The 72089-nt window shown below is 25.7% G+C and overlaps 2 protein-coding genes across 2 annotated transcripts in view; one reads left to right on the forward strand and one right to left on the reverse strand.

The window, feature by feature from the left end:
* Positions 1 to 24772: 24772 nt before the first annotated feature.
* On the reverse strand, positions 24773 to 37922 carry LOC145840153 (palmitoyltransferase ZDHHC3-like). Its single transcript, XM_082947301.1, has 5 exons — positions 37653 to 37922; positions 34458 to 34575; positions 29053 to 29198; positions 28573 to 28733; positions 24773 to 25310 (listed from the first exon to the last, which is right to left on the reverse strand). The coding sequence occupies exons 1-5, from the start codon at positions 37903 to 37905 to the stop codon at positions 25167 to 25169; spliced, it is 822 nt and encodes a 273-aa protein (XP_082803427.1). The 5' UTR covers positions 37906 to 37922; the 3' UTR covers positions 24773 to 25166.
* A 30081-nt stretch (positions 37923 to 68003) lies between these two features.
* The window catches only part of LOC145841082 (dolichyl pyrophosphate Glc1Man9GlcNAc2 alpha-1,3-glucosyltransferase-like), a 4306-nt gene continuing 220 nt past the window's right edge, over positions 68004 to 72089 (forward strand). The window contains exons 1-6 of the mRNA XM_082948450.1: positions 68004 to 68079; positions 69773 to 69929; positions 70323 to 70964; positions 71071 to 71227; positions 71463 to 71548; positions 71681 to 72089. The exon at positions 71681 to 72089 is cut by the window's right edge and continues 220 nt beyond it. Coding sequence (XP_082804576.1) covers positions 69829 to 69929; positions 70323 to 70964; positions 71071 to 71227; positions 71463 to 71548; positions 71681 to 72089 — 1395 coding nt within the window. The 5' untranslated portion in view covers positions 68004 to 68079; positions 69773 to 69828. The remainder of the gene's footprint in view (positions 68080 to 69772; positions 69930 to 70322; positions 70965 to 71070; positions 71228 to 71462; positions 71549 to 71680) is intronic.

Raw genomic sequence — 72089 nt, forward strand, 5'->3', positions numbered from 1 at the left:
ATTTTCCGAAAAGACCAAGTATAAATAAATTTTAAATCATTAAACTTTTAGTCAAAGTTTCAAAAAAGTAATGCACATAAAATGTTCACCAAGCTTTAAATTTTCAGGATAAAAATAAACTTCGCTCAACCACTACAAACTACTAGATGAATTTTTTAAACCTTAAAAAGTATCTTAATAAACAAATGAATTCCTAAAATGAAACTTCTGACCAAAGGTAAAGGTACTAAAAATTTGAGTTGTTTATCAACTACAACTTAAAGTAAAATATTTAAGTTTGATTACAAAATATGAGACTATTTAGATAGTTTAACAAGAAACTATAAATTAAGAACGCAACTAAGTGATAATGATTATAATTTTTTTTTTCATACTTATCTGTCAGTCAATAAAAGCTGTCTCGAAACATGTCAGAAGTTTTCACTAGACGTTGTACACGCGAATAGAGCTAGTGAAGCGTTCTCGGCAAATCGGGCACTTGTTGTTCAATTGCGGTAAGCAGCTCCTGCACGTGCACACGTGCCCACAAGGTATAAAGGCAATGTTGGCGTCCGCGCTCAAACAAACAACGCACGATTTGTTACTTTGCTCCTCCAGCTGCTTCCGCAGGTCGATCACCAACTTCTGCTCCTTGCCCAGCCTTTCCTGCAGTTTTTTGTTTTCGCGCTCAACCTCTTGTATGTTGCTTTGGTCTTCTACCGGTCGATGCGCTCTCATTACCTCCTCATACACTTCTTGTATGCTGATTAGTGCTTCCACGGCGTTTAAGAAAGCGTTCTGCTTCGCTTCTAAACTGCTGCGGGCGCTCTCAGACAAATCGGCGTTAAACCGATCGTTGAACATGTCCAGCAGTTTAGTAAACCCTTCGATGATTTCTTTAGTTTGAGAGTCAAACTGCTGTATGTCATCAAGGGTAAGTTCGTTCTTGTTAGAACTTTGAAAACTTTTTAAGTATGTATCATACACTTGCATTACTTTTACTTCATAGTCGCGGAATACGACTTCATTTCTCGCCATTTCAGACAGTATAGACTCGTGCATTGCTATTTCCAATTCAGCACTTTCTTTTGGGCTTAAAACTTCATTCGGTGCAGCTTCAAGCTCATCATTCTGTATATTTTATGGTGGTAACGTTTTTATACTAAAAATGTATAATTAACATAATATATTTAAGATAGTTTTAAGCAATTTTTTCAGTTATTTCATAGAGCTAGAATAGGTAGGTAAATAAAAATGCACAAAAGGTCACTTTTGCACGAAAACATTTTTGCACAAAAAAACTTGTAAACTAAAAGTCACTTTTGCACGGGTTGAAGGTCTTTTTTTTTATTATGACTGTTACCACTTACCCTTAATCGGTAACTTTTTTATTTTTTACTTTTTATTTATTTTTTTTGATTATCACTGCTTCCCCTAACCTTTACTCCTTGGCAGTATTTATAACTACTATTTTTATTTATTGTTTTTTATTACTCTCGTGCAAAGTCAGACCCGTCTCCAGAAAACATAGTTAATCATAATGACAAAGTATTTTTTACTAACAGTTATATCTTGTCCAAGTTGCAGTGAGACTTCGCGGAAGTCTTCATCATCAAGACTATCTAACAAAATGCATATTGTATTAATTGTATACTGTAATAATTATATTTTTACCTAGCATTAAAACTTTTTTTTATGATTTTATGTATAATAGAGTATCTTAACAAGTGATGTATTCATAAAAGTATAATGAAATTATATATTTTTACTATATCTTAGTAGTTTAAACTAGATTAAAAAACATCGTAATCTAAAATGACACAGTAACTTAACAGTTTTGATTGAAACTTTTTGAAAACAAAAAATAGAAAAGGCCATGTGAATAATTGTTAATAATGGAAAATATATTTTTGCACTCAATTATCTAAAAACAAACTAAACAATAAAGACGACATTAAAACATTTAAAGAAAAAACATTAAAAACAAAAATTAAAAAATCAAAATAATTTTCTGTACTCACTCAAGTTTTTATAAAAAAAACAAAAAAAAATTATAGTATAAGACCAATTTTAGTTTATATAAGATAAATCCTAAATAATTTTACAAAAATTGAAAGTGATTTTTTTAAAATTTTATCTTTACTTGAAAAACTTAGAATTAAGAAATAAAGCTTTAAAAAACACACTTTTCAACTTACAGTTAGTAAAAAAAATACTTATTAAACTTTAGAAATTTTTGAGATTTATTTTAATGATAAAATGCTTCGTTTTTAAAGTTAAATTATGATATTTAATGAAAACTGCCTAGCGTTTCAAAACCAAAAAAAAATTGCTTCCATCAATTGTATCCCTTCTACAAAAATTAAAGAAAATTAAAACTAAAATTAATATAAGAGAATATGTAGGACACTTATGCAAAATCTTATTTTGCCTTGTGTCCAAATTTTGATAACTTAAAGAAATTAATGTTAATCACTTGATATTATATTTTTCCTTTAAAAAAACAACAAATAAATATAGTAAAACTAATTCCCAAAAAAACTATTTTTCACAAACAAATTAAGTGCTAGTTAAAATGATTTTTGTCTTTGATTTCTTGATTGAACTGGAAATAGCTTGTTTATGGGTGTGGCTAAGGGAAAATGAGAGAATCAAATGATAGATCAAGTGATCTACAGTCCAAAGTCCAGGAAAATGAGAGAATCAAATGAGAGATCGCGTGATTATTGGAAATTCTAGAAAAAGAATCGAAAAACTATAAATACGCCCAATCAGAGCGTGAAGCAGGTCATTTACCTCGAAACAAGCACGAAGCGACACTCTGCTGCTCGCAAATTTGAGCGTTAGCCGCCATCTTGGAATAGCTAGATGACACCCGAGAAAACCTTCTTATTCAACAACGTCGACGGGGCGAACAACTCGATTTGAGTTGTTAACGTGCCATACTCATAAGCCTACGCATACTGTAGCAGACAACTTCTTTGGATCAATTTGAACACTGAATTCCACGATTGAGTCCTCAGCGTTCAAGGAAACAAACTTGAACATTTATCTTATCGAGCAAGCCCACACAGACTGTGGCGTCAACCTTAGCTACACTTCTACGAACAAGTTGTTTTCGTACTTTTAAATAATTCTGTCGTAATTTTTATTCATATTTATACTATCGTATCTACTTACTATTGTACTTGTATTGTAATATTTATACATATTTATATCATCGTGCCTATTTATATTGTATTTTATCGCCACGCTCCGTTCACGGAAAGGAAACGAAAGAAGATCAAGCCACGTTCATCAAGATTCTGTAAACAAGACGGACCAACGTCGAGTGCCAGAAACTGAGCGACCGGAGACCAGTGACACGTCAAGGAGGGAATCCAGAGCACGTTTTCCTTCTAATTGTTAACTTTAAGTGTTTAGAGTTATTGTGAGCTGTCATTGCGTTTATTTGTACATAATAAAACAACATTACTTAGTTTTATTATATTTAGTTATATAAATTATATAGTTATGTCCTTAAAACCCTTAAAAAAGGCATTAGTCCTGAAGGTACCCAGAACTCGGTCCAGAACCGAAATAAGTTGTTCCGAGACTACTGCTAACCTGGAATCCGATGAGATTGTTGAGACTGAAACCGAGGCAATTTCGAAGGAAACCAGTGAGGCTCCTAGTCCGGGTAACAATAATGGCGTCCTCCGCAGCAACCATCTGCCAACCACTGAAGACAACACTAAAAAAATAAACGAATTAACTAAATTAGTAGAAAATAATAACAAACTAATAGAAAATAGATTTAGTACTATTTTAAAAACAATTTCTTTACAGAATTCTCAATCAATCAACACCCCTGCAAGAAGTGTGGTAAGTTCAGTTAGTTGTTTTAATTCACATATAAACTTGACAGACTCGCCCTCAGCCAGTAAATATATGATGACCAAAACAACGGCTGCCAACAATCCTACGTTCCTTCAAGACTCCCTAAACACACGAACATCACAAATATCCAGTTACCAAGTCACAGCTGTAACACAAACACTCCCTACTACATCCATGAGTCCAACAAATTCGTTAGACAGTTTTTCACGACCATATTCCCATCAAGAAAAACTAAATTCTAACCTAAAGTTTGATCAATCAAATGAGAAAAATTTAAGTCACTTTTACGGCAGTAATTCAAATATCGAGCAGCTTAAACGACAGTTCGACATTCTACAAAATAAAGTGAACAAAATTCTTAATTGTTATACAGATTCGAATCAGACTAATGGCAATCATATCTCTTTCAATCAAGAATCTTCGCCCGAGAATCAAAACTTCCACAAAGCAACAAATTCAAGGCGTTTTCCCGAGCGAATGTTTAGGAAAATTAAAGGAAAAAATCCGAGAGAGGAGTTCAAATTGTTTGAGCTTCAGTGTGAAAGCCAGGGCATTTTTGATGATACAACTCAGTTTGAAATTATAATCAGAATATGGCCAATTGATGATATACTTTACTATGTAAAAATTGGTAAACCATCTAGCTATGTCTGTTTCAAACAAGAAATCTTAAGCTTGACACCATGCTTACCGGATATACACAAACCTCCACCTATTTGGAGTCATACCCCAACTTTTAAAGACATTCATCAGTTGGTATCGAAAAGTCTTACTTGCTCTCCAGATGACCTCTACAAACATCTTACTATTAATTATAGTCCCAAATGGGCGAGTAAAATTCTAATAAAAGACCTTGAACTTCCTATCAAGAAGTTTAAGAACCGTCTTATGTGGATTCTCGAACAAGGCCCAACTGATTTGAAAATGAGTTATAATAGTAAAAAATCAAATAACCAATATAAGTTGAATAATAAATTTAAAAAGACATTTCATCAAAACCGAAATGAAAATTATTCGCAACCTAATCAAAACATAAACAACTACTCAAAAGACTATAGACAACATCAAAGTAATTTTAGTAATAAAAAAGTTAACAGATGTCGCTATCATGTTCGTTTTGGTGAGAAAGCTAAAAATTGTGAAGGCTCGCAATGTAAAATGTACAAAAAATTTGTAGAAAATAAAGTAAAATATTTTAAGCAAAAATCAACAATGGTAAAAAAAGAACTATTTATCGAAGAAAGGTTGGAAAGAGAAAAATTGAAGTGCATATGTGAAGATAAATCAATAAGAAACAAAGAAGCAAGTTCGTGCTCAACCTATAAAACACTTAACGAAAAACTTAAACAAAAGTCAACTAAACCAAAAAGAAAATATAGCAAATTTCGAGAAAATAGAGTACTCTGTGAAACAAAGTCAAATATAAGTACCAAACTACTAGTTATTACAGATAAATATAATAAAATACCTATTTGTTTGATATCAATGCACAACATTCGATTATTTCTAAGGGATTAATTAGTTCATATGAAGAAGATGATTTAGTACCTGAAATTTGGAACGTCTGGGGAAATGATATGAACGCTCTAGGATATACAACTCTAAAGGTCAACATTGGTTTACACCAAAGTTTACATCACAAGTTTTATGTAATAGAATCAAACAACCCTTTTGCTATTCTTGGCTCAAATTTTATAGTAAAGAGAAATTTAACAATCAATGCAAAGGAAAAAACGATAACACAAACAGAAACAGGAGTTAAACTTAAACTCGAACTGTCAGATCCTTCTCGTAAAAAAACCATTAGAAAAGAAGTAAAAAATTATTTAGAAACTTTTCCCGTAATCGCAAAAGAATCAAGTAACAGAGAAAAACCACAACATAACCATGTTCTTGATATGAAACTCAAAAACGAAGTCTTGCCTCGTCATAAAAAAGCTATAGCACCGATTGCAATAATATCAAAAACAAAAGAAAACATCTTCAACAAGTTGTCAAAAGGAAGCATTCCAAAAACAATTGATAATGATAAAAACAACCTCCCAATATCATCTTTACCAACCGTCAAAAAGTGTGTAAACAAAACAATTAAATTAACTAAAGCTGTAATTTTGTTTTCTAAAAAGTGGAACAGTACTCAGAAAGTAATTTCGTTACATAGTAATCGATCTCTTAGTTGTTTAATAGAAACAAAGAAAATTACAAGAGACAACTTTTATCTCCAACAAAAAAATGACCTTAAAGACTACACGCATCTAGTCACTTAACGATATTAAGACAACATAAGTTCTGTCAACTGAAATAAGTTCTTAAACCTGTCACATCTACGTTCATTTTTTCAAGTTTCTTTTATCAGTGAATAACGAGCTATAAACTCATTCTATTTATTTTTATATATTTTATATATTTATATATGTAATGTATACATGTGTATATACTAATTTTATTCTTTTCCTAACATGAGACTTAAAACAAAACACACTTTTTTTCCCTCTTTCTAACAATTTTTTTTTCGCTTACACAATAACCAAACTAAATACTGCAAGTTTACAATTTAATAATTAAATTATCTGTTCTTGCAATTTTACAATTTTTTTTTCTCGCGCAGCTGTACGATGAAAAAAAAAAGAGAATAAATGATTCTTCTGTTCGTTTTAAATTAAATTCCGGAAGCGTTCAAATTATAATTTTTTTAAATCATTGATATTTTTTTCCGGTATGAATTTGACCCCAGATTAATAAGAATTCAATTTCAAATAAGCACTTGGTCTTTTTCTGTTTATAACTTTAAGAATTTAATTATTTAAATCGTGCTCTAAAAAGAGTGCGCAAACTCACTAACCTGAGGCCAAAAATTAATAATTATATACTTATTGAACTTATATGTTGAAAGCAAAAAAGAAGTATTTTTTCTATTACAAGCTGGTCTATTTTAAAGTAAAAATCTTTGAAAAGAAAACATTGTTTTTCTTGAACATCTATTCAAAAAAAATTAAACTGCTCAAATCTTCTCCCTTTCAAATGATTTTTTTGCCGACTAGTACAATCAACTAAACTGAATGCAGCAAACTTACTGAACTCTAAGATGATAATGGTTTGCCTTTTTACAACTTTAATTGTTAGTCACTCTCGTACACTTGCACGTGAAGTTTGCAGCAATGAAGTTCGTATATAACAGGTGATATTTTGTTTTCAACCCTCAATTTTTTACGACACACGTGTTATTAAAGTTCGAAATATGCGCAGTCAAAATTAACTCCCAAGAGTTTAACTATTGCGCTAAGCTAACTTAAATAACTTTATAAAAAGCTTCTGACAATCAAATTAATTTCCCGTATTTTTGTTTTATCACTTTTGCAGTTCACAAAAAAACTTGAAGTATAAATAACTTCCAGCTGTTAAGCTAACTTTTTTTGCCACTAAACAAACTTATTAAAATGTTCCTTCAATCAAATTGCTTAATCTAAATAGTTTGAAATGTCGCTTTTCCACCTATCTCTAATTTCAAGTTATTCACTGACAGTGTGGAAGTGAGTTTATAGCATGTTAGTTTTTCAAAAATATGTATATTTTTCGAAAAAAAAATTAAAACTAAAATAAAAACAAAATTATAAAACAAAAAAAAAAACACATTCTATTAATTTATTTAGCTATATATATTTTTTTCTCTTGTTTTCTTTGAACTTCATAAACTTTTATTAATATCTTATATCAATTAAGTAAAAGTCGATTTTTTTCTCTTCTAACCTTAAAAAATTAAAAAATCAAACCAATTATCAATTTAGACTTTTTCGAATTCTTACTTCAGATGTTTTTAATTTTTTTTTAATTTAACTAATTCATTCATAAAAAATATTATAACTTTGATATGATAACGTTTCATACTAATTAGAATTAACTTTTTTTAATTTTTTTCTTTGGATAAGTACATGTCTTGTATACGGATAATTAGGTAAGAGTTAAAAACAAATTCTAGTTTTCTTTTGACATTGTTTTTACTATTGTCGTTGTAAACCTGTATTTTTTTTCTTGCTTTATTCTTACGCGATGTCTTGGATCTTGATATTTAAGTGTTTGAATTTTCTAATTATTGGTTTTTCATTAACTATTAATATTTATTTTTTTTGAACTCTAAAAATTAGAAATATCGTTAGACCTTTTATTTACACTCTATACTAAACTGTAATTTTCATTTTTATGTGTCGATGAATTTATGTATAATTAATTTTTGGATTGGTTAAAACTTCCGATTTATTTTTTTTTCTTCTAAACATGATATCGCTTTATTTTTTTTTATTTCACAAGCTGTTTCAAACTTGGAATTTATAAGTTAATATTCGTCTACCTAATAATTTTTTTCTTATCCATTCATTTTTTATTTTTCTACAATTTAAAAACAAAAAAAAAAAAAAATTTATAAAAAAATAAAAACAAAATAGACAATAGTCGATGTAGGACACTTATGCAAAATCTTATTTTGCCTTGTGTCCAAATTTTGATAACTTAAAGAAATTAATGTTAATCACTTGATATTATATTTTTCCTTTAAAAAAACAACAAATAAATATAGTAAAACTAATTCCCAAAAAAACTATTTTTCACAAACAAATTAAGTGCTAGTTAAAATGATTTTTGTCTTTGATTTCTTGATTGAACTGGAAATAGCTTGTTTATGGGTGTGGCTAAGGGAAAATGAGAGAATCAAATGATAGATCAAGTGATCTACAGTCCAAAGTCCAGGAAAATGAGAGAATCAAATGAGAGATCGCGTGATTATTGGAAATTCTAGAAAAAGAATCGAAAAACTATAAATACGCCCAATCAGAGCGTGAAGCAGGTCATTTACCTCGAAACAAGCACGAAGCGACACTCTGCTGCTCGCAAATTTGAGCGTTAGCCGCCATCTTGGAATAGCTAGATGACACCCGAGAAAACCTTCTTATTCAACAACGTCGACGGGGCGAACAACTCGATTTGAGTTGTTAACGTGCCATACTCATAAGCCTACGCATACTGTAGCAGACAACTTCTTTGGATCAATTTGAACACTGAATTCCACGATTGAGTCCTCAGCGTTCAAGGAAACAAACTTGAACATTTATCTTATCGAGCAAGCCCACACAGACTGTGGCGTCAACCTTAGCTACACTTCTACGAACAAGTTGTTTTCGTACTTTTAAATAATTCTGTCGTAATTTTTATTCATATTTATACTATCGTATCTACTTACTATTGTACTTGTATTGTAATATTTATACATATTTATATCATCGTGCCTATTTATATTGTATTTTATCGCCACGCTCCGTTCACGGAAAGGAAACGAAAGAAGATCAAGCCACGTTCATCAAGATTCTGTAAACGAGACGGACCAACGTCGAGTGCCAGAAACTGAGCGACCGGAGACCAGTGACACGTCAAGGAGGGAATCCAGAGCACGTTTTCCTTCTAATTGTTAACTTTAAGTGTTTAGAGTTATTGTGAGCTGTCATTGCGTTTATTTGTACATAATAAAACAACATTACTTAGTTTTATTATATTTAGTTATATAAATTATATAGTTATGTCCTTAAAACCCTTAAAAAAGGCATTAGTCCTGAAGGTACCCAGAACTCGGTCCAGAACCGAAATAAGTTGTTCCGAGACTACTGCTAACCTGGAATCCGATGAGATTGTTGAGACTGAAACCGAGGCAATTTCGAAGGAAACCAGTGAGGCTCCTAGTCCGGGTAACAATAAATACACCTAATTTAAGTAGTAAATAAACTTAATGTATTTTTAGTAGATTACTTTCCATTTCCAAAAACTTGCGTATTTAGTTTTATTTTTTCTTACCGATGAGCATTGATTCCAAACGATTAAGCTTACTTCGAGCACACCTTTCAAGGACTTTGAAGTTGTTATCAGCAACTCTTCTGAACATTTGACGCAATGCCTCCCAAACTTAGAAAAGTTGCTGATGACAAAGGAAAGGACAAACGCAGTGCTTTTTATGATCATTTGCAACATTTTATACAATGTCAAAATTCCATTTATTATTACAATTTCAAAGTTCTTTAAAAGTGTGCTCGGAGTGAACTTTATAGTTTAGAACCAATGCAATGAAAAAGAAAACGAAAACTAAATACGCAAGTTTCTGGAAATGGAAAAATAGCTCTACTATTAATACATTAACTTAACTTTATTTTAATAAACAATGAACTTCACCGCACGATCAACAATAACAGCATCCGAGACAATCCTACGACCGGTTTCGTCCTAATTAGGACTCATCAGGCAAGAATAGTCGCGAGAAACCGCTGTTCATTTTTTTATTATCGATGGCATAAAACATATAAACTTTGTTGATGATGGCCGAAATAAATACTGGCTAAAACTGATAAAACGAGCGTGGAGAGTAAAATCTCACATTTAGCTGACAATGTCTAAGACGTTGGGCTGTGAAGATTTGCCTGCGTCAGTTTTCAGTACTTTGTACTTAAGCCCGCTTGGATAGATCAAAACAGCGGTTTCTCGCGACTATTCCTGCCTGTTGAGTCCTAATTAAGACGAAACCGGTCGTAAGATTGTCTCGGATGCTATTTTTGTTGATCGTGCGGTGAAATTCATTGTTTATTATCGATGGCATAAAACATCTCAACTTTGTTGATGATAGCCGAAATAAATACTGGCTTAACTTTACTAAGAATTTTTGATTGACTAGCATGTTAGATTTTAAAACTTTGTAATACTACATCATAAGTATTTTAAATTTAAATGTTTTTAAGAATCTTCAAAACTCTTTCACACTTCATTCAATTTTTGAAAAAGAATCAAGTAGATTCGAAAAGTATTAATTATATAAAAAAAAAATAAGTTTTTATATTTTTTAAGTATTAGTTTTTATGTCCTAACAAGACATTGAAGGATTATCAAAACATGAAACATAATTTAATTTAGAGAATAACAGCTTTTATAAAACAAGTATTGTCTGTTAACTTTTATTTATGTTTCATAAGACTGAAACATATTAAAAATTACGTCAAAATCTTAATAATTTCTTAATATAAATCAAATTTATTTTGTTTGAAAACAATTGAATATCAAACAAATCAACAATAACTAATAATTTCCTGTAAATAAAACAACTGAAACGATAGTGTTAAATTAAACATTAAGTATATTTGTAAATTACATTTTATTATATTTTTATTTTTAAATGTATTACATGTTTAATTTACAAAGCTAAATTTGAAAACCATATGTAAAAAAAGGGTAAAAAAGTCATTAAGTTATAAATAGTTAAAAACAAGTGATCGTTTAATAAACAACGTTAATTGGTTTTGGTTTTATTAAGAACTCAAAAAAACTTCTTCACAAAAATGGTTTCAGTTTAAACATATTTTGAAAGTCAAAAAGATTTGAGTTAAGTTTTGAAATTATTCTATGACACATGAAATAAAACAATTGCTTAAAAGGTTTTAAAATAACAATTTAATTGTATTTTGTGACTAATAGTCAGTTTATAATTACTTTTGTAAGAATAAAATAACAATCAAACATGATTTGCAAAGCTAAAGTTATAAGCTAAGCTTTTTGTAATTCACAATTGTCAATTGGTCATACTTATTAAAAAAAGTTATTACAAAATAACTTCGAAAGCATACATTTGTCATTATATCAAATATATTACGTTCCAGATCAGTAAAACTAGAATACGTATTTTTTTATTTACTTTAGCTAAAATGTTTTGCAAGATAAGCACATACCATTAGACAAACGTGTGCTAGCTTTGAAATGAATAGATCAAACACATTAACAGGCAAAATTTTCGTAGTAAGTAAACATTGAAATCAAAGGTATATCATAATACATTATAATAACAATAGTTTCAGTTTATAAAACTTTTATTTGTTAAGCTTTTCAAACATTAGTCTAAATTTTCAAACAGGTAATAAACATTTATTATATTCACTGAAAGTCTACTAATCTTTAAAAGCTTAACATTTGTATGAATAAATCTAAAGTACTTAACTTAAAAACTAACAATTTCTAACAAAGTTTTATTTTTATAAATCGTTAAAAAATCTTTGATGGATTTTAGAATGGCGTTTACAAAACTCTGTACGAATTAAAAATTATATAAAAACAAGACTATACACATTGTAAAATGTAAATGTTAAATTTTAAAACGTGAAAATATTTTTATCGTTTGCATTCTTGTTAGCTAAGTAAATAAACGTTTTTAAACGAAGTAAAACCTGAATTTAATGACATTGTTTGATTTCTATTATTAGTAACTTCATTATTTCGTTCTGAAATATAATTTGATATTTTGTTATAATCTCAACGCAAAAATGTACATATAGTTAAAAAAGAATTAAGTATAACTTACAAAAGTTTTTATTGATTAAAAAACTTTTTGTAACTTATATACAATGTTAACATACAACTTAAAAAACTTAAGTCTATTTTGTAAAATTACTTTTTTTTTTAGTTTTTATTATGCTTATATAAAATTAAGTTAAATTACTAATTATTAATAAAGTTTGTTCACAAAGTTTTTTTTAAGAAAAAACTAATAAGTTTTTTATTTAATAAGTCTAATAAATTTAACACGATAATGTTAACTTTAACATAAGTTGTTTCGTTCAATGTATAAGTCATTAATAAACTAAATAGTTTTTTTTTCGTACAGTATAAAAATAATTGAAGTAAAAACTCCAACAAAATAAGTTAATACATAAAACAATTTTATACAATTCTTAGATATAAATCTTAATATCCTTAACAATTACGATACTGTAAAACAGCAATTAGTTTAGTTTCAAAACTAAAAATAAATATTAACTTGTAGATTTTTTGAATATACTATGTCACGTAAAAAAATGAGATTTTAGAAGGTTATAAAACTATAAGTAAAGTAGGAATTAGTGACCAGTAGTCAAATTAGAATTACATTAGTTAGAAGAAAATAACAATTAAACATGATTTGCAGAGCTAAAGTTATAAGCTGAGCTTTTTGTAAATCACAATTGGTTATACTTTTTATAAATAATCATTACAAAACAACTTTGACTAAAACATACATTTATCGTTACGTCAAAGATATAACGTATTGTTAGGTTATTATTTTTCAAGAACAAAACCGCTGAAAAAATACTCTGTTGTTTTTATTTTTGATAATAATAAGTGATTCTTTCAAGTATTACTTATAAAGAATTCTTATAATTATTATAAGTACTATGTTTAAAAACTAATAAACAATAAAGCACGAAACTAAAAACTAGCATATATCCACAACAGTAAAACTAGGATACTTAATGTATTTTTTTATCTACTAACTTGCTAAAACATTTTGCAAGTTAAGCATTTATCATTAGACGAACGTGTGCTTGTTTGGAATTAAATTGATCAAAAGTATAAACAGATTAATTTTTCGCTGTAAGTAAACATTAATATCAAAGGTATATAATGATACATTAGAATAACAATAATTTTAGTTTATAAACTTTTTATGTTTTAAGGTTTGCAAGCATGTATTTAAATTTTCAAACAGGTATTAAAAATTCACTGAATTCATTTACAGTCTAAACAATTTTTATCAGCTTAACATTTGTATGAATAAATTCAAAGTGCTAAAAATAATAACTATGATTTCTAAACTAGTTTTCTTTTATAAATCGTTTAAAATTCTCTAATAGATTTTTGAATGGCATTAACAAAACTCTGTACGAATTAAAAATTCAATAAAAACAAGACGGTATACATTAAACAATGTAATAGTTGAATTTTAAAACATCAAAATACTTTTTATCGTTCGCATTTTTGTTATATATTAAAAAGAAATTTTAAAACGAAGTGAAACCTGAATTTAATGACATTGTTTGATTTCCATTAGTAGCAACTTCATTGTTTTGCTCTGTAATATAGGTTGATATATTGTCATAATCTCAACATAAAATATAAAAATATGATTAAAAAAGAATTAAGTATATCTTACAAAAGTTTTAGTTGATTATCAAAATTTTTAAAACTTATATAAAATGTTAACATACAACTTAAATAAGGAAAGTACGTTTTGTTAAACTAATATTTATTATAGTTTTTTTGTGTTTATATCAAGTTGAATTAAATCATTAAATATTAATAATTTTTTCATAATTTTTTTATTCTTTTTAGGGGATTTTTTTAACACGATAATGTACTAACATTAAAATAAGTTGTTTAACTGACCATATTTAATTTTTAACGCTTTATTTTCTGAAAATACATTAACTTTGTTAAAAGTTAAAATTCTGGAATGAAGGTAGTATGCCACTTTTGATTATAAAAACTGGACAGATTTTGAAATTTTGACTAAATAAAATTTAAAATGGTTAGGAGCCATTAAAAAAAACACCGTCTTAGTCTCTTACAAAACACTTTGAAAATATTTTTTGTTTATTAAAAGAAAAAAAACTATCAATTCTTTTTCAAATATAATTAAGAAATAGAAAGGAGAAATAGTATACTATTTGAATAAAAGTTGATAATGTTTAGTTCTTAAAAACAAAAGATCATTCCAAAATGTTTTGTAAAAGACTGAGACAGTGGTTTTTTTAATGGTTCCTAACCATTTTTTATCTTATTTTACCTCGTTATTTTGATAAATTTATACATAAAACTTAAAAGATTGCATATATATGTTTTAATATTTTAATTAAAAATTATTTTTTTTAAATTACAATGAAAAACTTTTTAAATGTACAAGCCATTAATAAACAAAGTAGTTTTTTTTGTAGAATATAAAAATAACTAAAATAATTATTTCAACAAAAAAGTTAGTATAAAAAATACATATTTTTATAGTTCACAGACCTAAAGCAGAATATTTTTAATAATTAAGGTACTGTAAAATAGCAGTAAGTTTAGTAAAAATACTAAGTATGAATATTAAATTGTAGGTTTTTCGATTACAAGAAAATACAAAAATATTTACTGTGTTTTTGTTCTTTTAAATGTTTAGGTTTGGATCTTGTTTTTAATATAAATTATTTTAGTAAATAAAAGTTTAAAACTCCATTATAAAAAAACTAAACAGCTAACTCGAAAAATCATTTTAAGTGTTTTAATTTTTAAAAACTATGTTGTACAACATTTAAATATTAAATAAAAATAATTTTTGATAATACAAATGTAAGTAAAATTTACATGTTAGTAAAAAAACATATATAAATTTGTGTTTGTTTTAGTAGTGCTAAACTTCGTTTATAAAAAGAATGTAAATACCATAAATAAATAAAATAATTTCTACCATCATTCGAATGTTCAGATTCCAAGTCAGAAAAATCGTCGTTTCTACAACCTTAAGTTTATTATTTTTGTTTAATTCTAAAATAATAAACTCACTAAAATTTAAAATACTTAAACTTCAAGCGCCACGAACTCGTAACTATAAATAATTAAGTATAAAACGAGTCTATTCTTAAACATTTGATAACTTTTTTTTGATTAATTTTATTAAGTTCTAATCAAATTTAAACAAATTAAACAACTTTGAAATAATACGATAAGTATGTAAGTAAGTAAAATAAAAGCAAGGTTAACTGTTTTTTATTAACCGTTGGTATTTCTTTTTATTTAAACAAATTTTAAGTTTACCTTCTCAATAAAATGTATGTAAGTATTTTGTTTTTTAACTTAGTTTTGACAATTTAATTTAAGATTAACTTTTCAACTAGAACTTACCTACGTTTCTAAAACATCGACAACATAAAAAACCACCAAGCAAATTCAACAGAAAATCTAGCATTTTGACTAGATTTACGTCAACAAAATTTATTTTTCGTATATGCTCTTTTTGTTTGATTACAAATGCTTACTATGTATCAACATTAAAAATGCTTTTGAAATTCAATTCTCATGCAAAAAGCAAAATTTTACAGGAAAAACAGTTGTTTTAACCATCAACAATATAACAAAAACTCAATTTGTGCAAACTACAAAATTTATTTAACTTTTCTCTAGTAACTTAAATGTCTTAGACTGAATAAAAGCCACTCATTGTATTAGTACAGTTCATTAGTACAATAGTCGGTTATAAATATTTATCATAATAATTATCAAAGCCTTTCATTATAAACAAACTTTTATAAGTCTCTACAAAAATACGCTTAAAGTAAAAATCTTTATTTGAAAAGTTATAAGTTTACAACTAGTACACTAAAAAGTATCCTTTTGCTCATCAGCTTAAAATTTGAAAACTATTTTAGTTGTTCATAAGAATATCAGTTTTACTATGAAAATGTTCTATTGAACTACGACTTTTTGCTACTCATAAGATATGAACAGCTCTAAAGAGAAAAATTTCAAAAGTCTCTGCCTGTTAAATTAGTTGGATTTTAAATCATTATTAATTTATATTTTATAAGTAAAAGCTCCAAGTAAATGTGTAACCTGACTAAGTTAAGATTTTTTGAAGAAATAAAAACTGTAGCTATCTGCTAAAATTTATCTAAAAGTTTATGACTGTAATAAAAACGTTTTATTTGAGTTAAAACTTTTGCCGTTCATAAACACAGCAGTTAGTACTTTGTTGTTGTCCTAGTTTTGTTTTGCTTCTTTTATCGAGGTTAACTATTGCAAGTATTTAGTATTGTTTAATTATTAACATCCATGCACTATCGGTATGTACGTAAAAAAAGGTGTATTGATGATAAAAGCTATTCAAAAAACTTTACACTAATTAATATAATTTTAATTCGTATAGTGTCTACTTTCAATTCGAATTAATATTTTTGAAAAAACTTGACCTTTTGTTTAAGATTTGTATTTTGTTTACTATACTCAGTACTTAAAGATTTTCTGGTTATGGTTAATCCTAAAAACTGTAAAGTTTTTAAGGACTGAAAATTAATATTAAAAATATTAATTTTTGTATAAATTTGATTTCTTTCACATCTACATAATTAAAGTGTAAAGGAAAGAAAGTGATTTTTTTTCTTAATGCTATGATTTTGCTGAGGTTTTAAAAACGTAAAAGCGATAAACAAACAAGTTTTTTTTTTAAGTTTACCATTGGTTACTAAATTCGATTAGATCAAAATTAAGTTTAGTTTATTAAACGCTTCCTATTTTAGTTTAAAAAAATATAAGTTAATATATAAGAAACTTATTTATGAATTTTATGAAAGTTTTACTATAAAATGCATTAGTTTCTTATAAAGGATTTTAATGCACATGTTAGTAAATTCAAACAGTTTTAATAAAAATACAAGAAATATCCTCATTGTTGTAACAATAGTAAAATTATAATTGCTACTTTTATGTTTTATGTACAACATACAAATTAATGAAGTTCATACTGAATGCAGTGTTTTCCTTTAAAACTACTTATTAATGAAAAAACTTACGGTTCTTATTTTATATTTTAGAAACCTTTCTTTATATCCTCACAAACTTTTGTCTTGATAAACTTTTAGGTGTCAGTCTTTAAATTTGTTTCAAAGTTTATTTATTGGTTTTTTAGTACCTTCATTTACTTATAGTCTAGAAAGATTCAAGTTTATAAACACCAGTTGTGCTTTTTTTTTGATTCAAAATAAAATTATTTGTAAAAAAAGTAGTTTTACAAAATATCGCGTGGAATTTTGTTGATAGTTATGCGGTTCAATTAAGTGCTATTTGCGGCTTTTGGAAGTTGACTTTGCAAATGATAGCAAAAAATGTAAGTATCAAACTAAAATTTACTATAATAAAAAACTTTATTTAAACTAATAAATTTCGTTTTACGTTTTGAATAAGTTAATATAGTTTTAATTTGAAGTTAAAAAAAATTAAAAACAATTTATAGTATATCACCATGAATTTGATTTAGTTAGTTGTATATAAACAAAATATTTTAAGTTTCTTAAGTAAGAAATATCTTTATTCTTCACTTCTTTATAACTTTTTTACATATAAAACTTAAAAAATTAGGAAGTTATTTTTTTGTTTTAAATTTATAAAAAAAATTAGTTTTAGTTAAAACATGTTAACTGTAATTTATGCTTGGTCATCAACATGTGTTTTGAATTATTAGTTTATGTTTATTTTAGACATTTTTTAATGTTTTTTAAAAGTGTTAAAAGCTTATAACAGCAATAATTTTGTGTTTACACAAGCTGATAATGCTATCTTGCTACTTATGTAGCTGAAGCAATGTTATTTATTTATTTTTTAAATTCAATAGGCCTATACGTAACTTGATATATTATATTTATTAATTTTGTATGTCAAAATAATAAATTATAACTATAAAAAACCGTTTTTTTTTTTTGCTTTCTAAATGTATTTTTTCAGCTAAAATTACATTGCAGTTTATTGATTCCTTATTTTGTAAAATTGGGACGATTTTCCAATTATATATAGCTAAACTAATAAAAAAAATTAACATATGTCAGTATTATAATTGAATGAATTTAAGTGTTTTTATGTTATTCTTATATTTTTGACTTAAAAGCATGTCTAATGAATCTATTTTATGTTTAATTTTTGTTAATAAAAATTAACTGAAACGAAATGGTTTAACTTGTTTTTTATGTTTAACTAATTACTTACTTACTTATTTTTCAACAGTAGCATCAAAGTTTAAATATGTACTTTAGTCAAACCATTTTACAATGTTAAATAAAAACAAACATTTCACTACCTAACTAACAATTACAATAAATACGTACAATAACTATTAAGTGAGAAAACATCTCAAATATAAAACGCATAGTTTGATTATAACCAGATTTTAAAATCAGTTAAATTTCGCGGATATTTTGTAAACATTTTTGATTTTGCAGTTTAGAAGGTTCAGTTGATATTTATATTTTAAGGTTCGATAGATATTTAGAAGATAAAAACAAAAACAAACATTTGAAATTTATTTTTGCCATTACTCGTTTAGAACTCGAAGTTGTGAAAATTTTATTGTAAGTTAACATTATGAAAAAAAAAACTTCAAGTATAAGTTTATTTGATTAATCTGTCCTGGACAAGACGTTAAAAGGTATCCGTGGTGTGCGACTCGATAACACATAGGTATTTTTTTGCATCAAGTCTTAAGACCAAATATTTAAAGCGTCTTCCTTTTGTCGTTCAATAAACTCTAACAATTAGTTATAGAAAAATACAAATATTTATGAAAATAAAGTAAAATTACGTTGTTATATAAGTAGTACTTTTAAAGTGTTGTAGTTTTAAAGTACAGAAAAAAAATATTTTGAAGTTAATTTGAAGTTCATAAGTTAATTATGTTCAATTAAATTAATATTCAGCGTAGTAATAAAAATAAATAAATAAATGTAAAAATTTCAGAATATATGTTAATTTGTAGTGAAATAAACGCAATAGTTTGCTAAAATTACATATATAGTAATAGGGAACGGGTGAAATATGCACGAAGACACTTTTGCACGAAAGTAAAAAAATAAAAATAAAGTTATAAAAAACAACACAAAGAATAATTTCAAAATAATAATAATTTACCGACCGAGGGTAAGGGTTAAGGGTAACAGTAATAATAAAATTAAAGAATAGAATAAATAGTATAAACTATTAAAAATAAAAGAAACTAAAAAAATCAATGAAAAAAAATAGTTACCGACCTAGGGTAAGGGTTAGGGGTAACACTGTCAGTAGAATTAAATGTAATAAAAATTTAAAGTTATTAAAAATATATTTATGAAAAAAACTGATTAAAATTAAAAAAAAAGTATCTTCGTGCTAAAGTGTCTTCTTGCAAAAGTGTCCCTTCGTGCAAAAGTGTTCCTTCGTGCACATTTGACTCCTACCCGTAATAAAAGGGTGTGAGGTAAAAATTAAAAGTTTATAAAATATTTTAAAAATTGAAGAAAGTTAAGAAACGTCTTGGTACAAAATAAAACATATTACTTGTAATGAAAAGTAATATTTTTACAAGAACGCTCAAGCACTGTAATTTTACGTGTAAAAGTTTTTTTAAGTATTATTAAAACAATTTAAATTTATTTACTAAAAGTTTTTTATCACGAAAAATGTACCTAGTTATTAAAAAAAGTATTTTAAAAACCTATATTTTGGTAGAAGTTGTTTTCAAGCTAGGAACATATCTAAAAAAATATTTATGCTTTAATGTTGTTTCGTTGTATTAACAATCATAACATAAAGATAAATAAATATTTTTTTAGTTACAGTTTTCATTATGCTTCTAATATGTGCTTCAAAATAAAACTAAATTGTTTTTTTTTAATTTATTAAAACAATTTCAAGTTTGCTAACTTTAACACAAAACGATATTAATTAAAACATTGAATGTTTACTAAAAGAAGTAATTATTGCTATACATTTTGTTCAACTAAAGTACTTTCAATTAATAAAAGTTTTAGTTTATAAGTTACTAGATAGTAAACTTGATTAGGAAAATAAAATAAACAAAACAAACCAAAAAAAAATCATTTAAGAAGGTAAGTTGACGTGATTTTTCGTTTTATCAAAGTTTAAAAAAAAAAAGTTAAACAAGTTCAAAACACCTACTTATTTTAAAAAAAATTGATGTAAGTTTGCTTTAAAGTTATTGTTAATCTTAAAACTAAAAATAGTTATTTTTTGAAGTATTGTAAGAGAGTTAAAGAAAATTTAAAGTATTTAAAATTTATTTACAAAGTTTAAGATTTTTTTTTCAATTCTATTGTAACCAATCTAGATTGCTAGAGTAATTAAATGGGGGTAGACAGGGTAGATAAGATAAATACTTATAAGATACTTAAAAGTAAACAAAAGTTTATTTACAAATATAAAACAATCACACGACACACTAACTAAAACTACAGTTAAACACAAATGATAATACAATTATAATAAATATCTTATAACTTAATCAATAAAACATATTAAATTTAACGTGTTTGTAATGCATTATGCTTAATCACACGAATTAACAACCGATACTGCGAGTAAATGCAAGTAAAATCCCGTTTTATAAGCACTGTAACAAATGTAACTCCTTTAAGTAAACAATATTGTTTATTGTTTTAAGAAAATTGTTTTGAGAGTTATAAAAATTATTTTGGAAACACTTGATTTGAGAATAATGAAAACTGTTTTTGTTATTACAAAAAACTTCATATTTATTCACGAGCTTTAAAATACTAAAATGAAATGTTAATTTCGTTACACTATGCTTAAAAGTATACTTATGCCCAGTATACCTTTTTTTCAAAATGACCTCCTGTCAACCCATATAAGTTTTATCTTTATTGCTTTTATAATTGTCATCGCTGTGCGTGTTCTATGTAATTTTAGCGATGACAATAAAACAAATAATGAAAATGATAAATCTATAAATCATGTAAGTAAAAAGAACAACACAAATTTGTCAGATTTTGTTCGGCAGTATTTTGACAGGTGAGGTGGCAAATTCAGAAATATAATGGAGCATCCTACGCCAACAGCAACATAGGTGGCGCGAGTAAGATCTGCCAAATATGCAACCTTGAACGGATAACAATTGCAGCAGAAATAATTACTAAACAAAAGACATTATACTTCAAACAACCGTGCACACAATCGACGGTTCTTCTTCAAATAATATCTTGGCACTTTTTTACCTTTCACTTTCTTTCACATGAACTCACACACACTCACTTTGAAAAAATTAATACAACTGTATTTTTAAGTCAGTATGTAACTTTTATTAAACTATTTGTTTAGTATATTGTGAATGTTATACCTTATTATCTTATACATTTAACTTTATCATTTATTTTGTCTTGGACAAGAGGTAAAACGGTATCAAAGTGGTGTGCGACTCGATAACCGAATGGTTTTTTTTCGTACAAAAATTTAGTTTTAGAGCTTTAGTTTTTGAAAAACGCTGCTATAAATGGGCCCTGCTTTAGTTCCATCCTAAACTACGTTTTTAGAACTTTGTATAAAAGCCAAAAAATTGAGCTTTTAAACGATATAAAACTTACTTTTTATTTTCTAAAATAAGAAGTTTATTTATTAATGAAGTTGTAATTAGTACAGTGAATTAGTAACTGACCTTTGGTTATATATTCTTCCTAAACTTGTTTTTCCCAAATTTTTATTTTTGATAATGGAAATTTTCGTACTCCGTGTCAGCTGCATCTTAGTCGAATATGAACTAATTTAAAAGTATGAACAGCTTAACACAAGTTAAAAATTTGTTTTCAATATTACACATCGATAAGTGTACTGAATGTAAATGTGCTATCTAGCGATAAAAGCGATCAAGCCTAGTAGCAGCAACACAATAAAACTGAAGAATGCCAGCTAGAAAGTTAGTGGCACGAGCCAGCAGGCGCACGTAGAGAAGCAACCACATCAGCAGGCTACGCTAGCGGGTCAAGCTACAAGTGCAGTTTACCAAAAACGAGCAAAGAAGTTATCAAGACGAAGCCCTCACAGCTAAAGACTTAAGTTTCAAGTTAGGTGATTTTTAAAGAGTAATTTTTTCCGCGGTCCCTGACAAAAATACCACGCGTCGTCACTGGTTTATAGCAAGAATTTTTATTTAATCTAAATATAATTGTGGTTTCAAAGATTAAAATATTCTAGTTAAAACTTTGGTACTTTATATTTTAATCAAAGACTAATATCGTTAAAAAATTTATACCAACTTAGAAACAAACAATATTTTAAACTAAATTAAAAAATTCCATTATAAATTTAAAAGAAACTATTTAAAAAGTAGTATTAATTAATCAAACAATTTTTTTTTATTTTTATGAAGACCATACTTAAAATCTGACTTATTTAAACTTAATAACATTAAAAATCTAGAAGCCTACTAACTCTTAAATATAAGTATTGTTAATACACTGACAGTAATATATAAAAATAACTAACAGTAGAAATTATTTTTAAACAACAAATAAAGAAATTAATCTTTTATCAAGAGTAAATAAAATAATAGTTTATTTTATAGATTGTTACGTGGAAAACTTTTTGTTTTTCAATTATAAATATATTCAATCACAACATTTGTATAGGAAATAATTACATGTCTTTCCTATAAACAAGCGTAAATATTTACAACAGTGAAGAAAAAAACATGAATATTTTATGTTGCAGAGATGTTTAAACATAAAACTGCTGCAATGTTTATAAATATTTAATGTTGAAGTTCTTACGGAAAGCTCAAGCTTTCCCATTTCTTATATTTCAAAACAAATTTCAAGACTTAATTTAATTTAACGTTTTATGATTATAAAGAAATTTTATTTAAAGTGGTGTAATAGATATATACTTTTCAATATATATTCTTTTACCAAGAAAATATTTCACTGTTTGAATATTTCACTGTTTGAATATTAACACATGAAAGCTTTCCAAGGTGTTATAAAAACAAGATTATGGCAACTTTTGTTGTAATACTCCTTGTATAAACAAACTTGTTCAAGTTTGTACTTGAAGTAAAAAAAATCACAGCTGTAGAATATTCAAGTTTTAAGAAAAACAACAAACTAAACAACATTCTTGAAATTTATATTTTAAATTAAAGAGAAAATTTCCTAAAAGTTGACAAGTAACAAATTTTTTGTTTAACATTTAATTATTGTACACTTAACTTAGCTGAAATAAAGAAATATATCTTTGTTAAAACTATACTTAAAAAGAAAAGAACAAGTTTAAGACGAGTTTTTTTATTTTAACATTAAATGTTCGTATTTTATTTAGTTTCAACAGAAAACAACAATAAAAAACACAGTTACAAAATCACAATTAGACAGATAACGTTTAATTTTGATAAATTTAAATGTATATTTTAAGATTTCTGAGATTGCATAGCTTCCATTTATTATTTTTAAATATATTGTATGCTTATTTTAATGTCTTTTCAATTAAATAAAGAAAATTGTGTTATTACTTCGAATGTTCAGCACCAATTAATTTTACCAAACACTTTTTATATATTTTTAAAAGAATTTTTTTAAATAAAAAAACTTAAAAATGAAACACAGACAGAAATAAAAGTAAAAGAAAATATATTATGCACTTTTTTTGAAAATTTTTTTTTTGTGTTTAAGTAATATCATACATTAGAAAGAGTAAGCATCAAAACTTTGTAGAATAAAAAATGCAAAAAATCAAGTCGTTTAATGCATACTAATTATAAACATAATACATGTTTGTATAATACAGTTTTTATGTTGAAACAATGAATAAATACACAATGAAAAAATGATAATGTTTGAAACAAAAATTGTACAACTATAAAACTGGGCAACTTTTTAGAAATCAACGGTTATTTAATAATCTCATCATTTGGTAAATTTACTGCCCTATACTCCAAAATAAACTCGAAAGTGTTTAACATTTAATTTAGACTGAAACATTTATTTATTTATAAATGCATTTTACGCATCTTTGAATAGTAAATCAAACTAATAATCAAAATACTAAGATTAAATTTTTGCACTTTATTGAATTGTAGAAAAGGAAAAAATATATAATATTATAAAAACATGTATTAAATACTGAGGTTTTATTTTTGCATTGTGCCTTATATTCAATTTAAAATATGAGTTTAATAACAAAAAAATTCAAAAACAGGAAAATATGTTTAAAATAAATAATTTTTAGTCAAAAACGAATAACAATTCCAAACTAAATAACAGTAGCAAAATTTAAATATACACACACATATAAAATATGACAAATTTATATCAACCTCGTAAAGCTAAAAAATGATTTTACTTATCAAAAACGATAAGATATTTTGATATCACAAAAATTATATAAATACTAAAAGTTGTTTTATATACACATGTTTTCTAAAGTAAAAACTTGCATGTTAAAAAATATTCATTATTTATTTTCAATGCAGCCTTATAAGATCTAAATATATTAATTGATAATAAAAACTTAGTAATATATAAGAATAAGTTCAAAAAATACCTTTTTTTAAATAATATTGGTATTAAGACACATTTTTATTTTAATTTAGTTTAAAAAAAGCTTAACTAAAAAAAATATACAGAAAAATTTTTCATAGCAATTTACTTTCTATAAATAAATGAAAATTGAAAAAATATACATTGCCGTTTTATAATTTTATAAATTTTAAAAACTTTTTAGTTGGTATCGATAGAACAATATACAACGATGGCGACTACTCAGTTATTTACAATAATATTACACTGGTAAAATTAGTATATAAAAATATTACATCTTAATAACCCTTTCACTAACGAAAACTAAATTTACCATAGTGATTATCTTTTTTCAACAAAAAAACGTCTTGAGTTATCTTCGCAATAGTCAATGAACGTGTCAGGCTACAAATCTCACAAAGTTACACCGGTAGTGGCGATTCAAACGATGTACTGGTAAACGTAGTCTTTGGCGATGCACGGTTTCGTGTAAGGGGAAAACCACTGATAGGAGAAATTATCTCCAAACACTGATTTCAAGTTCAACCACTTGGATTCACTCCGCCAGTGTTTCTCATTCTTCAACTGTTTAAATTTGGCTTTAGTTATAAAAAACTGTATAACAAACTACTAAATAGTGATTGAGTTATCTAGTTTCACAAGCTTGTACAAGTAGGTATACATACAACTTAGTAGTTGGCTGCTTCTTTTCTTGTTTAATACAAATAATAATTTGTCATAAAATAGACTCTGTTTAGTACTTATGCTTTTTTAATTTAATAAGATGCCAAACTTCTATCAAAACAAAAAAATAGACCAAAGACCATCATATAGTATAAAATCAAAATCAGTATCAAGAGTTTAGTTTAAATTTCTAGCATTTTACTACGTACATTATTCAGTTTTATAAGTTTATTTAAGTAATTACTGTAGAAGTATTTACCTAGTTTTAGTTAGACTTTATCATTCTTGTAATTAGTTTGTGAATAAACTCAACCAAGAAAGATATATTTTTTTATGATAAAGTCAAGCTGAATTGAATCAACAATGCCTGTGATTAAATGCCCTCTTGAGAGTTGCAAATATGAAACACCAGACGTCGATGCTTCTGTAGTTGCCTCTTTGCTTATCATTCACAACAATGTTCACATTAGTACAAATTCTTTAAAACCAAAGCCTCCAAAGATGGACCGTCCTCGAATAGGGATAGACTGCAATGAAGAGGGTTGGAACATATTTGTACAAAAGTGGACTGTTTTTAAAGATAGCATAGAGATGACAGATATAGAAAAACGCCGTCAACTGTACCAGTGCTGTGAGGAAGATCTAGGGGATGCTATTCTGAAGGGACATAAAGATGTAGTAAATTTAAGTGAGCAAGAGCTTTTAAGGAGGATCAAGCCGCTTGCAGTTATTCCTGTTCCAGTTGTTGTACGACGATCAGACTTTCTTAGTGCAAGACAGGATTTGACTGAAAATACTAGATCATTTGCCGCCCGTTTAAAGGGAAAAGCCAGTACATGCTCGTACACATGTAAATGCCCAAAGGATGGTTGTAATCAAATGATAGATTTTACAGACATAATCCTAAAAGATGTCATGGTAACAGGTTTAGCCGATGAGGATATCCGTAAAGAGGTACTAGGATGGGTAAATCTAGATGAGAAAAATGTCAATGAGACAATCGGTTTTATTGAAGGAAAAGAGATGGCACGTGATGAAATGTCAAAACCCGCTGTTACAGCATCAGTTTTCTCATACAAATCCTCAAAGAAAACCACACAAAAACCAAGTGGTAAAATAACTTGTGACACATGTAATAAATTAACTGATAAATTTATTTGGAGCAGTAAAAATATGAGGTATATTGAGTGTTCTGCCTGTAAAAAATGCTGGTTAAAGTCCTGTAAAAAAATTTATCAAAGTCATCAAAATTATGCTGATGAGTCAAATGCACTTCTAGTTAATGGATTGTATACACAAAACTTTGATAGCCTTTGCAGCCGAGGTCGTAGAAAAAATATGTTCGAGCGGAAAAACGCGAAGAAGAAAAAGGAGGTACAGGGACAGAAAAATATACTTTTACACACTGGATCGCGAAGAAATTTAAAGAAGTCATTACCTTACGTTAGAAAGAGTGTTATGACCTACAATAACCCGCAGATCTCAAAAATGTGGCATGACGTTTGGAATAAAAAGGAAGAATCTCTCAGTATTTGTTTTGTTAAGTCTCTGGAAAATATAAGTGAGAACACAAAATCGTTGCCACCACTAAATTGCGGTGATCATGTCGTGATACTAAATCGAACAGGTAACTTTCCTAGCAAGTGGGGGAATAGTAGAGCGGTGGTGGAAGTGAAGGACTGCCATCAATGTGTTGTCAAAGTTGATGGATCAGGTCGCTTAACTGCTCAAAATCGTAAGTTTCTGAGAAGATTTACCCCTCCTGTTTGCAAATCTCTAAGTAGTATCCCTTTTCTGAGAAAGGCAAACATACCACTGTAAAAGTTTGTCTTTTCTGTAAGGTTGAGAAAAAGATGTCAAGAAAAGTTTTAATGTTCTTTGTTTTTATAGAAGGAAGATTTTTTTTTGTGAAGTATTGTGTAATTTCCTTCTGTACTAATGGTTTTCTTCAAAATTGATGTTGAACTGGAATGGCTCGGATTTGCTTTGATCTATATTTTCTTGACTTATATTTTCTACAGATAAGCAAACAGACAGCCAAAGTTTACTGCGAACAACAATGTGTCCGGGATGAGTGTGTGAAACTATCGGATTGTTTGCAGCGTTTCCGTGTAAGACTTTACGATGCTTTTCAAAAGCTTCGTGCCACCGATGATGCTGATATTCATTTATTGTCAAGTTGGAATGTTCACTGTAAATTAATATTTTATGGTCTAATAAATGATTTTCAGTCCAATGGTGACGTTCTTAAGTTTGTAGTTGACTTTGCAGCAGACTAGTCTAACAGCCATCTGTTCAAAGTGATCTCGGATGAGGACGCAGAGACTGACTTTCAAAAATTCGAACTGTTGGCTAGTATCGAGTATTTGGAAAATAAGTGTAGCAGTATTTCGCCAGTGTTCAATGCTATCAGTAATGCACCTTCTACTTTGTTTGAAGTCGAAAATATGACAAAGGTGTTTATCAGCAAATGAAGTGAAGTTTCAAGATGGTTAGATGAATGACGAGTGGTTTTGTTCTTCAAAGCTGAAAAGTTCGAATCGGTGAAGCAATTATGTTTTTAAATGCTTGTATTCAGCAACTGAGTGAAGAAAAGTAAAGATTAAGTCTCAATTTTTTTTGTTACAGTTTGTTTGTTTAAGTTGTAGTTTGTTTTAGCAAATCATTTATTAGTGAACTAAGTTAATCATAATTTTTGAAATGTTTTTGTCTTTTTGAGTTTAATTTCGTTGAATTTTAGACCTGAAAAATGCGTTTAAGTTGTAAAAAATTGTTTAAAAAAAATAAAAAAAATTTGTTATGCTAGGTAAATTTGCCGTTTTATCTCCTTAGTAGATAAAATCTGGGGGGAGATGTAGAAGTATTTACCTAGTTTTAGTTATGTTTTGTGTTACAGACTTTATCATTCTTGTAATTAGTTTGTGAATAAACTCAACCAAGAAAGATATATTTATTTAATTACATGTACTGTACAAATTTTAAGTTTTTGTCTAAAGGGTTTTAAATAGTTTAGAGTAATTTAAACGTGGGACTCATTTTAGTGCCTTTACCTATCTTTTGTTGCAGAAGAGAAGCTAAATTAGACAAAAGATATTCTACACAAGTTTAAGGTTAAAAATACTATAAACTTGAATTATAAAGCAAATAAAAGCTTAAAACAAACTTGTTCAATGGCAGTCTCGTTTGTGCATATACCGTGCATTTGTGTGCTGAACATAATGAGTGTGAACAAGAAGAACAGCAATGATTCGAACAACAACAATATTGTCAGCAGTAATGGCGTTGGTGTTGTTACGCTTATACAGTGCGAATTGTTGAAACATCCTGTGTTGAGTTGTTAATTATAAATATTGTTATTATGGTGAATAAAAACTTGAATAAAATTGTGGTATTTAGTTGCAAATTTTATTTTCATAGTGCACATAATAAGTAATAAATAACTCTTATTTACCCGAAACTGTTTTTGTGAACTTTTTGTTTCATTATGTTTACAAAAAAGGTTTTTTACAATATAATTAAATTATGTCATACTATTTTAAAGATATTAGTAAAATATTTTTATTTTTTGTCTAACAAATGCACAAGTTAGTTGTTGTTTTAGAAAACCTCTTTTAAGTAAAAATATTACTTAATTAAAACAAACCAATAGTTCTGAGTATTATCATTATGATGGCGTGTAGAGATATAGAGGCAATGTAAAACGTGAAAAGCACGAAAAACTTTTGATTTTTTTCACCAACGCAATTGTTTATCCACGGGCAATGGTGGTCCATTTTGCGTATGCACCTTCTGTAGACAAATATAAATGAGTTACAAACTAAAAAACATATCTGTTAAAAAAACAATTCAGCGATATTACGTTGAAAACATTTTACAATAAAACGATTACAACATCTACAACAGAAAAAATATACTGAGGTCTGCAGTATTCAGCGTTTTAAATCCAGTATTAGTAAAGTATACAATTCAAAAGTTTATTTCGAAACGAAACAATTAAGTGATTTTTGCTAATTTGCTTAAGTTGCTGGGAGAGTGAGAAGCAACCTGTTTTTTCGAAAAAAAAGTTAACTTAATTAAGTATGTAAATTACAAAGCTTTTTGGTAAAGACTACTTCTTAGAAACTTTAATTAAACAAAATTCAGCTAATTGTTTACTGTTATTTATTTATTAAAGCAAAGTATTTTCTTTATTTGCTCAAAGTATTTTCTGGTTGACAATATTGAATAACTATTGAATTAAATAAATATTTACAGTTTATCTACTTTGTTGTAAACTTAAACAAACAACTTATAAATACATTCTTTAAAATATAAGTGTTTTTATTACTGTTAAAATCTTGAATTATATATTTTTTGAAAGTTGTACCACTTTGTTAAGGATTGAAACCAAGAATAAACAACTCTTTTTTATGTCAGTGGGATTATCTTAAAGACTTTATTCAAAATTATAATGTTTTTAAATTAAACTATAACAACCAATTATATTTTAATTTTATAATATATATTATAAATAGTATAGTGAACATTCTTACTTAGTTCGTCAACTTATAACATTTTTTTTAATTGAGAAAATAAACAAAACTTCAGTACTTCGATGAAAATATGGCACTAATAAAAACATGAAAGAATTTTATAAATAAGCTTCAGTTTTAACTGCTTCGTATTTTGAGTGTTATAATTAATAATCTTTATTCAAATTAAACAAGTACGTTCACTTAAATAAGATTTTATTTACAAATTAATTTATAGACGATGTCATTGTTAAACTGTATCTAAGTTTTAACATTTAAACACAATGTACATGCAATGTAAAAATAAATTTATATTATATAGTAAACACATACTGCTATAAATCTAAAATTGTTTTTAAAATGAGTAATACTTGCTTTCAAAAATATTACTAACAATTTTCCTTGTTACGTTTATAAACAAAAATTGTATTGTAATATAGCTTTGAATAAGACAACGAGTTCTAAAAATTGTTTATACTATATGTTTCTTTTACTCATAAGTTAGTCCAAAAAGTATCTAAAAGAAACACACTTTTAATTATATACCTGATAAAAGAAATCTTTATAAATGTTTATCTTTTTCATAAGTTTTTCTACAGTTAAGATAGTTAAGATGAAATTAAAACTAAATTAAATGTGAAGTTTATAAACATTAATAAATCAAAGTAACACAACAAATATAAGACTAAGAGTTTATTACACTAACGTATTATGTGTTCTTTTCGAAACTAAAAAAAAAATTATTTAAATGAAAAATGAAACTTTTAACTACGTCATTGATTTGAAATTTGTTTATAAAAATTCATCAGCAAAAAAAAATGTTTATTTTTTTATAAATACATCTTTCCTTTACCAAGAAACTTAATACTCTGCTTATTCTAAAATATTTAGCAGGAAAGTTTTTTTTTATGTAACGAAAAAAGTTTTTAATTATTTTTTGAGTGTTTATAACTTCAAAAAATTACTTAATCTATATTTATTTTTTATTTTATATCTACCAACAAACTACTTAAGATGATTATTTAACATATAAAAAAGCTCAGTTTTTTATACTTTAAGAGTGATTTTAAGTACAAGCACATATCTTAAACAACTAAAGATTTCTCAAACAATAGTACAAAAATTACTCTAATTATTACTTTACAAAACTTATTGTGAAAAAAACTACTAGTAAGATATTAGCTTCCGCGAAGCCATTAATCTGTTTTGTTAGAAGCTAATTAAGTTTTGTACATTTTAGATAAATCTCTTTATTTTATTGTAATTTCTGTACTTTATAACACCAAAAGTGTTATTTTTGGCCTGTATAAACAGAATAACAAATTCACTTAATACTAAATAATAAAACAAAACCTGTTTAAATTTTGTATGATAAAAAGTGCAAATGTAAAAACTATCATTAATGCATAGGTTTGTATAAAACTTAAATTCTTCAAATATTTAAAAATTTATTATTGTAAGCTTGTAAATAATTTATACTATATGCACATTTTTGAACAAAGTATAAAAGATTACATGCGTCTTTAAAGTGAACACAGCTTTTTAAAGCCTTTAATTGACATAAGACGAAATTTTAAACTTCAGTTTAATAAGTTGTTTTAATCATTTTTGACAATATATTAACTTTAAGTCTTTTTATTCATTGTTTTGGTTGCCTTTAGCTAACTGAGGCACTGTTTAAGGACAAACGTAAATATACTTACATAGTATTAGCCATTTAACACTAAGTGAATAACAGCTTATTTTCATAGCTACGATAACACTTTGAAATTTAACTTTTCTTTTTAGCTGCACATAAATAATGCAAAAAAAAATCACTAAATTATGCATTTTGTATTAAATTTGAAAACTTTAAAAAATAGTGGCATTTTAGCACAAAATCAAAATTATTCCTTCCTTTTCAAACTACTTATGAAAGCTCTATTTTTTTCATAAGTTTAATTTTACTAAATCTACATTGTTTTAGCTAACTTTTTTCATCTTATTCAGACAGATATCAGCTTAGTTTAAAAAAATACTTTATAACTTTTTTTAAATACTTCTTAATGATCCTAACACTATTTTTTGCAAGCTCAAACTTCACATATAAAAATGCGAATACTCCAATTTAAGTAAATTATTTTTTTCAGTGCAATGCAATTTACAGAGATTACATCATTTATATAAAAAACGTTTACATCTCAAACTCGAGTTAAGCATCAACAGTTAATATTCCATAGAACTGTGTTTTCAAATCAAAACAGCGAAGTTTTCTACTTCAAACAAGTTAAATAACATAAAATTATATTTTAACTGGGGTGCAGTTGTTTTTAAACCGATTTGTTTATTCTGAAATCTGACGAAGAAAAAAAACTTTTAAAACCAAACTTTGCAATAATTAATATAATAATAATGACAATTAATTTTAGTTTTTACATAGGCTTTTAAAATAAACGGCTATAAAATAATACTACTTATTGAAATTAAGCCAAAATGAAACATGTGATAAAACATGTCAATTTTTTTTTAAAGAATGTTAAGTAAAGCATTTAGCGGAGCAATTACATTTTGCAAATCTAAATTTTACTGAAAATATCATTTTGAACGGTTTTTCCAACTTAAACCAGTTACTAAAAAAAACATTATTTTTAAAACAAAAACCAAATTTTTATTTTGCAATACTTTGTAGCATAAATGTATGGTTGCCACTGATCAAGCTGAGAAAAATTTCCTGACTTTTTACCAAAATTTTTCTGAATTTTCTAAATCAAACTCTCAAATTAAACTTATACTAAAATACATAATCTAACACTTGAAACTATATAAAGCTTTCAATCTAATTTTATTAAAGGTTAAAAACAACAGTTTTTTGCTAAATTCTGTCATCAAACTTCCAGTACATCACTTAAACCATCTGTGTATGATTGATGACTGTAATAAACAGCTCTATCAGCAAAATACTTGTATTATTACCTAATAAACACAGCTTGTCTGAAAAAAAGACACATTTTTTTAGAACTTCCTAGTATAAATGTATCTAATTAAACGAAACGACATATAAGGAACTTTTACAATTAAAACATTAAAACAATTAAGAACCTTATCAAATGCTGTTTTTTTAAATGTATGTAATAAAATTTATTTTCTCTGTTTTTTTATTAGCACTTCAACCTCTTCATCTAATGAAAATATGGTTTCCTTCATCCATCTGCATTCCGCTTCATTTTCTTGGCAGTTAAAATCATTTGCCTCATTTTATTTAAATCGCTCTCATCTGCTGCCCCTACACTTGTTGAAGAGAATTTTTTTTCTAAATCAAGCCACAACTTGTGGGCTTCATTTCTATTTTTTTGGCACTTATTTATTTTTACTTTCAATTATAAAATATTTCCTCTTATCATTTAGTATAAAATTTGTAACAAATAAAATATACTCTTATTTACTTTAAAAACTTAAATTACTCTACAAAAAATACAAATAATAAGTAAACTTAATCTTGGCATATACCTCTCTTATAACTTACTTTATAAGCTTAAACAACTTTGAAAAAATTATAAATAGGTAAAGTATACACATGTTACATAAAATACTAAACTAACTGCTTAGTAATAAAGAACTCAATTATTTACTTAAACAAAAAAACACTTTAATTCTAAAATTATACTAGATAAACTTTTGTGTATATATCACAGTTTCACTAAGGAAGTGTCCTTGCTACAGATCATCAATACTAAAAAGCTTACAAAATCTGCTTGTTTAAGTAAGGTACTTGTTCAATATGTTAATAGATAATTTTTGCAGTTTTGTAAAGAATATTTTACTTATTTATACCAGATGAAGGCATTGGAAATAAAATTAGATATTTTTGTAAATTTCTAGAAAAATTTTGGAATTTTCTTCTGACTTTAAAGGACTTAAACTGACAAAAACCTACTTTTTTTAAATTTTATCAAATTTCCTGACATTTCCTGACTTTTGTAGTTTATTAAAATTTTTCCTGACTTTTCCTGATTTCCTGACTTTTCCTGACCGAGTGGCAACCCTGTATATAATTACTGTCATAATGAATGTTTGAATAAAATAAAAAATATTTTGTAGTACGTAAGTTGTTTTTGTTAGATGTAACTAACTTAACATTTCTTTTTATTTTATAAAATTTAAAATAAAAGAAACTCTAATCTACGAAGTTACCTTATTTATTTTTTTAACCATAAAAAAAATTAATCACATGTGCACAACATAGTACAAACAACTTTTCAATTTAAGTATAATCAATAACTCATTATTCCTATTAAGTAAATATATAATGTAAAACTCGAAAACGTACACACAAATGTAAAATATATTTGATTAGTAAAAGTATAATGTTGTACTTTTTACTTTTTGAATTGAACAATAAAAAGTGCATAAATTTATCAAAAGTTATGGGAAGAAAAGTTATCAATATTTTAATATTTAAATCATTAAAAAGAAAACAAAATATCGTATTAGGTGTTTTAGATACCTTCAGATGCTAATTTATTCGTATTTTAAAATAATTGTAAAAGTTTTAACGAACCTGCATACAGAGCAGTGATGGGCTCTCTCAGGTTTGATGCTGCAGCATTTTTGACATTTGTATACAATTTCACCAGGTTGCAGTTGCATGCTGTTTATCATCTCTTGTGTGGCGTTGCCTGGTTAAACAAATTGTGTTGAGGTGTTGTATACTTTAAGTATTATAATGATCAAAATTCGTTACGGAATTTTTTATTTGTTAGTTTATTTTATTTTCAGTAATTTACGAAAAATAATAATTTCTTATTTAGTAATAACAAATGGTATATTCAATAGGCAAATCTTCTACATTGCATTTTCTGGTAAAACGACTAGAGGTAAAATAATTTAACTTTTCTAGTAATTTATTATATGGAACGCCTTTAAATTCTTATTTTACAACTGGTAGAATTCATTCACAATATATAATGTAGCAGTACAAAAAAAAAGTTAGTATGTAATCCTCCTTTAGAAAGTTGATAAGAGTTTTATGAATTTTCTGTAGTTAAATTTTTACTCGTTTCTAGTAGAAATTGTATAAATAGCAAATGTAAAGAAATAATTAGTGATAACTTCTTTTAATGTATTTTCTTAAAAAACATTGTGACATATTTTGATGTAACAATAGAAGAACTTACATAAAATAGTAATAACACTAAAGTAAATGCAATAAAACTATTTTAAACAACTTAAGTTTAGGTTGGGAAGAATTAACTAACAAGTGTTCTTATAAAAACTATGACTTTTATAAATTTACAACTAAGTATTCTAAGCAAAAAATTATACAATACATTAAGGTGATAACGGCTATAATTTGGAACAGACTCTTTTTAATTAAACATGGTCTTATTTTGAAGACTTTTAAAATGTTATATTTTTACAACTTTTTAAAGTTTTAAACACTAAGCTCCTAATGAAAGATTCAAAATAACAGGACAACCAAAACATTCCAACTATTTTTATTCTTCAACTTTTTACAACAACAATTACTCTTAAACGTAAAAATAAAACTATATTTATTTGAAACAAATACAAACACTATCTGTATATTTAAAGAGTATTTTTTCAAAAATGTCTCAATGCTACTTTTACAATTATGCAAGAAGCAACCGCGGTTCCTACCCCACCCAATTTTTATTTATTTTGTACTATCACCATACCCCTAACCCTTACCCGCTCACAAATTCGATTGAGGGAATTGTGCGCGGGTGGGAACTAAGCGGTTCTCGCAATTTAAAGTTTGAATCCTTACCTTTAAAAGCTAAAAAATTATATTTGTTTATTACTTTCTATTTGGAACAACCAAAATAAAACACTTTGCTTTAACTGACAATATCTCAAAGTTTTAATGATGTTTTTAAAAGTTATTTAAAGTTATATTAAACTTATATTTTAAGTTTTTAATTTTAATTCATAAAAAGATTACATCCAACTGTTGTGACTTAAAGAATGTTTTTAACGTGTTGCAACTATATTTGGAACAAATATTTTAAAGGATTAGGTTATGATGAGTTCTAAATGTTAAGGATAATTTATGCAATTAACTTAATGAAAAATATAAATACTTAAGTAAAAAGTTGACTTCAAACATGAATGCTAATTATGTTGCGCTATATTGTAATAAACTTTTTATTACAAGAAAAACAAGTATATGCATAAAACATGAGTGGGAAAAATGGTTATTAAAAAGTCCCAAGCAATATAATAAAAACTAAGTTCCAGTAATAATATTTGATCAGAAGGTTCATTTTTAACCAAATAATTTAAACTGTTTGTGAAAAAACCTATAAAAACGGCATTTAAATCACCAGTGATGTGTGGTTAAAATTATAAAACAGCTGATACTTAGTAATAAACTGAATGACAAAACAGGAAAGTAGAGTTTCAGCACATTAATATTAAAAGTTGTAAATAATTCAACATTTCCACTTAAAAAAATTCTTAAAGTAAAAGTATAAACTAATTTCAGCATAATTTATAAAAATTAATAATGCAGAACTACAAGAATTAAACTACATAGTCATACATATTTTGAATAAGAATTTAAGTCATTAAAAATTCCTGTTTACAGTATTCAAAAAACTAATGTTCAATTTCTGTTTAATTTGGACTATTATACTTGTTTTAAAACACCAGCTTATCAAAATGAGCAATCATAGTAAAAATTACAAAAAACACTAAAAAACAACACATATTAATTTACTTAAAAATTATTTCAGTATAAAAAAAGTAATACTAATTTTTCAAATTAAGTTTGTTTGTATGTATGAGGCTAGTAAAAATATTTTCAAATTTACACCTACAAAAAATATCTTTTTTTTTTAACTATTATTTATCTTTTGTTAAATTTGTATGAAAAACACTATCATTTTTTAAAACATACTTCGTAATAAATTATTTTACTTAAACATTTTATTTTTAAATTGTATTTTTATGACTGCATTGTCTTTTCAAGTATTAAAAACTGTTTGAAAGTTTTATGAACTTATTAATAAAAACTAACAAAACTTAGATCACAAACATTTACAATATATATGATCAAAAAATGCGTCAACAAGAAATAAAATTTACAGTTGACAAGTCAAAAATATAATATTTTAATTAACAGTGTCAAGACTGAACGAACAAGTTTACAGTTGGTATGCAATTTAACAAAAAGTTTTAAAATAGAAGTTAAATCACAAGTAGAAACATTAAAATAAAAATATTTTTGCTGTTTATTACATAAAATTGTACAAAAAAAAACTATTTAACAAAAAGTAGTTTTAAATAACAAATAAAAGAACAACAACACCTAGAGTTTGCAGTCATAAAAAAAAAGATAAGTGAAATAAATACTAATATAAAGGTATAAAGTACTACGAATCCACACATTCCAAATCTACAAACTATTATGGTACTAGTAATTAAATTTATATGGATAAAAAACAAACAGTATAAATTATAATGTATGTTTTTTCTATAAAACAATTATGAACCTAAAGTTAAAATTATGTATATTAACATTTACTACGTCGTTTTAATATCTGATAGACAATTATGTGTAATTAGGTAAATGTATTACTGTTAAATTGTGGTATCTTCTGATATTTTTAATGGAAAAATAAACAGTATATACTTGCTTTAGTAAGTCAAAAAAAATTGAAAGTATTTACAACAAAAAATTTATTAATAAACTGTTTTTGTTTGTTACTTAATTATAACTTATCAAACAAACCAATAGGAACAGCCCCAGGGTCGGTGGTCATCGATTTGAAGTGGCTGCTCAACGCCAGCGTGGCCAGGAATGTGAACAGCATCCAATTAAACAAACTGTACAGCGGTTGCTCGCTGAAATCAAGCAGCACCAGTGACACCACAAACTCAGCAAACACAACCAGCATCCAGGTGATTACGGCGCACACAATACCGCAACCGTCACGGATGAACCACAAGTTGGTGAAGTTTCTGCGGTACCACCTCTTCAACATTGTTTGTTATAAATTAAAACTTCTGAAAAAAAAACTAAGATAAACATAAATTGAACTAAATTGAACCATATGATAGTGAAGTTCTTGTGTAACATCTTACAGCTTTGAAAAACTTATAAATAACTTAAAAAGCATAAGAAAGATAAGACATAAGTCAAAGATACCTCAGTTTGTAGCTAAAACTAAAAATACCTATACATTAGCAGGGTAAAATTTTACAGTGAAAAAAAATGTTTTAAGAACAAAAGATAACCTTAAAAAATAAAATAAAAAGTGAAAGTATATGCATTTTTAAAGATAATTTAATAGTTGCAGAGTCCTTTGGGCTTGATATTTATGATTTTTCTACATTTTTTGCTGGTTAAGGGCATAGGGAGGGTATAAACATTTTTTTCAAAAGTTGGTCTTATTTTCTTATGGGAGGCACAAACTAAAACAGCGGATAACTAGAAATCACTAAAATTTATCTCCGTAGAAGAAGATAGATTTTTAGTGAAATAGTCTATCATTGCTGTTTTAGTTCACGCCTCCTATAAGATCCTATTGTTGCCTCCAACTTTGAACCACTATATCTCAAAAATTATTTTGAATTTTTTAAATCTGTAAAAAGCATCTTGTAGCCTAGTAAAAACTATATAAAATAAGACCAAATTGTGAAAAAAGTGTTTTACACCCCTATGCCCTTAATACCAATAATTTTGTGGTTGTTGCCAAATGACAAGCAAAAAAGGGTTTACGTTAAACAATACTTATACATATTTTGAAAATTAGGCGAGCATGTGAGATTAGACATTATCAAGTTGGTTTGCTTGACTTCTGTAAATATAGGGTTGTTATTCTTATTTTTTGCCTGAATGACCAAAAACTAGCTTGAGTATATGGGAAAATTAATATTAGTGTATAAAGTTTTTTAAGCCAAAAACTGAAAAAGAAAACTGTTTAATCAGCTTTAACACTTCAAATTATAAAAAAATATCATAAACACTTAACATTATAAAGAAAACACTTACAATAATATATCAAAAACTAGCCTGAAGTTTAGGAATAAAGTTCATTTTAGCAGGTGTTAACTTTAAACAAGCATGAAACTTTAAATAATACAGAAAAAAATGAAACACTCTAATACTTAATGCCTTATAACAGTATCTATCATATTGTAAATGATAGTGATTTATTTTTTGATTTAAATTTAATTGTTGACATATAAAAATTGTTAGAAGTCCATATACTTTGTCATAATTTTTGTTTTAATTCCAGTTTTTTTTTCAAGTTCTAAGTTTTCCCCAATACTTCTAGATATTAAATAAAATGGTCACCATGGCAACTGGTAGAATAGTAAAAATATTAAAAACTGTACAAAGTAAAAATTTTTATATTAAAACCTACTAATTGAAACTAATACAAACAAAAAAAAAATGAATCAAGTCAAATAAAAATTAAATATTCTTTAAGGGCATAGGAAATCAAACTTTTTTGTTTAATAAATTTTACATAAAAGCTAAACATACAAATTATAAGCTAGTTTTTATAAAACAAAAAAAAACTTAATTAATTTTTGAGATTGCCATTTTATATGGAACCTATTGAGGTCACTAACTTTGATTGCTTTATCTTGAAATTTAATTTAAACTTTGGTAATTGGTTAAAATATCTAGTAGTTCAGATTAAAATCTACAAAACAAGACAGGGTGGCAACTGGTTTTTGGAAAATTTTCACCAGGTTTTCAAAATTTCTAAAGCGTTTTTAGTAGTAAACTAATGTTTAAAAAATGTGTTTTTTTTTATAGATTTAAACTACTTAAACAATAAAATTTTGCTATTATTTAATCTTTGTTTTATTCTACTGAAAGCTGTACTAATATTTTGAATCAATTTCTTTGTAGTTCTTCTCATACAATTAATTGTCAAAATTTGTTGTTAGTTTCAATGTGTTAGTTTTTTTATTTTAGTTTATCTACCTATTTACTTAAAATTATATCTAAAACTTGCAACAACTAATAAATAATAAAAAAGAACACAAGAACTAAAAAAACTAAAATAACTTACATCTTGTCTTGTATTTCTACTTGTTTCACTCTGCACTAGTCTTTTAATACATTATTCCTAACTAAATGATACTTATTATAGCTACTTTGAATGGGAACCGCTCATTTCCAGCCTGCAATCATTTCCCTCCCAATCGATTATAAGAACTGCTTACAAGTCAAGGGTAAGGGGTAACAATGATAGTAAAAAAAATTAAATAATAAATATAAATATAACAATAATATTAAAAATAAAGGAAAAATGAAAAGTTTTGAAAGGGAATTTTGCCCTGGTGGGATTTGATAAGATCAGAAATGATTGCGGGTGGGAATTATCAGTGTGCCACTTTAAATAAAGTAAATACAACTAATGACTTATAACTAATACTATAAAATTTATATTTATTATAGCTGATATAATTACATTGGGTATAAAATATTGCATTAGAGAATTTTACTTGGATCTGGTCTTTTTCTAATTTACCCTTAGTTTTTTCTTTAATCTAAAATCTATTAAGCCATAAATAGGTTTTTGTAGATGGACATCTCATGACATTTAAAACAATAGAAATGAAAGTAAAAATTTATTTTTATTAGTTAGAGTAAAAATTGAACTAATATTTTATCAATTATTTTTTAAATACTTGTAGTAATGTTTTTTTAAAGTGTAAAACTGATATCAAATTATTAAAAAGATAAAAATTATAATAATTCTAGGTTTTTAAATATTTGGTACAAAACTACAGGTTGTGACACAATTTTTGTTACACAATGCAAATAAGATCGCCTTTTCCAATTAATTTATTAGTACACAATAAAATTTCCTGGATCAGAATGGACCTTGATCTTGCTAGATTCTTTTGAAGTTGTTGGAGAATCTAATTGCAGAGGCGGAATCTAATATTGTCTTCAGATTCTTCCTTAGCTTCTTCAGCTGCTGCTATTAAAGCAGCACCAACTAAGCAAAACATTTTTAACTTGGAATTTTAAAGTAATATTTTGCTTGTTGTAAAATCAAAACTTATTTTGTTATACTTCGTAAATTAGACATCATAAAATTGTAAACATAAAAAAGTTATGCTTATTTATTTAAACTGTACATTATCAGTAAATAACTTTTCATTTTTACTACTCACTAATTAGGCTTATTTGTTTACAAGATGATGGACATTCGTTCTTCAAAAACTAAAACCCTAGGTAAATAGTATACAATGTAGCATTAAATCGCAATATTGCATCACACGCTAAAATGTATACAGTAAATACATGTTTTTTTGTAAAATATAAAGGCCAAAAAACTTTATAAGTTTGTTTATAAACATATCAAAACCAATTTCACGCCATAATCAAAAAAGAAAACTTCTTTTTTTAAAGTAGTAATATAGATGAATATTCTTTACTACTATAATCGTACAAGTCTAAAAAGCTACATAAAGTACTGGTTTTTAAAGCTAACAGAAACCTAAAACAATTTTTAAGTTTGTTTAAAAAAAAAATGTTTGAGGCGTTGGTGATTTACGTTTCTTAACTTCAAAATTAAATTACTCACTACTAAAAGTGATTTGAAAATATGTTATTTTATTTTAATTTAAATTAAGGAATTTAAAAAAACATACTTTATATAAACGTGTTTTAGTTTTTATGTTTTTCAAATTGTATTTTTTATAAGCATACTTAAGTAAAATAGACAAATTAAAATTAAGAATTTTCAAATTTTACATATATTTATGAAAATAAATTGTTTTACTTATAATTTATTCAAAAAAATAAGTAAACTTTAGCTTTAAAATTGTTTAACTAGACTATTTTTTATTTTTTACCTGATTGCTTAATTTTTTTAGTTGCAAGTATACAAAACTTTGACAAAACATATCTTTAATTTAAAACAGAAGATTAAATGTTAACTTTAAGGCTTTTTTAATTATTAAGCTTAATTCTTAAGTACAAATAGTTTATAGCCATTTCTTAGATAGTTCCAAAATACCAGATAAATAAAATATATCTTGTTATAATTTTCTTCAAATAGATAATTTCAACGTGAAATTTTATGAAACTTAGCTTGGACCAATATTCTATATAAACAAAATAACATAATTACAAGTTTAATTTAAGTAGCACAAATTTATCTTTTTTAACACAATCAAAAATGAAAACAAGCCATTTGAAGGTAAATATTAACAGTTGTACATTCTTGCTGTATACGATAACTTTAAATACAGTTGATAAAAGTTATTAGAGCTAACTTTAGTTAATAAATTCAAAAGACTATATTTTCAAATGTAAACTTCTTAAAAAAATATTTAAACTTATGACATTTTAATAACAGAGCATAATTAAAATATATAGCTTATACACTATGCATACAAAATAAAACATTCAATGATAAAAAAGTGATAACTAATGTCGTGAAATTAATAAACTGCATGGTATACGATACTAGATACAGCTGTTGGTTAATACTGTACCTTAATAACTTATAAAAAAACAGCATTGTAATGTTAACAATTCGAATTGGCACCATCAACGTTTAAGCGAGGAACAACATCTACCAAATTGTTATTGTTGTTGATTGCTCTGTTCGTTGAAACGTTTTATTTGATCTTCGCTGATGAGTGGTATTAAAATCTCACCAGTTGGAAATTTGAAATGCAAAATTGGGAAAGTTCTTGCTTCAGGATTGCTTCGAAGTTTTTCCTGATCATAATATAAAAGTAGCGTTTGTTTATTTTATATATATTTTAAATACTTCTATAACAGGTAATGACTTTTTAAACACGACAATAATAACAGCATATCATTGTTTTAAATTTTACAAAGACAAAGTTTAACTTTTTAATTAATAAAACAAACCGTAATTTTATACCCAAATGGTAGCCAATTATTAAATCCGGCAAACAGATTCGGGTGTTCACAAATAAGTATAAATATTTTCCACATTGCTTCCATAGTGTCAATTCTGCAAAAGTAAATATTAATTCTGTGTTTACATTTGACTGCAAAGTACGTCAGTATTAAAAACTTTTACGTATTGAACTATATTATTGTTTTATTTTATGCAAGATTTTAGATTATTAAAATTTATGTCTTAATTCAAGTCTATCACAGTTATTTTGTTTGTAACAATTAATTGTCCACTGAAAATTAAAAAGTTTTATATAAATAAACATGTTTAGAAGTTTTTGTCAATCAAACACATTAAAATTAATTAACAGTTGTTTTTTTCTTTTATTTCAAAACTTCTCTAATACTTCAAAAACATAAAGAACTTTATAATATTTTTAAAACAAAAGTTATTTTTATAAAATTTAAGTAAAAAGTTTATATTCTTTTAAACATAAAAGTTATTTAATATAATGTTTAAGATTATTTGGAAACCTTTTCGCACGATACTCATTTAAAGCATCAAGGAGATAACGATAAACTTGGGGAGATGTGGGGAACTCAGCTCTTACTTGATCCAATAAATCAGAATCAGGATTTATTCTATACCTGTGTAACTGCAGTAATCAACAGTTAAAACATCAACAGTATTTAGTATTTACACATCTATGTGCTAAAAAACTAATGTTTTGTAACAATAGTTGTTATTATACATAGACGAGACAAATATGAAAACTAACTCGTCGGTTGAATCGTTCTTGATCCTCGTCACTTGTTTGTTGTTTTTCAATAATCACGGGGATGGTGAACGAAAAAGTTGGAGTCCTGAAGTCTAAAACTGAAAAGTTTCTCGCTTCACTATTGTCGGGATTCAGATTCGTTTGTTGTTCCACCTGTTTATCATGTAAGCTTAATAAAGTGTTTTCTACAGTACTTACAAGATAATTACACATTCATCTTTAACTTTTATTTGAAACCTCGTATAGAAATAAATATTTTGTTTATTTATTTTTCTCTTACATTACAAATAATAAAAGTAGTTGTGTTAAAAGCTTGTAAAAACAACACTTCTTTTTTTTAAATTTTATAAAACATACCTTAAACTCGAATCCAGCTGGTAGCAAAGCATTAAATCCTTCAATTAGGTCTGGGTGGTAATAAAAATATGTAGATATTTTCAGCATTAGCACAAAAGTGTCAATCCTGCAAAGATATTTATTAACTTGAATTATGTCTTATGTATGTTTCCAATTTCTTATCTACATTTGACTGCAAACTAATTCAGTACTAAAAACATTTATGTTTTTATTAATCTAACGTGATAAATATTATGACACATTTAATTTTTTTTTTTTTTTTAAGTATACATACTTTACTATAGTCAACAGTATTAAATTGTTTATTTGTAGCATCTAGTTTTGCACTAAAAAATAGTTATAACCGTTTGTTTTTATATAAAAAGATTAAGTTTCTATTGTTTTAATAAAAACTATAGCAGAGGTTTTTTTGTATTTAATTAAATTATTTCAATTATGTGTTTATGTAAAGTTTTTACAATTTTAAAAATAATTTTTATAAATTAAGAAAGTAAACAAATACAAAAAACCTATCTGTTTTAAACTCATTCAAAATATCATAGAAATCATCAAAAAGTTGGGGAGCTGATTTGAATTTTTCTTTTACTTGATTCAAATAATCCTTAACATCTCTTAACTGTAAAATAATCATCAACAAGGTTGTGTAAACATAAATATGCTAACAAACTAGTGTTTAATAAAAAATATAACTATTACTTAGCAAATATAAAAACTAACTCTTTGTTCTTTAGGAAGCAGATCTCCAGTATATCTCCAGCTATTTCTTTCGAAACTCACATTTACTCGATAATATTTGTAATCTAACATAGAGTTTGTTAAAACTTTCGTTTACAGGTAACAATCTGTATATTTTAATAAGGTTTTGGTTGTTATAAAACATTATTTGTAGAATAAACATAAAGCTGTTCTAACTTCGTTTTTTATTATTAAAGCATTTTTAATGAAACTCTAATAACTGATAATGATATTTAGAGTAGTTGGTAAATAATATTTTATTTAGTTGTATTTATTCTAGTTCCTAAACAAAAGGGTTTTATTTACTGTTCTATGCATTACTTATGTTCTTTAAATATTAAAAAAGATTTATATATTATTCTTACTGGTTTTTAAAACACTAAAATACAAAGTTACATAGTTCACAGATTAAAATAGTTCAAACTATGCTCAGTTATAAATCAAGTTAGCATATAGTGACTAAAAAACTCTTAAACATAAAACTTAAGCTACTTATCCTGTTTTAAAATGGTCATTAACTGATTTGAAATAAAAAAAAACACAAGGTTTAACATTTTACTGAGTTTATATTTATTGGAATTAAGGTTTGCAGATATGCTGTTTTCTTCGACATAAAGTTTATTTTTGGTACATTACTGTTACAATTATGCTAGTTTAATACACATATACTAGTTTTAACTGATTAAATATAAAAGTACTATTTTTTCATAGTTAAACTCGGTGTTTAAGTTATTAAGCATAAATCATCTTACTGATCTATCTAAAATTATGTTTAGTTAAGTAGGTTTTAAATTAATGTTGTTTCTATAACTTTTCAAGTTATAAACTAGTTTTGTAAAAATAAGGAAGAAATAATGATTTTTTCACCAATTTTCAAGAAAAAACATTAAAATTTGATCTAAAATGAATTGTTAGCAAATCATTTTATGTTTTGTTTATTCTAGCCTAAAATCAGTAGTTAAATAACATTTAATAACAAGCGATTTACTTTAAGATACACTTTAAACTCAACAAAGTATATAAAAAATTATAAAGTTGTTAATTGTTAGAGCTTATTTAAACTAAACATTTTATAGTTTTTTTAATTTTCACATAAAGTATATTATACTAAATAAAAAAAAAACATTTACTTAAATGAATAACTTATTTAAGTAGTCATATATATTTGTATATTTTAATCAGGTTCATATTACTAAAAGCTTTAAAATGTGGACACAGTAAAAAATAACAGAAAGTTAATTTATTTGAATTTGCATTTTCCTAAAAGTAACCATAGTTTACTTAAACATCTTTTCAACGTAACATCACAAATAGACGAAACGATAATAAATACAAGTTAATAATTAATAATAATAAACTTTACAACGTTCTATGCAAATATGCATGACAGCGTTACGTTAATAACAAATTAATAACTGTTTTGTATACAACATATGCAAAATTAAAATAAAAAATATTTATGAAGAAGATTTATTTTCCAAATACTTTTTTTAAGCAGCAAATTATTTTAATTAAAAAAAATCTTAATGTAGCTAAGTACCTATGTTACTATTCGTTTACATATAAAATGATAAATATATATTTATTTAAACCACAAGTTTTAAAAGCACCATACGGGGTTTTATAATCTTCTCCTTTTAAACTTTGAAAATAATCTTTTTAAATTGCATTTAACATATAGTAGTAATATTAATCCTAAAAGTACAAAATAAAAACTTATTAGTTAAAAAGTGTTTTTTTTTATTTAAAGTTATTCATATTTACTAAAATTTATATGAATATTTTTTGGTATTGTATAACGTGATTTAAATTTAGGACACATCGTAAGTATTTGTAATTAAACGAATATAGTATATCCAATAAAAAACTATAATTGACGTTATTTTGTGAAAATGTGGGATTTTCTGTTGAAATTGGTTCAACGTTTTACAAACAAAGGTTAGTTGTAGGTTTAACTTTTATTTTAATCTCAACTATTGTTACTGGTTTAACTACAAAGGAGAATTGTGATATTTTAGTTTTACAAAAATAGATATGAACTTGTTTCCAATATTTAAAAATATTATACTAGCATAGATTTTATAACAAGTTGCTTTTTCATATATAACTTTTATACATGACATATATTATTTATGTCTAATTTTATTAAGTTTTAGAAATGTAAAACTTATTAGAAAAAACCTTATGTCTTAATTTGTATTATATTAATTTTGGTTTAAAGTTAAGTATGTGTGTCTGATTAAATGTAACAATTTATAACAACGATACAATTATTATAATTGAATTCAATATAGTTATATAAGTTGTTTTTCGTTGAAATTTTGTAATAAAATAACGAAAGCTTTGTTTATTTTTTGATAGTCTTTTTTGAAGCTTGTATTAATATTTGGTAAGACGAACTTTCTATGTACAAGTTGTCTTAAAATTTTTGAATTCATTTTGATCCGGATTGCACTGTTATCGATACTAACTAAATTATATTTTACAAATTTAAGAATTTAATAATCCAGTTTAAATATACTTAAATTTTTTAATTTATATGCAAAACTTAAAAGAAAAAATATATTATATTTATTTTTTATATTCAAACGAAGTACAAACTTTTATTTGTTAGTTTATAAAGAAAACTTTTTTTAATTAATCAAGTTAACATTACAAAATGTTTCTAATTTATTATTTTTTATAAAAAGGTTGACAGTTTTAAACAGAAACATTTATTTTTAAGATTTTTTCCAATAAAAAGATTGTACTGTAAAAGAAGTAATATTTAACTAATTAACTGTATAGCAGTTTTGTTTGAATTACAGCTATTTTTTATGTGATAAAGATTTTGTTTGTGCAAGTTATAAAGTTATTAGACACGTAGTTCATGATGATATATGTTTCAAAAAGTGAAATCAACTTTAGGATAAAGTACTTATATTTTTTCAATTACTAAATTATTTCAATTTTTTAGAAACAATATGTAGCTTCAAAAATTACATATGATTAATGAAACATAATGATGTTATTTTTTTTTAAGTAAATAATTTAAACTTTTTATTTTAGTAAAAGTACATTTCTGAAACTAATTAGTCAATACTTTATTGCAAAAACTTTTAAATAGTACTCATTTCATCATTTCAGCTTTTAAAATTTTAAAACATTTATTTAAAAGAGAAGTAAAAACTTGACTTGACTAAAACCATAACTACAAATTAAAATTAATTTAAAAAGTTAAGAGTTTTTACTTAAGTTGCGTGCGTGTTTAAAAATAAGTATTAAATTATTCATAATTCAGAATAAACTAGTGTTTTATTTTATTTAGATATATTTTAAATAGAGATCATAATACAGAAGTATTTTTCAGATCGAAACGATAAAGTTAATTCTCATGGAAACCAACATCAGACAATGTCAACATATATAGGTTGTACTCTGTTAAATTTTTTTATTTAACTAAAAAATATGCATAAATCAAATTTGTCACAAAAAATTAATTTAATTATTACAGTTTAACTTTTAGATTGCATAAATTTTTGTTGTTACTATTAAAAAATAAAATCGTATGGGCTTATTTTTGTGAAAGTCATACTAAAGACTGTCGAAAAAATTTTAAACATTTTTAACATGGAAAGTACTTAATAGGTTATAAATTCATACCGTTTTAATTAAATAATCAATATTCATGCGTATGTTAAGCTATTAAAAAATATGTATGACTAACAATGAAGATTTTAACTTAATTCTAACATTATAAGTGTAGTTTTTAAACATTTAGAAATCATAATTATTACTATAAATTTAAGTTTTAATTTAAATTATGTTTTAAATTTTTTATATCAAAATGAATTTTAGAATATTTAAACTTTTGTTTTATAAAAAACTAGTAGTTATGTAAATTATTGTAAGCTAATATTACTTAGTATTTATAAAACTTAACGTCATTCACACTCTCAAAAGTTTAAACTAAATTTTTCAACCTGGCGAATGATCAAACAGATAAAGATTTATTCAGTATGTGTTATTTTTAGTTTGAAGTTAGTTACTAGATGTATTTTCTACAATAAATTAAATGTTGTAACAATTTGAGTTTTTATAAAACATTTCACAAAGTTTACTTTCTCTAAAATGTATTTAATCTCAATGTTTACTTTCTACGATATTTTAAACTGTTTAAATATTTGATCAGTTGATTGTAAATTATCGTACATTGAACTAATGATAAGTACTAAACTTACAAAAGAAAACCTACAAAAAAAATTTAACTTTTAATAATCTAATTTTACCTGAAGTATTCAAGTTGATTTTTTTTGGAAGTAGGAAAACAGTTTTTTATTTTACTTTTTTATGATTACTTGATAAATTTTTATTAACTTAATTCTTCATGCTAAATTTTCATACGGCACTTTAAACGCAATCTAAATAAGTTGTACTCTAATATATTACTTGTCTACATGAATAAAAATTATAAAATAAAGTTGTTTTTTCTTAAAAGAATATATTTTTTAAGTAATTAGTTTTTTGTTAAAAAAGTATAAACATAATCAGAAGTTATACCATCAATATAACGATAAAGGTGTGTTTCAAATAAAAGATTTTGATAATAAATTAGAATGACATGTGATACAATCTATCGATTAAAACCCTGAAAACAATCATTGTCTGTCTAACATATTATTTTTGTATCATTCTTGAGCTTTTAAAGCTAAAGTTATAATTTGACTAGCAGTGACACAATGCTTTTTAGTTATTATTTAGATTTTTTATTCTCATGTCATAACAGGATTTAAAAATTTATTAAAGTCATTTTGCTATGAAGAAGTATTTAAAATTTATGTAATATCCGTGACTAACTCTTTATTATATATCTAATCATTTCAACTGATGAAATTTACATAAAAAATAGTTTATTTTGTTCGAAAGTACTGTCAGTTTTATAGCTAAATATTTATTTTCTTGATTTTTATGATGATATTAACGTTTATAGGTAAAATCTTTCTATTATTTGTTTTAATTTAAAAAATATAATAATTATAAATAATTATAAATTAAAATCGTAATATACACACTGGTTTAAAAAACCACAACAATTTTTTTCTTAAACTTAATATTTTCAAAGTTTTTCAAGATATTTCTAATACTTTAATCACAGTTCAAATTAACTAACATTTTCGAGATTTTCAACTTTTCTGATGTTCATTCAAACTTGTTTAAACTATACAAAAAATCCATTAGACTTAAGGATATTTATAAAAAAATTCAGTCAATTGAAATAAAAAAATATATTTGCAAGTAGAATATAAAGTTTAGATAAGTGTCTTTTTTAATTACATTAGTAACTTAGCTTGTAATATAAAACTGACTTGTAAAATTTGAAATTTATCATTTTCAAACTTCATATCTTCCTCTGCAATTATTTTGGTCTTAACAAACATAAACAAGTTTTCAAAACTTTAATTTAGTTCTAAATAGTGGAAGAATAAATCTCGAAATCAAAACGATTTTTAATTTTTATAATGATTAGTATAAACTCTTTGAAATATTTAAAAAAATGTATTAGACTACGAAAAAATTAAAAACTATTTATTCGATTGAAAATAAAAAGAATACTTGCAAAATGAAAAAACAAAGATAATTTTTTTTTATTAGTTTAAATAAATGTAATGGCTTTTAATATCAAACAGAGTTGTAAAATTTAAAATATATACTTTAATTTTGGTATTACTTTGGTTTTATCAAACATTACGAATTTTCATATTTTTTTATTTCAGTTCAAACTGGTGGAACAATAAATCTTGGAGATCAAAACGCAGTTATATCAACAGACACAGGTTTTTGTTTAAATTTTATTTAAGTTTTATTGTATTAAATTATATAGTTTAAGCTAGTTAAAAGTTGTTTTAATCATATAATATTTGTTTTTTTAGTAATTGATTATTTAATTTTGGCTAACATTAAAGTTTTACAACTTTCAAGATTGTTACAATCCAGCAAACAAAATCTATGACAAAATTTAAGTGAAAATTGTTTTTTTTTTGTAAATTAAATTGTTTATATATATATTTTTAAACTTAGTTTAAAAAAGTTTAAAATAAATTAATCTTCTTTTGTTCTGCAGATTTTATTTAATTATTATTAGACACTAAAAAGGTGTGAAATTTTCAATCCACTTTTTTTCCTGTTGATACTTAAGAAAGAATAAATGTTTATTTCAAAGTTAAGTATACGTGTCTGATTAATTTACGTAATTTATACTACCGATAGAATTACTATAATAGAATTCATTATATTTATATCAGCTGTTTTTCGTTAAAATTTTGTACTAAAATAATAAAAGTTTTAATTCTATTTAATATTCTTTTTTGAAGTTATATAAATTTTCGCTAAGATGAACTGCATATGTGCAAGTTAATTGAAATCTTTGGATTTTATTAGATACGGATTTTACAATTATCGATACTAACTTAACTATATCTTATTAATTTAAGAATGTCATAATCCATTTAAAATATATTCTAACATTAACTTAAACGCAAAACTTTAAAGAACAAATATATTGTATTTTTTTTATAACAAACGAAGTATAGACGTTTATTTGTTAGTTTATAAAGAAAACCTTTGCTAATTTATCAAATTTAAATACAAAATATTTTTAATTTAAGTTTAAGATTGGCAGTTTAAAAATAACAACTATTTTTCACGATATTATTCTTTAAAAGCTTTTCACTTTGCAAGAAATAATATTTACGTAATTAACAATATAACTGGTTTGTTTGAATTATAGCTAATTTTCATGTAATAAAGATTTTGTTTGTGCAAGTAATAAAGTTATTAGACATGTAATTCATGATGATATATGTTTTAAAAAGTAATATAAACTTTAGGATAAAGTACTTATATTTATTCAGTTACTAGATTATTGTATTTTTTAGAAACAATATGTAGCTTCAAACAACTACATATGATAAGTGAAACATAATGATGTAATTTTATTTAAGTAAGTACTTTAAATTTTTTATTTCAGTAACAGTACATTTCTAAAATAAATTAGTTAATACTTTATTGCCAAAACTTTTAAATAGTATTCATTTCATCATTTCAGCTTTAAAAATTTTAAAACATTTATTTAAAAGTATAAGTAAAAACTTGACTTGACTAAAATCATAATTGAAAGTAAAAACTAATTTAAAAAATCACGATTATTTACTTAAGTTGCGTGTTCTAAAAACAAAGTATCAAACTGTTTCATAATTCAGAATAAACTAGTGTTTTAATTTTTTGTAAATATACTGTAAATAGAGCTAATAATGCAGAAGTATTTTTCAGAGCGAAACGATGAAGTTAATTCTCATGGAAACCAACATCAGACAGTGTCTACATATACAGGTTGTACTCTATTAAATCTTTTTTTTTGTTTATCTAACTAACAATCATGGATAAATCAAATTTCTTACAAAAAAATTAATTTAACTATTACAATTTAACTTTTATATTTCATAAACCTTTGTTGTGTCTATTCAAAAATAAAGTCATATAGATTTATTTTTGTGAAAGTCATACTAACATCTGTCGAAAAAGGTTAAACAGTTTAAAAATGGAAAGTATTTAATCGTTTTTAAATTAACTTTTTTATTTTTATAATCAATATCCATGCGCATGTTAAGCTTATAAAAATAAAAAATATGTATGACTGACAATAAAAATTTCAAACTTAAATATATTTTGGTTTTCACCGTTTAGTTATGAGAAACTTAAATTAAAATTTGAGTTTTGTTATAAAAGTTTTATATCAATATGAATTTTAAAATATTTAAACTTTTATTTTATTGTAAAATAATAAAAAAACTAGTAGTTATGTAAATTATTGTAAGCTAATATTACTTAGTGTTGATAAAACTTAATGTCGGGAACACTCTCGAAATTTTTAACTTAATTTTTAAACCGGGCAAATGATCAAAAAAGTTAAAGATTTATTTAGTATGTTTTATTTTTAGTGGAAATTAGTTACTATATGTACTTTCTACAATAAATAAAATGTTGTAACGATAAAAAAATAACAAAGCTTACTTTCTCAAAAATGTATTGATCTCAATGTTTACATTCTACTATGTTTTAAACTGTTTAAATATTTGATCAGTTGATTGTAAATTATCGTACGTTGAACTTATGATGAGTACTAAACTTTCGAAAGAAAACCTACAGAAAAATTTTTAATTTATAATAATCTAATTTTACCTGAAGTATTCAAGTTGATTTTTTTTTGTAAAAACAGTTTTTTTTGGAAAACAGTTTTGTCTTTTACATTCTGGTGATTATTTTATAACTTTTTATTAACTTAATTTTTCAAGCTAAATTTTCATATGACAGTTAAAACGTAATCTAAATAAGTTGTACTCTAATATACTACTTGTCTACATAAATAAAAATTATAAAATAAAGTTATTTTTTCAAAAGATTCTTTATCTATAGTAATTAGTTTTATGTTAAAAAAATATAAACATAATCAGTAGTTATACCATTGATACAAGGAATAAAGTGTTTTTTTTTTTAATAAGAAATTATTATGACTTTTTGTAATACAGTCTATCGCTTCACTAAAACTTTTAATCCTGAAAACAATTCTTAATTGTCTAATATACTAATTTATTATTATTTTTCAGCTTAAAAATCTAAAGTTATAATTTGGCTAGCATCGACACAATGCTTTTTAGGAATTTTTAAGATTTTTTTATTAATATGCCATTACATAATTTAAAAACTTATTAAAGTCATTTCAACATAGGAGAAGTATTTAAAATTTATGTAATATCCCCGACTAATTTTATATCATACATCTAATCATTTCAACTGATAAAATTTACATTAAAATCAGTAAATTTTGTTCGAAAGAATTGTTAGTTTTTTAGCTAAATATTTATTTTCTTGATTTATATGATGATGTTACACGTTTATACATAAAATGTATTTATTAGTACTTTTAATTTAAAGAACATAAAAAATACAAAAAGTATAAAATTAAATCGTAATGTATACACTAGTTATAAAAACAATAAAACTTTTTTTTTCTCTCAGACTTAACTTTTTCAAAATTTTCAATATATTTCTGGTAACTTTAAAAACAGTTCAAATTAACTAACATTTTCGAGATTCTAAGTTTTCTAATATTCAGTAAAACTCGTTTAAATTATACAAAAAATCCATTATACTTCAGAAAAATTAATAAAAAATTCAACCGATTGAAAAAAAGTATATATTCGCACGTAAAAAATAAAGTTTAGATAAATGTTTTTTTTTTTAATTTTAATTACAATAGTAAGTTAGATTGTAATTAAAAACTGTTTTGTAAAATCTAAATAATATTTTTCACAAACTTCATATCTTACTCTGCATTTATGTTGGCCTTATCAAACATAAACAAGTTTTCATTATTTTTAATTTAGTTTAAAATAGTGAAAGAATAAATCTGGAAAATCAAAACTATTTTCAATTTTTCTAACGATTAGTATAAATTCTTTGAATTATACAAAAAAATGTATTCGAATACAAAAAAATTACAAAACTTTTTATTCGATTGAAAATAAAAACAATTTTTGCAAGTAGAAGTAAAAACAGTTTTAGTTTAAACCAATTTAATTGCTTGTAATATTAAATAGAGTATTCCTAAGCTTCATAACTTCATTTTGCTATTACGTTGGTTTTATTAAGCATTACGAATTTTCATAACTTTTTATTTTAGGTCAACTTGGTGGAACAATAAATCTCGGAGATCAAAACGAAGTAATATCAACAGATACAGGTTTTTGTTTAAATTTTGTTTAAGTTCTATTTTAATGAATAACAAAAATAAAGCTAGTTGAAAATTGTTTTAATGTTTTAACTTGTTTTTAGTAGTTTAATTAAGGCTTATATTTTTTCATCTTTATTTTTTAAGTTTGTCTTTCAAACTTGATTAAAAAATTTTTAAAACGTTCCCAATCATTCGTTGTTGCTTTAAATAGTTAACAGATTATTGTACGATTATATAAATGATCTGTAGTAAAAAAAACTTGTTATGTTTATATAAAGTTTTACAACTTTTAAGACTTTTAAAATTCTGCAAACCAATTCTATAACAAAATTAATTCGATAAGTGTTGTTACTGTAAACTAAATTGTTTATAACTTTTTCAAAGTTTATTTAAGTAAAACGTTCAAAACAAATAAATATTCTTTTGTTCTGAAAATTTTATATAGTTATTATGTTATAGAAATTAAAAAGATTTGAAATTTTTAATTTACGTATTTTTTCTGTTAATACTTAAGTTAAAATAAAAAAATATTTCAAAGTTTTTGCATCAAAAATGTTGAATAATAAACAAAAGAAACATATAAAATCTAATGATGTGACTTGAAAATTTTTCGACTTACAAACTAATTAACTATTTTAATTTGTTAGACATTAGTCTCTAAAATAACAAAGTATACTTTAACTGTTTTTAAAAACACTTTTTACTTATCATCATTAGTAAACCTTACAAAAATTATAATTTTTTTTTAAGTTTAAACTTTTAATATTTATCAAAAAATAATTGTTCGGTTTATTTAACAAGTCAAGTGCAAAAGATTAGGTAAATATGCTTTACAAGATTAAAAATTATTTACATAAAATTTATTTGTGTTCTGTTTGCAAGAGATAAACAACGACTTTTCGAAAATTATAAACTGTTGACTGTTTGTAGTCATAAAAAAACTGTCAACCTAATGTGTTTGTGCGACGCGTGGTATTTATATTAAGGGGAGCAGACAGTTCATAAATGTTAAACAAACCCATATTTTAGTTTTTAATTTGAGTAGGTAAGAAATAATATCACAATTACAAATTTGGTTTGTAAACAAAAGTTAACAAAAAGTAAATTAATTTAACATTTTTTTATTATTACAATCAATTTTCAAATTTAAAATGAAGCAGCTGCTCTTGTGCTCCAGTCCACGAGACGCAAATGTGTCTCATATTAAATTTTAACTTTATCATAGTTTTAATTCCTTAAATTATACAGTGAAAACCTAAACTTATAACACGTTTTTGTGAACGGTTATTAATAAAATTTTATTTAAAGTGTTCAATAGTTTAAATTGTAAACTATATAAAAAACAAATTTTGAAATGTTTAACTAATGCAATATACAAATTATTAGATAGCGATGATGATGAAGGTTTACAACAAGCATTAAGATTGTCGCTGCATACTGTACAACGTTCAACTGTAAGTAGAAAATTCTCCTGTAATTGTATTAAACGATATCTTCTAATTTATGTGAAAATACAAAGCTTTTAATATGTATTTAGATCAGGGTTTCCCAAAGTGGGCGACATCGCCTCCCTTGGGGCGAATTTTAGTAAAGGTGCGAAATGGGGGGGGGGGCAATAATTAGTAAGGGGGCGAATGGGGGTGATTTAAGAACTTTCGACAGTCATAAATTCTTACTTTCTATCTTGTTATTTTACTAATTTTAGCTTGCCACTAAATAATTGACCCTGAGGTAAAACTTTTACAAAAAAAAGTCCTTTTTTTTACGTAAAGTATAGATTTCATTCCGAAGATGTAGATAAGAATGAAGAGTTTTTCAGAAAATTTCGAGATGAGAAAACAAAACATTATAAAATCACAAACATGTTCAAGAAATCTACACAAAGTATTGAGTATGGTCAATTAGCTTCTTAAACTGTTTAGTCATAGTTGATAAACAAGGACTGCCTCACACCATTGGGGAAAAAAACGTTTATTCCTGTCTGGAAATAAGTTCTGGAAAAATTCATTCATTATAATAACACCAGTAATGTTTTACGTTCTATTCTTTTAAGCAACAACACTGTGAAAAGGCGTATAGATAAAAAGCCAGAACGTGTTGAACAAAAGCTAGCTCAAATGATGTGCAGTATTTTTTTTTTGATGCTGGTTGACCAGTTCACTTTGCCGGAAAATAAATGTCTTTTTCTTGTTTGTTCGCGTTTAATAGTTAATGATACAACATACGAAGAACTAGCGTTTATCCAAGTAATGGAAACGCAAAGCACAGGAAGGTTTGTATTTGAAAAATTAAAAAATTATTTCAAGTAAATAAAATACCTTCAAAACATCTTATAGGAATTACAATGGGTGTCGCTCTGTCTATGATAGGAAAGTATCGTGAATTAGTCACATAACACAAAGACTTAAAACCTGATATATTTACTCACCATTGCGATATACATCGCTAACATTTAGTTGCAAAAAGGTTAGCGTCCGTTTAAATGACTCATTAAACTTTGTGATAAAAGCTGTCAACAAAATAAAAAGGCATGCTTTACAAAGTCGTCTGTTTGAACAGCTGTGCAATGACAATGATGAGGTTTTTAATAAGTTGATAATGTACACAGAAGTGAAATGGTTATCAAATGGAAACTGTTTAGAAAGTCTTTGGCTGTTTCAATTCAGTTATTGATTTTTTTTTGAAAAGGATAAAATATTGACAGACAATATTATTAAACGGAAAATAGACTTGCTTACATGTCAGACTTATATGGTAAAATTAACAGTCTGAACAAAACTTTGCAACGTAAAAACTTAAATCTTGTAAAAGTCAAAAGTAAGATAACCAGTTTCAGAAAAAACTTGAACTGTATGGAAAAAATTTAAAAATAATCAGTTTTCACAGTTTCAAAATTTGAAAAACTTAAAACTTCAAATAAGTGAAGGTGAAGTAAAAGTATTTTATCTCATCTAGAACAACTTAAATGTGATATTGATAAACGGTTTGCTTACGTTTTTCAATTAAACGTCCCGAAGTAGATTATGAATTTCTTCGAAGTAGATCTTTTTGAAAAAAACGTTGACTTACAGGAAACTTTTTTAGACTTACAAACTGACCTAGAACTTAAAGTAAATTTTTCCAAAGAACGAAATGAAAGCTTTTGAAAAATTAAGGCAAAAGTATCCAATCATTTGAGAGGAAGTTAGATTGTTGTTTATAGCCTTTCTTCTAGCTATGTTGTTAAGAAAGCTTTCAGTTCAGTTACCAACATTTTGAGCAACTATATAATCTAGATATTTGTATAGGAGGTGACTTGAGACTTAATTTGTGTGATTTAGAAATAGATATAAAAAAAACTTGCAAGCAGTCATGATGCTCATTCTTCACATTATATAAGACTTCAGTTGCAGACATTGTTTTCTGTAAAGTCTTGAATTTTAGTTGATTTTGTAAAAGATTTTTCACTTAAGCTGGTTTGTATTGTATTTAAGTAGTTTTTTTTAATAACAATTTTTCTAAACTGTTTATTCTACAATAGGTTCGCTTAATGCCTAATGAATACTAATTACAGTAGACTTTCTCTTGAGTTCACAATTTTTATCCAAAAAGTAATTGCAAATTCATAATTTCTTAAATTTAATTTAAATATAGTATTTTAATAACTAAGAATAAATAAAACATTTTTTTTTTTATTTAATAGCTTATATAGATATTTTTTTAAATGAATTTTTATTTTATGTTTTAGTGGATTTTACGTATATTCATAACATTATTGCATTATAACATATTCAAATTTGTTAATTTGTAAAAAAATTTTTGCATTTTTGAGTTTGCACTTTTCGATTTTGTTCAAATTGCAAATTCAAGCGGAAGTCTACTCTATTTATTGAGTGGTTTATGTTTTAAAGTTATTAATAGCTTTGTTTTGACTTGGTTAAATTTGTAGTTTATATTCGTTGTTTTACATTACACTAAAAGTTTTTATAGCATAGTGAATATTTTTTTGACAAATTTTTGTTATTACTTATTTAATCTGTATAAGTAAAAAGATCTGTTAAACTATTAAAGTTTTTATTTCAAAAAAGATTGTATGACTTTAAAAGTTTACTACTTTATTGTTAAAAAATCTTTATATTAAGAAACTTAAAACTATAAGTACAACAGTTTTTTGTTTTATCTTAATTCAAAATATTTTGAAAATTAAAATGTGTTGTTTATTTTAATATTTACCATAGCTTTTAATTTTTCACTATTTTCCTCTGTTAAATTAATATAGGTTGATAGCTAAAAAAGAAATTCACTTCTGAACAAAGTTAAATAAGCCACCGAAAAGACTGCTACAATTACAAAACAAGATTTTAATCTAATAAAAAAAAGTTTAAATGATTGCTTTCTGTTCACAAAATTAACTGTAAAACCTTTAATTTTTTTTTATTGAGATAGATAAAATATTGTTAGGGTCAAGGTTTAGTTTTTTAAAGGTTATTCCAAGTCAAATGCTGTTTCATGGTATCCTACTACGATACATATAATTTAAAAAGTTAAAAACTAAGTTTCTAACTTTACAACTAAATCGCTTATAATATATTTTAACATTGAAATTAATAACTTTTCTGCATTAACAGAAGCTATTGATAAAACCACTTTTCATGTGAGATAATAAACCAGTCGGTCAAACTTCTTAAAACTAGATCAGCAATGATGTTTTAATATTTATTTCATTATGTGTAAAATAAGCTTTTCATTATTTTGTAGTTTTTTAATCTTTGCCTATGGAAAAGTAATTTTAGAATATGCCTATTTATAAATCAATTTAAGTATATTGTGCGACTTAAATAAGTTACTTAGCATTCACTTCTAAATGCCCTAAGTTCGTTATATAACAGATTATTATAATGTGAGATTTCAGTTAAGATTTTAGATGGGTAACGTACGGTCCAGATATAGTCAAATTTCGGCCCGCTAAGTAACTTGAAAACTACTTGTGAAAACATACAAAATTTAGCTTTTTGATATTTAATACTTTCAAATACGCTTTCAATTTGGTTTTCAGTTCACAATAGTACTTCCTAGATCACAATAATAGTAAATCAATTTATTACAATTTTGTTCGAGTATTTTAATTTTCTTATATGTTACTTTTTTAAATTATGCAGCCCGAAAGTACATTTTTTAACAAGTCGATACTAGAAATAGTCTTTTTAGTAAAAATGATTTGCTGACTACAAAAGTTGTCCACAAGTAACCTAAATATTTCATTATTTTCAAAAGATTTCATATCTAAAAAGAATCGATAACGATTACAAAAGTCTTTTTAATATTTAAGTACTTTATAACACTTTACTGGGCTTATAAGAAAATAACTGTAAAATCTATTTTAAAAGCCCTGTAAATTTTTTTTAAAACAGCCCAAAAGTGCGTGCATAAGAAGCTCCAGACTAAATTACATTTCGAAAACAACTATTTTGGCTTAAAAATGCGTACTCAAGAAGAAAAAATACTTTATAAAATAATGGGGGGCGATTTTTTTTCAAATTTCTGAAAAGGGGGCGATTTAGTAAATTAGTTTTGGAAATCCTGATTTAGACTGTGTCAAATGTAATACTTCTAACATGTTAAAATATAAATTTATTAGTATACAAAAGTGAAACTTCAATGCATTTAGAACAGTGTGTTTGAAGCTGGGTCTAGACCAGAAGAAAGTGCTGAATTGGAAAAAGCCACGCACGAGTCTATACTGTCTGAAATGGCGAGAAATGAAGTAGCAAGAAATGAATTAGTTATTTTGAATTTTTTTTGTTATCATTGTTACCCCTTACCCTAGATCGGTAGCTTTTTTTTAGTACATTAATTTATCTTTATTTATTCAGTTTCTTTTTTATAACAATATTAATTAGTTACTTGTTTTATTTTATTGTTACTTTTATTGTTACCCCTTACTCTTACCCTCGGTCAGTATTTTTTTTTTATTGTATTTTTATTAATTTATATTTTAGTTTATTTTCTGTTGTTTTACTCTCGTGCAAAATTGACTTCCCGTGCAAAATTGACCCTTGGTGCAAAATTTTTTTCGTGCAATTTTGTTCCCTCGTTCAGTTTTGTTTTCGTGCAAAACTATCTTCATGCAATTTTGTAACGTCGTGCATTTAAGTAATCTCGTGCAATTCTGACCTGTTACCTATTTTTCACAAAGGGTCTTGAACGAGCGACAATTTTGAACAAGAGTAAAAAAACAAAAAAAAGTCATTATAATTTACGACAAAGAATTAATTTTAGAAGTAGCTGTGATAATTAGAAACAAATAAACGAAAAAATATAACAACAAGAAAAAAAGTTAGCGACTAAGGGTAAGTTGTAACAGTAACTGGAAGAAGAAAAAAAAAATTAAACGCGTGCAAAAGTGACCCTTCGTGAATTTTTGTCACCAACCTATTTTAACTTTAATGCTAAACAACTTGCTTGCAACTATTTTAAATGGGTCACTTTTGCACGAGCGTCACTTTTACACGAGGAGAAACTTTTGCAGGAGGGGACACTTTTTTCACGGTGTCATTTTTGCACAAGAAGACACCTTTGCACGGCGACATTTTTTCACGATGACAATTTTTTACGGCAGCGTTGTTGCACAACGATACCTTTAAACGGAGGGTTACTTTTTTACGAGGGGAGACTTTTACAAATTTTATTTTTTCTCTATGTGTCTTTCAGTTAAAGTGGTCTAGGTTTTGATGCCTAGGTCCATCATATGGACAGTAAACTTGTAACCGTATAGTAAAGTATTTAAAAAAGCATAGCTGTTAATTGATATATTAAAATTCTAAATAAACTAGAACAATTTAGTTAGACTTTAATAATTTTTTTTATCCTAGTTTCTAAACAAATTAAACTTTAACTTTTTGTCCTTGGTATGAATGTTTTATAAATAATTTTATTTTATCTTTTCGTTAGTTTGTTTCTAACATTACCTTTTACTTTTTAAGATTTTAAATCTTTCGTTTTTTGCCTTTGATATAGGTATGTTATAAAATTTTCGTTTTTAGTTTCTTTTTATGTTACAGATTTGGTACTTAAAAAACTTTTAATCGGCCTGCATGCAAAATTGATGTTCCGTGCGATAAAATCATTGTGCCAAAATGTCGCTGTGCAAAAATTTTATCGTAAAAATATGACGTTGTGCAAAAGTATCGCTGTGCGACAATGCTGCGGTAAAAAATTGTCATAGTGAAAAAGTGTCGCCGTGCAAAAGTGTCCCCTCGTGCTTTAGAGTCGCCGTACAAAAATCTCCCTTCGTGCAAAAGTGACCCTTCGTGCAAAAGTGTCCTTTCGTGCTAAAGTGACGCTCGTGCATAAGTGACGCCGTGCAAAAGTGAACCCTCGTGCAAAAGTGATGCTCGTACAAAAGAGTCGGCGTGCAAAAGTGACCCTTCGTGAAAAAGTGACGCCGTGCAAAAGTGACACCCAACCATTTTAAATATATTATGTATGTTATATACTTTATAGTGTAAATGTTAACACCATAAAATATACAGCATGATGAGCTTGAAGCTGGATATAGTGAAGTTTTAAGCCCAAAAGAAAGTGCTGAATTGGAAATAGCAATACACGAGTCTATACTGTCTGAAATGGCGAGAAATGAAGTAGTAGTTCGAGATTATGAAGTAATAGTAGCGCAAATGTATGGTACATATTTGAAATGTTTATCTAAAAAGGATGAGTTGACCATTGACGAAGTGCATCAGTTTGGCTCTCAAGCTGAAGTAATAATCGAAGGGCTGACGAAGCTGCTTGACATGTTTAACGATAAATTTAACACAAACTTGTCTGAGAGCGTCTTATCCAGTCTGAAGGTAAAGCGAAAAGCTTACGTGGAAACACTGAAAGCTCTTATTAGTATACATGAGGTGCATGAAGAGGTTATCATGGCTTACAAACCGACTGATGACCAAAACAACGCACAAGACATCGAACGCGAAAAGAAACAACTACGAGAAAGTCAAAGAAAAGAAAAGGAGTTGCAAAAAAAGCTGAAAGACATTGAGAAATTGGTGGTTGACCTGCGAAAGCAGCTTCAAGAGCAAAGTAAAAAATCGTGCGTTACTTGTTTGAGCACGGACGCTAACATTGCATTAATACCTTGTGGGCACGTGTGCACGTGTAAAAGGTGCTCCGAGCAACTGCAGAATAAATGCCCGATTTGTCGTAGAAGATTTACAAGCTCAGTTCGTGTGTTCTCTTAGAGTTTTGAAATTTTTGAAAAAGTTTATTTTGACTTGAAGTTATTTGTTAAAGTATGTAACATTTTTCATTCAACAGTACTGTCAATGTTTCTATTTTTTTAATGCAAAGTCTAAAAACTTTTTATCTTTAAATGCAATAAATATGTAATTTTTTAGATTGTACAGTATTGTCAACTTTTTACTTTTAAATAATTTATCTAAAATTTTTATTATCTTTAAATCGACCCTAAAACTTTGTTTAAGCATTTCAATGTTTTATTATTTGTTTTGATTGATCTACTATTATATAGTATTGTATGCTTTATTTAAAACAAGAAGTTTTAAATGAAGATAGTTGCAACTTTTATTTTCACAATTTAGTATTAGGTATAACGTAATCAATCTTTTCATAATTAGTTAAGTGAAAACTATTTGGTCTTAAGTCTAAAATGTTTTAGTTAAAAGTTCCAATTTAGTATTTTTTTAAATTCTAAATCAAAATTTTGATTTTTTTTTCTGCATATTTGTTCTACCATAATGCAAAAATTATAAACAAATAATAATTATTTCCATATAAATTTTAAACTTCTAATATACTAAATCTTTTTCAACTAGTTAAATATTTAAGTTTGCATAGAAACCTTTTAGCTTGTAATTTGATTGATGTTGTTCTAACTAAACCTTTTTCAACTAGTTTCTTAACAGTTTCTTATAAATCACACGTATATTTTTGTTGACGGTTTTTGTTCTTTACTTATTATCGTTTGATAAATATAAAGTTTTAATTTGTTTTTCCTTACCAAATTAATGAATTCTAAAAAGTTTTTCAATTTAATATTAGTCTAAACTAAAGTAAAACCTTTTTAGTTAAATTTTAGTTTATATAAATTTTTACCATAATTTTACTGTCTCTTTTTTAAAGTAAGCAATAATATTACTTCCTTAGATTGTATAGAATATATATATTTAAAGGAAAATTTATTATGGTTCAATCAAAAAGTATAAAGTCAGAAATTTTATTTGTAAAACTAATAAAATTGGGTGAGAAAATTAAACTGTTTTAAGTAAAAACAACATTTTATGAATTTTTTTGATATAATAGATTTTTTTTTGAATTTTCGTTCACATTGATATTTTCAAAATAAAATAAAGTTATGAAAAACGTTTAGTAAGTAATAAAATAATTATTTTGCTAGTATTTTTGAAGAAATTTATTCTTGGTGCCTCGACAAAGTAGTTGTTAACAGTTTTTTATAAGGTGCTTTTCTGACAACAAACTTTTTGTTTTCCAAAACTTTAAATATTAGCAATAGAAATAATAAGTTATTTAGAAAATTTGTTAGTTTTGATTTTAAAAATATTTTTTCACTGTATAAGATTTGGTTCTAACATATAGCTGTTATGTTATATGCAAAACAATTGCCACCAAGGGTTTTAAGTATATATGTACAGATAATTGTATACTAGTAACAAGAAGACATGTAAAACTGCAGGTTTATCACTGGAAAAATAAGAGTGAAATGCTGTTTAAACTTATTTTAAGTTTGTCGTTTTATTTTTAAATGAGTTATTTTTTTAAATATTTTAATAATCTAAGCAGGAATTTAAAAATTATCAACAGCTAAGGTGGAAACCTTTAAAAAATAAAATAAAGGTACTTAACTTAAAATTTTTTATGTTAGAAAAGCATCAGACCTACTATTCCCTCTTTAACAATAAAAGAAAACTTCTTAAACAAAAGTTCTTAAAACTGAGAAGTTTTAAACACTATCAAATTTTTTTGTCAGTATGACAAAACTTTTTTCTTCAATTATCTGCTGAAAATACTAAATACCAATTCATCACTGGTTGTTAAATATTTTTTTTTAGGCCTTTAACAGCAAGTTTTTTTATCCCTTTTTTTATTTTATAGATTTTAAACAATGTTGAATTATCTAAGATACCCCAGTTTGCCAATAAACCTGGAATCCTGTAAAATCCTGGAATTTGTCAATTTAGACTAAAAAAACAGTAAAAACCAAAAGTTTGAGAAAATTTGAATTTTTTTTTTTTAAATCTAGAATTTTAAACAAAAATCTATAAAAAAAAAGGTGGCCAATTAACCTGAAATCCTGGAGAAACAAGGAGTTTGTCAATTTAGGCTAAAAAGCTTGTAAAAACCTGAAGTTTGAGAATATTAAAAAAAAAACCTGTAAATCTTAATTTTTGAACAAAAATTACTTAAAAACAGGGTGGCCACAAAACTTAAAAAACATTTAATTTTAAACAAAATAATAAAAAAAAAAATTAGCAAAATAATCTAAAATTTGGCAGATTAAAAAAAAACCTGGAATTTTTATAATGTTTTTTTAAATTTTAGTTTTTAAAATCATGCAACTAGTATTTCTGAAAGTTAAATGTCTAAAAAATATATAAAATAAAATATATTTTAAGTGAATTCTTATTTATATATATAAATTAAGGCCACAGGGGAGAGATAAATCACTATTTTTAAAATTTAGACTGCTTTTTCACATTTATAAACTAAGCTACCAGTTGTGTCTAATCATTTAAAATTTAAAGTAACGTATGAGATGTAAGTGATCAAAGTTAGATAGTTTAATAGAATTATTATGAGGGGGGGGCTCAAACTAAAATGACAAAAAAAGACTACATCACTAAAAATCTATCTTCTCCTTTGTTTTTTGAGCAATTGTTGTAATTTTCGAAGTCTATTCTTTTATATTTATCAAATAACTTGTTGAAAAATAATTTTTTTATAAAAACAAACAAAATTATAGACTTTTTTAAATTTTAGTTAGAAGACTTATATATGTTAAGTTTTTTAATATGCTTCCTACAAGTTGTTTGTAATTTTAAAAAGAACTTTCATATATTTTTGAAGTAAAATGCCTGAAAATTGAAAGAGGACAAATATTTTTAATGAATTTTCAAAATATTTTGCAAAATTGGCCTTGAAGTATTTCTGTTCCATACAGTGGTATTGGATTTTTCAACATAACTGGTTATATCTTAAAAGTTAATTGGATTATTCTTTGAAAAGAAATATATTTTAGTATATAATCTAACTAAAATTTCAGATAAGAGACATTAATGATTTTGTGAAAAAAATGGACTCCCTATTGCCTTATCAATGAAAAACTAAGATCCAGGGATTTACCTTCTATAAGGCCTTAATTTTGTTTGAAATTTTCTTCATGTAAATTTATTAAATCAATCAATATAAAACTACTTAAATAATTTTTAAACCTTGTCAGAAAAGTGATTATAAAAAAAAATATATTTTTATTTTTTTATGATAATTAGTAATCAGAAAAGAAATGTTGTTTGTAATTAAACTAGAGCTTAAAAACAATTATAAAACTTCCATTTATAACTGAAGTTATACCAGATGGCACAAGGAAGTTTGAAGGGCTTTTAGTTTAAATAAATTTGGATAAGTTAAAAATTAAAAATCAAACAACCAGATAAAAACTATTAAAGAAAAAAAAAAAGTTAAAAGTGAACTAAACGGCGTAGAGGCACTAAATTAACATTTGCTCTTATATAAAGGTTAAGTGTAAAATCTTTTTATAGGGTTTTAAAGTTTTAGTTTAATTTTGATATATTGCAGTCTTTATAAAAAGTTGCTACAAAAGTATAAACACAAACTTTTCATAATCCATTTTCTATTAAATTAAAAAAAATCATTAAAACTTTTTCTTCTTCTTCAATTTTGAGCTAGAGACCTCAAGTTTTCAGGAAACATTCCTTGCATATTTAAAAGACTTTGAATGTTTTAGTTTCAAAAGTATAAGTTTTAGGCTAAAAAAAAACAAAAACAAATATTTTTTTTTCTTATCTAGATAAATTATGAAAAATCTAATATATACATTATAAAATTTTATTTGATATAAAACAACCATGGTTTACATTTACTATCACTAAACCTATCTAGATTTAACCATTTATTTATAAATAAAATTCATATTGAAAATTTTGTACATAAAAAGTTCTTTGACTAGTTCAGAAGCTTAGAATTGATTAAAAAGCATATTTTTGATACAAATAAAATTTTTATAATTTTAAATGGTTTTTAAGTCTAAATTTGATTAAGTCATTGAGAATTCACTTCCAGAGAACATATTGAATTTTTTTTTTATAAGTGTAGTAGAGTATACCTAAACACTTATATTTATACTTCAAAGACAAATATCAAATGCTAAGGTTTTTAAGACAAAATAAGGGGGAATTTAAAAAAAATAAATAAAATTTGATTCCTAGGTCATTTCTTATTTGAAGACCTATAGTTAACTACAAGTTAATTTATACTAACAATGAAAATTACAACCATAGTTGACACTTTAGATATAGTAAGTTTTTTAAGATGTTCCCAACACAGACATACGGTGAGAAAATCTTTGTATGGCCAATATTATGAAAAGTTAAAAAATTCATTTAAATTTTGTCTTTTTGTTGATGTTTTAACCTAGGAAGCTAAAAACTTTCTAGAGTTTATCTTGCATAATTAAAAACCAACTTTTATAAGGAATTGTATAGAAAATAAAAATATTTTTTTTCATGAATTTAAATAAAACATTTTTTTACTTGTTTTTTATGAAATAATTGAAATCATTGCCATAAATTATTAGTTAGTTGATAAAAAGTGGACTAAACTGTTTTGAGAGTTTAAAAGCTTAAGGATAAAATAAATTTATTATTAATTGTTGTTGTTTGGTTTTTCTCCTTTTCTGAGATAAACTTTTCATTTTAAAGTTTTTTTTTCAAGGAAAAATTATTATTATAAATAGTTTAAACCACTACAAAATTTTACAAAATCAGGTTTAATATTTACAAAAATTTGTTTTACTACCTATACAGCCTTACTCATTTATATATAACTTTAAATAGCAATTTTAGTTTTAATAAACTTTATGGATGCTAAATGTGTAAAAAAAACTTTGGCTACTTATTACTAGTTGTACTAAATGTAACTGTTTACATCGGGGATATGAAAACCACGGCTCACAGTTCAAACAAAATTTACCAAGAAAAAAGTTGGTCCTTGGTGTGCATTTAATCATAAAATAAGTAATGAAGAACAAGTAATTTTAATATTTTATAATAAAATTTTCCTTTTCTTGTGAATATACTGTGCTATTTTTTTGTATATTCCATTTACTCTTGTATATATATATTTTAAATAGAAATGCTTTGTCCTAAAAAAGTTTCTATTAAATCTTCCCTGTAGCTTTTAAAATGCTGTAACCCTAGTTTACATCATTGATATAACAAGTTATTTGTTACAGAACCTCCTTTCAAATTCATTATATGTGTTTTTTTTCAGCATAAACATTTTTATTTTATTCTTTTTTAAGCTTAAAGTTTTTTACAATTTAATTAATTACAGCTTACCTGTTTTCCATAGACTTAAAATAAGTTTCAAAATTAGCTTGAAGATTGAACCTGTTGAACTTTTACAATACAAACAGGTGAGCTATGTTGTATAAAAATACACTTTATTTTGATAATTTGATAAAAATATTTCAATTTGCATATTTTAAAAACACTTTTAAAGATAACATATAATGTTAAAATTATATATATATATACTGTTTCCTAAAACAAGACCTCTCACTTCTTATGTTTAGTTTTCACCATGAAATTTAAGTACAGGAAGCTTATTGCATAATATTTACAAGAAAATATTAGATTACCAAATGGTTATTTTTAATTTATTGGTATTGATTGTGATTTTTAGACTTTTAAAAGTCTAACTGATTTAAAAGTATCCTTAGTAGTTCAAAATATAGTTTTTTAGTTAAATGAATAATTCACATCTTGTTGTGTTTATGATATTCCGATTAATAATTATTATTTATAAGTCAGAAATAACAGTAAAAAAATATGATACATCTCTTGAACTAGTATATGCAAATACATACCTAACTGTGTTTTTAGTATTACATATATATATATATATATATATATATATATATATAAGTATGAATTATTTGTGTTAATTGTAAGTGTTTTCAACTTATACTTACAGTGAGTCTTAGTAGCGGGTTTTAATCTGTTTAACTACAAATCAACAACCTCTATAAGACTAAAACAATAAAACATTGTAGTTAAGCTTCTAATGTCTAAATTATTCTTACCTTACTTTTAATGTTTACTTACTCAAGTATAACTATTTACTTATAAATTGACATTTTTACTTACTTATCTGTAAGTTGTTTAAGCGTTATTTTTAAATAAAGTTTTTAAATTTTTTGTTTCCAAATTATAAAATTAAGCATAACAGCTGTTTGTATTTCATTGTTGTAAAGTTTAGATCTGTTATCCGTTAAACATTGTACAGTCCATTAAAAAACAATTTTTCTATCTTTTTCCTTTTTGTTAGAAATGAGAAAATAATGGTCTCAGTTTAACTAAACAAAACCAAGAATTTTTCACAAAAGTACAAGCATTGTAAGGTATTTTTTAAGATTAATTAATTGCTAATTTATTATGAAAAACTTTTTAAATTTCTATTTTATTATGAAAGATTATTTCCTTCTTATACACAAAAAACTTTAAAAAAAATTTCCTAATTTCAAATCAGTAAGTTAGAATTTAAATAAAAAGAAATGAATACTAACTTAGTATGCATATATGACACTTGTATTTTTATTTTGGTATCAGACCACACATATAAATTAAATTACAAAGAAATGTTTGGTAAAATATTTTTAACTAACTTCTTTTGATTAATTTTAGAGACTTAAAAAAATATTATTAAGGTAAAGAAAACCTTTTTCATTTTTAAACTTGACTTTAATGTTTGTAAATCTATATATTTTGTTATTAATGAGTTTATTCAATTATTAAAGTAAGGCTAACTAAACTTATTTTTTATAGTATTTTTACAAATCAGCAGACTGCATAGAGCAGTGCGATTTGTAAAATAATTGTAATTATTCCTTAAATCATTGTTACACTTATGATTTATTATTATCGTAAGCTTATTGTCCATATGATGGGCCTAGGCATCAAAACCTAGGCCACTTAAACAGAAAGACACAAACGAAAAAAACAAAAATAAAAAAATAGAAATAACACAAAAAGTTCACTTTTGTATAAAACAAAGATGAAAACATATTTTAACATAATATATATAATTTTATAATCTACTTTTTCTAGATTTCAAATCAAACTTGTCATTGGCTTGAAATATAACCTATCCACAGGATCCAATCATGGCAACGTTGAAAGACTTTATAGGTGTGACTTTCTTTGTCTCACTCATAAAAATCTTAATGTTTCCATCATATAGAAGCACTGATTTTGAAGTACACAGGTAAACATTGCAACTACAAATATTTTTTTAATTGAAATTTTTTAATCTTCATTTAGTCGTATATAAAACTTTAAACTAAAATGAATTTTTAAATACTTGAAACTTTTAAGAGGTAAAATTTAAACAACATTAAGTATTTTTTTCTTGAGAAAAGATAATAATGTTATTTATTTTAACAGTGGCAAAAGTTCTGACCAGAATTTTCCTACAGTCATTGTTTTTTTATAAAAACTATTAGTTATTACTCCACTGATAAGTAACACTGAAAAGTAGTGGCAAAATACACTTATGTTGAGTTCAACAAAGTGTTTAACACTTACTTAAGTGTATTACTATTAGATAAGTTGAACATGAAGTGCCAAATTTCTTTGTATGAAAATATTAACTAAACAGGAACTGGCTCGCAACCACCCACCAACTCCCACTCAGAAACTGGTACTACGCCACCCACTCCGAATGGACATTAGACTACCCTCCCTTCTTTGCCTTCTTCGAGTTTATTTTATCCCAAGTTGCCGTGTTAATCGACCCCAAGATTGTGCAAATCAGCAACTTGAACTACTCTTCCACTGCTTGTATTTACTTCCAACGCTCCAGTGTGGTTGTGACCGATTTATTGTTCGCGTATGCTGCTTACAAGTGGGCCAACTACGGCAACCTGCAGTGTAGCAGGAAGATGGGACTTTTTGTAGTGCTGGTGGCTAACTGTGGACTGTTGATGGTGGACCACGTCCACTTTCAGTACAACGGCTTTCTGTTCGGCATCTTGCTGCTGTCAATGTACTTCATTGCTGTTGATAGGACTTGCCTGGGTGCTTTACTTTTCGCTGCCCTCTTGAACTTCAAGCATATATTTATGTACGTGGCGCCTGCCTTTGGTGTATATTTACTTCGCCACTACTGCTTCTCTAGGTCAACCAGTGGCAAGTTCACATTCAACACAGTGAAATTCTTCCAACTGGCTGTGACGGTCTGCTGCGTTTTTCTCGCCTCATTTGGCCCTTTTGTCTTCCATTTGCCTCAGATCTTCACCAGGTTTGTTGTTTTTTTTTTTCATTTTTAAACATTTTAACCTAAACTAAATTACCTAGAAGACTGAGCATAGGATATATTCAATTTGTAAAGTTGTTGTTTTCACCAGGTTGTTTCCTTTCAAAAGAGGACTCACACATTCTTACTGGGCTCCCAATGCATGGTCATTGTACAATTTTGCTGACAAAATACTAACAATGGTGTACAAGAGAAATGGGTGGATTGGTGCTGATGTTGAAGACTGCTTCACTAAGGGGCTGGTGCAAGTTTGTTTTACTTACAATTTTCTTATTGAATTTTAAACTTTAAAAGCTCTACAGAGCAAAACATTATTCTTATTAATAATCAATTACAAAAATCAGAGTACAATCTTTAATTTAAATCTTTAATTCATCCGAGTAAACTTTTTTGCTGTCAATATCTTTTCAGACTAGTGGTTTTAAAAGGTGATATATAGCCTTGTAACATATAAAAGTGTTTAATTGTTACATATTGATGCAGGTATGCGACCACAACGTGCTTCCAACCATCCAACCGTGGCACACTTTTGTCCTCACATTCGTGTCTATGCTGCCCTGCCTGTACAGGTTTGTAAGTTTTATATATTTTATAATGGTACTTTGGTACTTCTTACTAAAATGTTTAACACACGAATAAGAAATGTTTAAAACATTTTATAATGAGTAAAATTGAATATTGCTTAATACTGATCTAAACAGGTTATTCTTTCCACCACTGTTCGGCAGCAGAGCAATGGATCTGGTTCGTGGGGTTCAAATATGCTCGCTATCATCCTTTATGTTCGGGTGGCACGTCCATGAAAAAGCCATACTGATGTCTGTCATACCCGCCACCATCCTTGCATTCCACGGTCACCACCACAAGGACCGCGTCCTATTCTTCGTCCTTCAATACGTGGGACACTACTCTTTATTCCCACTTTTACACGACCACTTCTCAATACCTTTAAGGTTTTTGCTGTGGGCAATATACAACCTCTTAAGCTTCAATTTCGTCTTCACATCTCAGAAAGGGGGATTACCCCAGAAAGAGAACAAAATCGCCACATTACTTACAAGGTGCTACCTGACTTCTTTGCTCCTGTGCGAGTTGTTCTTCACAGGGGTA

Source organism: Thalia democratica, chromosome 7 (genome assembly GCF_965202585.1).
Source record: "Thalia democratica chromosome 7, ktThaDemo2.hap1.1, whole genome shotgun sequence".
Classification (NCBI taxonomy): Eukaryota; Metazoa; Chordata; class Thaliacea; order Salpida; family Salpidae; genus Thalia; species Thalia democratica.

Bases quoted from the DNA above. Each gene is read 5' to 3' on its own strand.
- LOC145840153 (XM_082947301.1), bottom strand. From the start codon at position 37,905: ATGTTGAAGAGGTGGTACCGCAGAAACTTCACCAACTTGTGGTTCATC. The intron at 29,199-34,457 runs GTTCGTTAAAAC...ATTTGTCTACAG, and splicing joins CATCACTGCTCTGTATGCAG to AAGGTGCATACGCAAAATGG. The intron at 28,734-29,052 runs GTTTGTTTTAAT...AACTCAACACAG, and splicing joins GATAATACTCAGAACTATTG to GATGTTTCAACAATTCGCAC.